A 72089-nucleotide genomic window follows, 5' to 3' on the forward strand; every position below is an offset into this window, starting at 1 on the left:
CTTTTAATGACTATGGACTTTTGAATTTGGTTCTTCTTATAGGCAGTTAATATAGGCAGGTAAGTAAAGATTTGATCATTGGTAAGCACCCGAGGACCATTTGCTTGGGCGACACATCTCCAACCTTCTTCTGACCAATCTGGGAAGCTGCTTGGACTGGGGTTCTTGGGGCCAGGCAGGTATCTGCTGCTAAATGTTGAACAGCAGAGGTGGAATGTGGTGGTCAGGTCAAAAACACTGAGGGCTCCCATTGAAAGAGGGTGGGAAACTTTGCCTCCCATCATGCCATTGGGCTGATGGAGCTCATCTGAGGTAGTTTTGCCAAGGAGGTTTTCCCTTCAGTTTACTCACTTTTAACCTGCTTGCACTTAGTTAAGTTGTATTCAATAAATGTAACGTTAAACCAAAGTTGGCATTGAGTCTATCCTCTGGGTATGTGGCCAATGGCCATGTATAATTTTTATATTATCTTACTTTCTTCCTTCTGGATTTATTTCTCAAATTCTATTTTCTCACTCAATATTACATGTTTGTTTCTGTCTCATCAACCCGGATTTAATTTGCATGTATTGAAAAACAGGTGGTCGTATTACAATAACACCAGCTACTTATATGTAAAATATCACTGCATTTATGTCTCAATACTTGAATACAATGAATCATTTTTATTCCCGGATATCAAAACTCCTTTAAATTCCCATCCAAATTAAAATTAAGCAATGCTCATGGAGATATTTTAGGTGCTAAATTCCTATTTCCATTCATTTTGTATCTCTAGGAATGAGTTAGCTGTAACTTCCTCATTTTTATATTTCCTTTCCATTTTTGACATCCACAATAATTTTTAAGGTTGTATTCGCAATGGGAGTTCCTCCTGAGTAGAGATGTATGAGATTGCATATTAAATAGTATTTTGTAGCAGTTTCTTCAGGTGGGGCGTGGTGGAGAGAGAATCACATTGTTATGGTTAACAAAAAGGACAGCAAAACCAACAGTACCATTTTTTTAAAAAATGATATTACAGGCTGCTGCTATTTTTCTTACTGCTGCTTGTTAAGAAGTTGTATACTAGCAAGGTAACCAGACAATAAGGGACGCGGGGGGCGCTGTGGGTTAAACCACTGAGCCTAGGACTTGCTGATCAGAAGGTCAGTAGTTCGAATCCCCGCGATGGGATAAGCTCCCGTTGTTTGGTCCCTGCTCCTGCCAACCTAGCAGTTCGAAAGCACGTCAAAGTGCAAGTAGATAAATACGTACAGCTCCGGCGGGAAGGTAAATGGCATTTCCATGCGCTGCTCTGGTTCGCCAGAAGCAGCTTAGTCATGCTGGCCACATGACCCGGAAGCTGTATGCCGGCTCCCTCGGCCAATAAAGCGAGATGAGCGCCACAATCCCAGAGTCGGCCACGACTGGACCTAATGGTCAGGGGTCCCTTTACATTTACCTTTAATCAGACAACGCTGTCCATGATCAGAACAAGAGAAGCATTTACTGGGTTTTTCAAGTTAGTCTCCATATGGGGAGCTGAAGGTTACAAGCTTGTCCTAGTGTGGTTCTGTAATAACTGAGGATGTTCCTGGCTCTGTGAGAGGAAATATGATGCCCATCGGCCCATCGGTTTTTTTTTTACTGGAAAGATAGTTGGCAAGGCTACTGAATACCTATATACCATTTATACCATTTAATTGGTGATTTGATTCTGATCAATAAACATATGGACTCAGCTAAGCAATAATTGTAGTGTTTCTTTGCATCTTCTTGGAGAGCCCAGGACCAAGACATATCTGCCTCATTAGAATGTATTTTATGAACAAACATGGTTTTGGAGCGTTGTGACAGAACAATCTCCATACATTATACAATTTCTAAGTAAGGCAGCTGTTACATCTATCCTGTCAGGTTTATTGTGCACTCTCCCTACCAACATAAAGAGATATTATGCTGTCTGTACAATGTTCTTTGGAGTGCTACAATTTTAGCACTTCTGGAAAATTGATAAAAATGTCAATTCCGAAAGATGAGCAGTCACATTGATCTGCGGATTTCAAAGGCAGGCAGAATGCCAAACTGTTAAATTTGATCCACATTAATTTGGTTTGTTTCAAAACCAAACAGAACACAGAAACTACCACACAGAAACTATTTTGGTCCACTGGATTTACTTTATGGAAATAAATTTTAAAAAGCAATATCTGATATAATCATTCTTTTAGCTCTGCCCCCCCCTCAAAAAAAATCTGTAGAACTCAGAGTTCTTTGTCCTCTAAAGTCTACATGCAGAAAAATGCTGCAGAACGTATATATCATACCCACCTAAAGCAGTGATTGGTCCCAAACCATAAATATAATATTTTTAATTTTGTAAAAGGTAAAGGTACCCCTGCCCATACGGGCCAGTCTTGCCAGACTCTAGGGTTGTGCGCTCATCTCACTCTATAGGCCAGGAGCCAGCGCTGTCCGCAGACATTTCCGGGTCACGTGGCCAGCGTGACAAGCTGCATCTGGCGAGCCAGCGCAGCACACGGATCGCCGTTTACCTTCCCGCTGGTAAGCGGTCCCTATTTATCTACTTGCACCCGGAGGTGCTTTCGAACTGCTAGGTTGGCAGGCGCTGGGACCGAACGACGGGAGCGCACCCCGCTGCGGGGATTCGAACCGCTGACCACGTGATCGGCAAGTCCTAGGTGCTGATTTTGTAATTATGTAATTATGTAATTTTGTAATTGATTTTGTAATTTAATTTTGTAGATGCGTAACCACTGACATGGGTGGCGCTGTGGAGGACACGGGTGGCGCTTTGCAGGACACGGGTGGCGCTGTGGGTTAAAGCCTCAGCGCCTAGGACTTGCCGATCGAAAGGTCGGCGGTTCAAATCCCCGCAGCGGGGTGCGCTCCCGTCGTTCGGTCCCAGCGCCTGCCAACCCAGCGGGAAGGTAAACGGCGTTCCGTGTGCTGCGCTGGCTCGCCAGATGCAGCTTGTCATGCTGGCCACGTGACCCGGAAGTGTCTGCGGACAGCGCTGGCTCCCGGCCTATAGAGTGAGATGAGCGCACAACCCTAGAGTCTGGCAAGACTGGCCCGTACGGGCAGGGGTACCTTTACCTTTACCTTTTAACCACTGATAGAGTTGGAAAACCCAAAGAACAATTCATGTAAATATTTAAAGTGCATATTCTCATAGGAAAGGTGGTGGAGAGTTTCGTGGTGGGTCAGCAGCAGGCATTCTGGAATGACATAGACTCCACTGAGACCTTTATCAAGAGCAGGAGAAGAGAAGTGCAACCTTACTCCTGCTTTTTTCTTCTCTGCTGCTTTAGATGCTAACAATAATGGTATTCTCCTGCACCAGCTCCATAGGATGGGAATTGGGGGCAGTGAGCTACTGTGGTTCAGGTCTTTTCTACATGGCCTAAGTCAGAGATTCACACTGGAAGAGTGCTTGTTTCGCCCCTGGCAGCCTATAGAGTGCCGCAGGGCACTATTTTACCCTCAGTGCTATTTAATATGAAGCTTCTGGGGGCAGTCATTAGGAGATTTGGGAGCCAGCAGCCATCAACATGCTGATGGCACTAAACTCTGTTTATCCATAATATCTGAATCGGCAGATCCTGTGTGGGTCCTAGACCAGTGCCCGGATGCCTTCCTCAGATGGATGAGGGAAAATAAGGTGATCTTCTTGAATCCCAGCAAGATACAGATACTGTGGGTGAGTTGTTCCATTGTCCAATAGATTGTCCAACTGCCTTTCTGGCTGGGATTGCACTCCTTCTGAAGAAGCATGTATGCTGGAAGAGCGGTGCTTTTTTTTCTAGAAAAAAGGGTGCAGGAATGCTGCCCTGTCCCTCCTGCTTCTTCACCAGCAGAAGAGGGAGGGCTGCTCTGTGAATGTCTGCTCTGCAAGCTGTCCTGTCCCTCTTGCTTCCACGCACAAGCAGGAGGAACAGGGCAGCTCCATGGACGAGAATAGCAGATGCGTAGAGAAGCTTCTTTCCTGCACCTCAGCTCTGCAAGCTGCCCTGTCCCTTTTGCTCACTTGCACAAGCTGGAGAGACAGGGCGCTTGCAGCACCAAGGCAGGGGAGACTTCTTCCCGCATGTCAGCTGTTAGTCCTGGAGGCTGAAGAGCCTCATTAAAGCCCTGCTGCACCTCTGGCAAATGAGAAAACCCTCTCCAGTGCCCATAAGGGATGTCCTCTTTGCTCTCCGAGGAGAGTCTTCTCATAGCCAGAGGCATGACATGGGGAGAGGTGCCAGAACACAGTTCTGGTGCATTCTGGATGGAAAAAAAGCCCCGTGAAGGTGTAGATGGAAAGCTCCTACGACAGGCATAGGCAACCTCAGCCCTCCAGATGTTTTGGGACTACAACTCCCATGATCCCTAGCTAACAGGACCAGTGGTCAGGGATGATGGGAATTGTAGTCCCAAAAACATCTGGAGGGCTGAAGTTGCCTATGCCTGTCCTATGATCTGTTTGCAGAAGGTGCAAAAAGACAAAAAGTCCCACCTTTGTTGAAATTCTCTTCTGAATCTATGAAGCTACAGACTGAGTGGGAACATTAGTCCACAAAGCCCCATACTCTGAATGCCGGTGGTTTTCCAAGGCTTCCAAGAAGTGACATAGGGAGGACCACAGAGTGTCCCTGGTGAAACAAAGGAAGAAGAAGAAGAAGAAGAAGAAGAAGAAGAAGAAGAAGAAGGAGAAGAAGAAGAAGAAGAAGAAGAAGAAGAAGAAGAAGAAGAAGAATAGTAGTTGTAGTAGTCGTCGTCGTAGTAGTTTGGACTTGATATCCCGCCTTTCACTCCCCTTAAGGAGTCTCAAAGTGGCTAACATTCTCCTTTCCCTTCCTCCCCCACAACAAACACCCTGTGAGGTGAGTGAGGCTGAGAGACTTCAGAGAAGTGTGACTAGCCCAAGGTCACCCAGCAGCTGCATGTGGAGGAGCAGGGAAGCGAACCCAGTTCACCAGATTACGAGTCCACCGCTCTTAACCACTACACCACACATGCAAACAAATCACTTCAGAACAGGGTGGAGGTGGACCAGCCCATATGGGCTTATCCACCACCAGAAAATGATGATTGGGGGCATATTTACTTGCACTGGATTTCAAGCCCCATTTCCCCCCCCCATGGGAAAATATACTGTCAGAGTGGTCCATTTAACTTTTCTCAATTATGCTGGAGCTGTCCTCCAGCTTCTACCCACTTCTCATTTTACAAAGCGAGCCTTTTTCCCTTTTCAGAAGGAGTGGGGATAGTAGGTAGAGGATGGCAGCTTGGGTGAGAGCAGAAGTGAAGTGGCGGTGTGGTGTGAGGAGCTGTTCCTCCCTTGATCCTTCTCTTTGCCATTCACAGAGGGATGCTTAATTCATTCAGCAACCTTTGCTTTGACTCCTCAGCTTATCCCTAAAATGGTCTCATTGCAAGAAAATCTAGCTCTTTGAGATGTAATATAGCTCAACGGAATTAGTAATGGCAAAAAAATAAAATAAAAATCCCACCTGAAATGGATTGCGGTCCTATATAAAACATTAATCTGATAATGTTCCTTTGAATATTAAAGTCAAAGTTCTGGGAACATACACAAGAGTTCTTCAAGCACTGTGACACTCAAAAGCAAATGCAGTATTTGAAAGTATCTTTTCTTGACTTTCAAAGTACCATTTCTTGACTTTGAAGTACCATTTCTTGACTTTGTTTCAGGAATTCCTTCAAAGACCACCACCACACATTTCACTAGAAAACATAGATTTTGCTTCCATGCTCACCTATCATCAAGAATGCAGAAAGCCAATTCTGACACCAGGGGGAAAGGCAGGACAATACTATGAAAAAATTATGCAAAGTATGCAGATCAATATTTTCTCCTACTTTTACTGCTCAAATATACAAACGGTTATGGTCCTATTGTACGCTTAGGGATTATTTAGCCTGAAGAAATAAAGTTTTTAATATCTTTTCTTTACAGTTCTAATTATGTGCATTAATGAAACCATCATATTATTCAAAAGACTTGCTGAGTTACACATATTGAAAATGGGTTTATGGAGTTTCCTGACAGGTTTACAAATTGTGACATTTTGAAAAATATATTAAAATTATAACTTACTCCACTCTGATATTTTAAAGAAAGATATTGCATGAAATTAAATGTTTTATAGGCCATTTATTATGGTGACATTTAGTGAGATATATTAGTAATACATAGTTATCATAGCCATTGAAGGAAAAAAAAAGGAAATTACAGGAGATTATAATAATTTACATTATACATTGCTAGGGTGCACGGCACATTGGTGAGACAATGTAATGCTATGTATTTATATCAAGATGTCTACATCAACACTCATCTTTTGGCATCTTATATACTAAAAAGTGAGCAAAAAAAATGTAATGGACATTAAGGACGTATTTTGCAAAATATTTAAGTTTGCTTAAGAGCTAGCAATCTGAGGTGGAACCTTCCTATATCAACCTGCCCATAACTTTAGATCTACTGAGTAGTCTTATCTTCATTTTGGGAGATCTATGACCAGAGCAGTAGCTAGGTGATCTTGCACCCCTGGCAGAACCATCCAGATTGTACCCGCTAGCCACAGACAGATTGGCTCTTCTTTCTGTCTCTCCTTCAAACCCCCCTCACTCACGTCACCTTGCAATGAATTCTTTTTTGTAATGAATTCTGATTGAAGGAGGTCAAAACAGAGAGAGGGCACCAAGATGGGGAAGGCTGACCTAGATAACGGTATATAGGCGTCTCCCCACTTACGCACGGGTTACATTCCGGGCCCCTGCGTGCATAAGTGAAATCCCATAAAGTGGGGAGCACCCCGCTTTAATAGGGAGGAGGGCATGGGAGCCAACTTCCTGGGGCCAAGGTTCCTTTGCCCCCCCCCAAAAAAAATTCAGGAGCCACCCCTAGTTAATGGACATTGTCATTCAAATAGTGTGTGCGTGCTCCATCTCAATTATTCAGGGTGGTTTTTACCTGCCCCCTCCCCATATATTTTATTCAAGTTGTCACCCTTGAAGGAGGGTGTGTGAGAGGAGAGAAAGAGAAAGAGAAGTGACTCTGGAGTATGCAGGCTTCGAAGTTGGCGACTCTCCCCACCCTCGACACCCAAAGAGGCAGTGAGATGGGCTGGGCAGCATCAGGGGCCAAGGCTGGTAGACCTTCCTGGCCCTGGCACCAAGTGAGGTCCTGGAGAGGCAAATGGAATGGGGTGCTGGGACATGCGCAGGCTCCCCTGCCAGGCTGCTAGGAGGGCCAAGGAGTGAGGGGGGCAGCCAGGAGGGCGAAGGGGCGAGGGGGGCAGCCAGGAGCAGCTGCTGCCCACTGCGCCCTCTTCCCCACCTTGCTTGGCTGCGGGCAGGGAGTGCTGGCTGAACAGGGTGCCTGGCAGAGGGACTCAGCAGCCGATTTTGTGCCCCCCCACCTGCACCCCTGGCAGTGGCCCACCTCGCCACCCCCTAGCTAGGGCCCTGTCTATGACTTACCAAAGGGCCCTCATATCCTAGTTGTGGAACACATTTTTCCCTGGAGGTTTAGCTGGTGTCATTATTGTTGAGACACAAGCTGTAGACCTCCCTCTTCTGTCAAGCTTGCTTTAATGTAGAGGGTTACCTGGATTACAGAAAACTGTCCGATAGGTTATTTACCGGTATTTCATTTATTTTACTACTGATTGTGTTTGCATGTGTAAGAACAATGCATACATTAAGCAATCTAGTTCCCTTTGGAAGCAAAGTTAAACCCCTTACTGGACTCATACAGATTGGTTGTGGAGAGAAAGCCCCTTTGAAATTGCCATCTGATGTCATAATGATATCATGTGACTGAAAGGAGATTTCAGCCCACCAGTCAAGTAGCCCATGGGAAGGGAGCCAGTGTGGTGTAGTGGTTAAGAGCGGTAGATTCCGTCTCCGCTCCTCCACATGCAGCTGCTGGGTGACCTTGGGCTAGTCACACTTCAAAAGACTGTGGACAACTGCCAAAGGGAAGTAGGTTTTGGTGGTGGAGAACAATTGATAAAAACAGAAACACTGTGTACAGGTAGCTAGAGGTAGATAACATAGGAAACCAGAATAAAAGCCAAGCTGGTGATATATTATATTGCTATAGCTGTGCTCGCCTGCACTGATTGACAACGAATTTCACCAGTGACCAAACGTATGGCATGTCAAGCTAGCATAAACTTTAAAGGAAGCAATGCTTAATGAACGTCAGCTGGTCATCTGTACTTTCCAGTCAATTTCAATCATTGTTTATGTATTTCATTCTTCCTGCCAGCCCAGGACAACAAACAAGAGATCAAACCATAAAAGAAATCTTAAGAACAATTCCAGCCAAGATGCAGATTTTGGATAATTTTGGAAGGTGAACCACATTAGGAAGCTGGGACGCTAAATTGGCTATACATTTGCTGAGCAGCTTTGCAGAACACTATAGAAGTCAATCCCTTAAAGCTATTGGAAGAGGTAATGGAAGTGCTGGGGATTTTAATAGGGTCACAGTGGGCATTCATTAAAAGGTTACCTTTCCCCTCTCCAACCTTCTCCACCTACAAAATTTTCCCTTTTTTCCATAGGTTTATATTTGCCAAATAACAGCACAAACTGACAAATGTAATTTTTTGATATGCCCACAGCCCACCTATATCTCCTACAGGTGTCACTATGACCACAGCATTTGCATCCAACATAATTATATGTCTCATCCTTTTTTCCAAAAGCACAAACTCAGCTCAAATTAGCTGCTCCAGCCATAAAACTACACTTTCCCTTAAGTGACTGCTGTAGGCTCATTGATCATCCCAGTTTTGTTTTGTGTTGTTTTCCCAAGAGGGGAAGTGCTTGAAAGATGGCTCTCAGAGTTTTATGATTACTTAGATCTGAATGCCTGAACGCAGAGGATCACAATCAGGGACAGGGCTGATTAGCACAGCCTTGATATCACTGTTGCTACTCGGAGCAGCATGTTTTCTCCAGCTTCTTAACCCACCTTCCTACCCAACAGATAAGCTGGCAGAACACATCACTCTAGTCTTAAAACAGCTGCAATGACTTCTCATCTGCATCCAAACATAATTCAAAGTGCTGAGCTTGATCTTCATAAAGCTTGCCATAGCCTAGAGTCACTGTACTTCAAGGACTATCTGCCCCATTTAGGATTGGTTTTGTTTGTTGTTGTTTTTTTTTTCATATTTCTGAAAACTTTGAACAAATACCAGGTATGCTGATTGGGTTTCTATTGAAACCATCTTTAGGCACTAGGAAAGCTGAGTAAAGCAACAGCATAAATCACAGGGATGTACTTGTGAATCTGCTTCTACTCCTGTAACCTCTCTATGCAATGCAGTAACCTGGAATATCAGGATTTTACATCACACAGGGATGTAGTTCTGTACAGAAGCAAGCACCTCGATTCAGATGGTTACTCTCCATTGTGGAAAGTCCAGGGAGAAGGGGGGGGGAGCAGAACTAGCACACCCATCACAATGTTTCCTTATTGTGATTTTTTAAAACCAAGTTTCCAAAACACTTGAGTCAGGTTTGAATGTATCACCTTTCCCATTGGTGTAGGTGCAGCAATAAATAACTAAACAAACAAAACTGCAATGTGATGCATATAAATATGTGCAAGCATTTTCCAGTTGGAGATTACTTCTTTATTGGACAGGAAGTATGTGAGGAAACAGGAGGCCTGTGCTGAAATTCCTCTTTAGTGAGAAACTCACATGAGATGGGATCCAGAGATGGGTGTGTGGCTGTCTCACTAACTCATATTCTACCCCCAGTAGGGTTTGGGAAGTAATTCTGTTTGGTTCACATTAAAATGTGAACCTATCTAATTCAAAACAACACACACACTCGAATGTAGCTGTGATTTGAAATCCACATAAATTGCTTGCATTGCGGGCAAGTGTACACAAAATGTACATATTGGTGAAAATAGCATGTCAAAAGGCATCAGATCCTACAAAAATGCATTAAAATGTGTGTGGTAGGAGAACTAAAATGCCAACTTTTTTAAAAAAAACAAAACAAAAGATCAAACTGATATGGAAATGTGCTAAACCAAATTTAAGACTGGGAAAATGAGAAACTGAAATTGACAAGATTTGTCCATCCCAAACCACCTGCAGGGTAATTTGTTTAGTGGCCTTGGAAACAGGTTCCATACAACTTCTGCTCTGCATAAAAGCAATTTCAAGTTGCACTGAGTATTTTTTAAGCTTTTGGCTCCCGATTTTTTTTAGTGAAAACAGCAGCTTTTGATAAACCTCCCTGGAAACTGTTAGCAGGTATTGTTTATTATTACCATGCAAGAGGTCGAACCTAGTGCAGCCCACTTATCAAAGGCTGAAGTGTTTCCTAATCACTTTAAAAGGTTCTAATCCATGCCCATACCTCTTATTTCTCTGCCCAGCATTACATATTAAACACTGGCCGGAAAAACCAAACAAGCGTTGCTAAAAATAAATTCTGAAGAACCTCATTTCACATATTCAACTGAGGTTATTTTAAAAGTGGAATCTTTTCTTCCCTTGAAAATTTCAGTGAGCCAAGACATCTTCTTTATACTTTTTCTTTTGCTAAGTGGTATAACTTGCAAAGTGGAGAGGCACAAGACTGAATCTCTAGCAGCAGCAGCAGAATGGCTAGGTATTACAATTGCATTACATATAGAGTTGACAATGTAAATGATTTCATAAAGGTTCCTAAAATAGGAAACCAATTGGCTTAATATTTTCTTCAACCAAGAACCCAGTTCTTGTATCTGGGATTTTTAAAAGGAAACTGCTTTACTATTAGCCCTATCCAGCCATTGGGGCGAACAACTGTTGGCTTAAAATGGGGAGGGACACACCTGCAAGCCCCATCTCTACCATCTCTGTGTATACTAACTTCATTTACAACTTTGTGAGCGGAAGAAAAATTGTAACAACATGGATCTGAATGTGTATCCATGTAATTTTATCATTTTCTCACCACTCCAGACAACAACTACTATTTCTGCTACTACTACTACTACCACTAAGCCTGCAGGAAGTTCGGCCTTACCATCAGCCTAACAAAGATCAGGACGTCACCAGCATTCCACACAGTAACCACACACTTGAGATGGTAGATGATTTTGTCTACCTGGGTTCCACCATAACCAGCAAACTCTTCCTTGATGCTAAGCTGGACGTGCTTATTGTCAAGACAGCTATGGCAATGGATCGCCTCTCCAAAAGGCTATGGGAGAATGTGATGCTAACAACCAATGCCAAGATGAAGATCTGACAGGCTTGTGTGCTGAGTATGCTGCTTTATGGAATGCACAGCATCAGGAAGATTTTGGGCATCAGGTGGCAGGACATGTCACGGATTAAAATTAACCGCTGTTTCTTTAATACAAAAGGGACTGAGTCAGCTTGAGTCAGCGGCCTACAATGAATTGGCAAAGCCGGCATGACTCATGCAACCTTTCACCCAAATACAGTGGTACCTCAGGTTACATATGCTTCAGGTTACATACGCTTCGGGTTACAGACTCCGCTAACCCAGAAATAGTGCTTCAGGTTAAGAACTTTGCTTCAGGATGAGAACAGAAATCATGCTCTGGCGGCGTGGCAGCAGCAGGAGGCCCCATTAGCTAAAGTGGTGCTTCAGGTTAAGAACAGTTTCAGGTTAAGAACAGACCTCCAGAACTAATTAAGTACTTAACCCGAGGTACCACTGTATGCTTGTATGTATATATATATATAGAGAGAGAGTGGTCATTGATTGTTTGTGTGGTGAGTTGGTTGGATGGTTAAAAGCTGGTTGCGTTAATGTGTATAAAGCTGTTGGTTGTGGTTGGAGAAGAAGAATTTTAGAATAAAAGCAGCATTCTGCAAAGTACTCTTTCTCAAGGACTCTTTGTGCCGACTGGGGTCCGAGGACCAGGCAAAGGAGGCAAAGGAGGTCAGAACCTTTTCTTTTTCAAACATTGACAGGACAGTCTCAAACCAAGGTGTGCACTCCCAAGCCCAGATTCCCAGCATGTTCACACCCCTGACTCGGAGATGTCTACACTGGCTTGGTCAAGTACACAGAATGGAATATGGCAGGAACCCAAGGATGTGCTCTATGGGGAGATAGGCTTTATATACCAGACCTGTTGGCAGACCAACTCTGCAGCACAGAGATGCCACACCACTAAGAATGTGAGCTAGGAAACTGCCCAACGCAGATTTTGCCTCTCCAACATGACTGGCTTTCCCCATGGAGCAGCCTTTAAAACAGTGTTTCTCAAACTTGGGTCTCCAGCTGTTTTCGGACTACAGTTCCTATCATCCCTGACCACTGGTCTTGCCAGCTAGGGATGATGGGAGTTGTAGTCCAAAAGCAGCTGGAAATCCAAGTTTGGACAGCACTGCTTTAAAGCAACCTCAATCTTGTTAAGTTGTGGGTGAACATATCAGCCGACACAGCGATTCTTCAAACAGCTCTTGTTTATTCAGAGGCCAGAACAGAACTGAACTGAAGGGTTCAGTCAGCCTGCTTATATAGAGCTCCAGTACAACGTAACTGTAACAATTTTCTAAAACTATCCAATCACTGAACGTCACTTTCAATCCCTTATTTGCACAACTATCTACAGTATCCCCCTGCTGGCCCAGGATGAGAACTTCAGTACATAACAAATCTAGCCCACAAAAAATAACTGGTGAATGGTTTCAGTCTTCTTGTATGATCTGTGCTGATTTTGTTAGAACCCCCACGGCTGAGCAATGTGTTTTGCATCTACAAAACAGGACCATGTGCTAACTATTGCTTAATAGTTAAACCATAATTCATCTGTGTTAAGTAATCTGGATGCACTCCTGGGTAAAACATGTGAAGTGCCTTGCTGGATGAGACTGGAGTCAGAGTTTTTCATAAAAATCTTAACAACCAGTTACTGCTGACCAACAGTAGACCACAGTCTATTCCTGCAGCAATGCAATGGGCCTATGAAATGCGTTCCCACTTGCAGTTCCTAAGCCCTGAGTGAAACAGCTTGATTCATCATGATGCTCAGTTATGTTTGTCTATGGACCTTGAGATAGGACATTAATTCAGATGCACCGAGTGCTGCACTTATTGGCTCTTACACACATCTTATTTCTAATTTTAAATGATGATTTTAATGTAGATTAGATGTTATTATTCAGCACCAATGTGAAAGTTATCCTCTTTGACTTCGCTGCTCTGTAACGTTGGGTGGCATTTCTCCTAATGAATATCTTGGCTTGGATGGAAGGCTGAATTGACTTAACCCAATTAACAAGGCTGAAGAGCCTCTCACTCCATTACTTTTCATAAAACTGAATTGCAGTTCATCTAACTTATTAAAAATGGAGACACTTTTTTGACTTTTGCATAATGGATCTAAAAATGAAATGATTTATGTCGAGGTGAAGCAGAGAGGAAGAAGCAAGGGTTTTCAGACTACTTAGAATTCTCTAAGAGGAATGCATGTCAGTGGAACCAAAATTCAGAGTGCATTATAGCCAAGGAAATAATTTCAGTAGTTTGAAAAAGAAATTGAAAAGTTGGAAAATGTGGGATTGGTTTTTAGTTTTGCTCCCTATTCTATAATAATCATAATTTTACCAAAGTGTCCCTTGCAAACTTTGTAAAATCCTCAATATTCCCTCCCATTCTGCACTGATAGTACCTATAAAATCATAATTTCTTGTTGTAACGGCAGCTGACAATATCTGCCATATACTTCCTGTGAACTGAATAAGGATCACTGGGCACAGTTGAGACTATGTGTCTATCTATAAGCACACACGTCCTTGGATCAAGGATCAATAGGATATTAAGAACATATTATGTCAGTTAGGAATGGGGAAATGTTTTTGCCCCCGAGGTATACATAGAGTGGTGGCTGGGTACTGAGGAGTTGCATGCTAGTGAATGTGGACAGCACTGGTGGTAATAGTGAGCAGGGGCATTAATACACACCCAATTTCACACTTGCACACATATTTTAACAAACGCACTCACATTCACATTAATTCATACACAGTCACACTCAGATATCATTGTCTTCCTCCACATATTTTCCCGTCAAAGGCCCCAGTATCTTTTTAAGATATAGGACTCAGCTATACAGCTGCAAATATGATGTTTTAAGTATGTTTTAACTGCATTATACAAATGTGACACCAGATGGTGAAGGTGAGCTTATGGCATATTCAATATATTTTTCAAAACACTTTTTAAAAAAGCATTTTCACAGCGGTTTTTATGTGTGTCTAGATTCCAGCATAGACGTACAACACACACTCTGTCTCACTCTCTCACACACAAAGGCATTTGATGACAAAAACGTACTCTTGCTGACAACCATAAAATTATTAGGTGGAAGATGAAGCATTTTTTTGTTTTTGTTTTTAGAGGTTTAATTGTTTTTAGATTTTTTAAAAAACAAAATTGAATAAACTTTTGTTTTATTTTAAATTGTATTGTTTCATCACTTATATGTTTGCCACCCTGAGCTCCTTCAAGAGGATTTGTGGAATATCTTAATATATAATAAAATAGCGACATTTTCATCATGTTGCAGTCTGTGTGGGTGCTAATAGGCAGTCATGGGAACAACAGCATGATGACAAAACAGCTGGCAGGTGAGCAAGCTAGCAGCAAGGGGAGCAGGTGTCCCAGGCAAGTTGTATAAAGGAAGGTGGGAGATGCTTCAAAAAATGGTTTGGTAACCACTTTCCGAAGAGCTTCCCCCCATCCATTAAGCATCACTGGAGCAATGTTCAAAGGAGGATGGGAGGAGCTTCAGAGACTAGTTTGGCAAATGACTCTCTGAAGTGCATCTCCCCTCCATTAAAAGGGATCGGAGTGAACTTTGAGGAGAGAGGGTGGGGCGGGAAAAGAGGGGCTTGGATAAGCTGGGAGGTGATGGGAGGTTCGAATAAGCAGCATGGGGATAAGCGAGTGTATGGGTGATGTGTAAAGGGAGAGGGTTTGGTCAAGCATAAAGGGAAAAGGGCTAGCAGGCAGGTGGGGTTGGCGAGTGAAACTTACTAGCTAGTGCTCCCAATATGGAAAAGATCATTGTCCCCAAGTAACTATTTGGATTATTAGTGGCATCAATTTTTTCTGCATATCCAAATTAACCTAATTTGCTCATTTATTCATCTACTTTAAATATATACTCTTTTGAAACTGCAGGTTATTACAATGATCCTGCCAATGTTCTTATACAGTTTATCTGTAAATATTCAATAAATCATTTCCATTCTTTTATAAAAAGTTTATTATCTTGACTTCTTAGTTTTTGGCTAAGTTTCGCCATTTCTGCATATTCCATAAGTTTTTGCATCCATTCTTCCTTTGCCGGGACTTCTGCTTCTTTCCATTTTGGGGCGAGTAATATTCTTGCCGCTGTAGTAGCATACATGAATGAGTTTCTATACAGTTTAGGTAGTTCTGTCCCTATAATTCCCAAAAGAAAAGCTTCTGGGTTGGTTTGTTTTTAAAACATTATGTTAAACATCCTTTTCATTTCATTATATATCATTTCCCAGTAAGCGTTAGCCTTACTACAAGACCACTACATATGATAAAAAGAACCTTCTTTCTCTTTACATTTCCAACACTTATTTGATTTAGATTTATACATCTTTGCCAATTTACTTGGTATTTACCATCAATATATCATTTTTTCTTAGACCATAGCATGCTGCAGGAACAACTATCTTTTCCCTGCCACCGAGTTGATGGTTAGTTAGGAAAGGTAGGAAATAGGGCTTGGTCGCCTATTAGTTGGTTATCTGTGGAATATGTAAAGATCACAGAAATATTAAGTATAAAACATTAAGGTAAATAATATACATTCTAGTGAGTAAGATATGATAAATGGTCCATCTAGCTCAGTCTTGCCTGGACATGCCAACAGGATAAGCATATTATGGGGGCTAAATAAAAAAAAAAAGTTTAAATGGGGGAAGAGGGATAGTGTGAAATAAATGGAAGTTCTGACTTTTTTGCATTATACATGCAAAAAAAGAACAAAAAACACCTGTGTTGAAATTTGCACAAAATCCTGGCAAATCTCCATGCGGATTTTAAAAATAGTTATACATTGCCAATTGATGGAGAAATGCAAAGAACTGACATTAAGATTGGAAAAATAAGAATCTGAGAGAATTTGACAGACATCCATCCCCAATAGGAACTCACATTTTTGAGAATTAGTTTCTACAGCAAGTGCTGTCTGCAAATCCTTTAACTGTTTTCAACAAATTGTGTTGCTCATCTTAAAACGAAATCATTGTTGATTCATTCTTAAGGGTCTTGAGTCAGCCCTAGTGAATATCAGGGTTCAATGCACTTGAAACGATACCTGACTTGCTTCAGGTTTTTTGAGAAACCTGAAAGATTTGACATCATTTCCAGAAAGTCAAAATATTGAATATCGCATAGGTGTTCCTATCTTTGGAAACACTAAAGGTTTTCAAAGGCATGCTATTATTTGATGCGTTAAATATTTCATAAGGCACTCTGCTCTTTAGTGCATGATCATCTATTTTTCCACTTCCATCTGACAACTGGCTTTCCTACTAACTCTTTCTGCTACTGAGTCTTCATAGTATTTTCTTCATTTTTACTCTGACAAATTCCTCTGCCTTACCCTTCTGTTCTCAGTATAAATACAAGGCTTTCAACCACACATTCGACTCGGCAATAGGAGAGAGGCTATGTGCATTCTGTTATGCACCAGAGTGCAAATTAAACATGGTGTATAGGAGTCAGTGGGCAGAGGCAAATGGAGCGTGACAGTACTAATTATAGGCATAAGGAGGGTGCTAGAGAGGTTGTAAACGCTGTCTAAATTGGGACAGTCTATAGGAATGCAGGAGAGAAACCAATCAACTAACAAATTTCCCAAGTGCTCTAGCCAACAGGAAACAGATGGTTACCAGCCAGTCAGGTTGTTGATCCTCTGAGCAGTTGAGAGGCAAGAGATATAAGGAAGATAAGTGTTTGCTAAGCTGGTATGCACTTCGCTATAATAACTATCTTTCCTAATAAGCAACTTTTGTATTACTTAGCAGGGTTTAATAAACACCATGTGTCACATTCCTTACCATGTCTGATCTGTCTCATAAGCAAAATGATCATAACTTTCTTTAGAAGAAGAAGAAGTTTCAGAGACGGTAACATATGTGATATGCTCAGAGAATCTCTAACTCTAAAGGAATGTGATGGCTCAGCTAATTAACCTCCCCTCCCTGCTTTCATAGCTACTATCAGAGATTGTTATTAGGAATGGAGAATTAATCCAGTTTAGACAGATTTATCTGCTGAATTTGGTGGGTTCCACCCAATCTTTAGTCACATCCAACTGTCACCTGCATTGAGCACCTGCTCATGTGTGAGTTACTCATGCATTGTCAGGCTTTTAAAAGAAAGAATTAGTTTGACACACACATATGTATAACATATAAAAGCATCAATCCCAATGCAGCACTGCATTTCGGAACCATGATTTTATAATTAATATTGAAGTGGTTTTTATCTTGCTATATAATAAAATTGAAAGAACATCATCACTCTTTTTTCACTAGCTGTTTCTCAAGGTTCTAAAGGCAGAAGCAGAGAGAATGAGGTTGCTCTGGTAAGACAATATGACAATCTGAGTGGAGAGAGAAACAAGTGAGTATGGGTTAATATGATAGTTCTAGTCATCTAGTGATGGGCAGCAGGGAAAGAGAACGAACTAAGGAAGAGCAGATGGAACTGGCTGAAGGCATTGGGGAAACGAGAAGCAGGGAGGGAGGGAGATTTCTCTGGGTGGATGGTGTGTGTGTGTGTGTGTGTGAGAGAGAGAGAGAGAGAGAGAGAGAGAGAATATGTGTGTGTTCTAGGCCTCTGGTGATTGTGGGGGAAGAAAGCTGGAGGAGGAGGAATTGAGGAGTAGTCAGGTGGAAGTGATCATGGTTAATGGGAGCATTTGCATTGCTGCAGATAAAATATCCTTGAACTGTGGTGAGTCCTCTTGCCTGCCTGTATGAAGATATCTCTCTGTGTGTGGTTGTACAAAGTCACATACACTGCTCGGCCCTTTTTTTAAAAAAAATGTCCTGGCTCCATCTGTCATTGGCATATGACCCCCTGGAGGGTATATAAAAGGGATGGTGGCCTTGGGGCTGGAAAAGTTGCCCCACCTCTGCCTTAAAAGGATTCAGCTCTCTTTCTGAGAAAAAAAAAATCGGAGCCTTTTGCACTTGGTTCACACACAGTTAAAAGCAATTTACCCAGGGGTTGTTACAGCTCATGGAATTGAAAGATTTGCTTTGATAATCTGTAAAAGTGTCACTTTTGTGACAGAGCTTTTCGTATGTTTTCTGCATAAACAGAGATATAATAGGCATTAGAAATGGAACTGTCAGAGGGGGAGAGCTAGAATTGAAAAGTTGGATTTCAAGGGTCTGAGGCGAAGATCCCGAGATTGTTTAAAATTCATTTCTGATTGTTATGTAGTGCTAAGAGACCTCATATCTGTTTTACCTCAAAAAGTACTAAACCAACTAAAACGGAAATCCTTTTCTGTTCTCTAATTTCCATGTGGCTAGAGAAGTAAGACCTCCTGGTTTAGATTAATACAGAATATGAGGGACTTAGCTGAAGCAGCATGATGTGGTATATTGAAATAATGAGGGGGAAAGCAATAAGCAACACAGATGGTCTGCCTTATTCTATTCACCTTGTTTACGGTGTAGGCCTTAATTTTGTTATCAAAACAGATGTGTCCACTGTACAGAATATAACTCCCATTTCCCCTTTTCCCATTAAGGTTGTCATGTGGATAGATGAATAATAGATTCCTGGTACGCTCTCTAGAATTGCTGAAAACTATAAGGCTATTGCATATTATTGCTACTGGGTTGACCACATGATTGTCATGCAAACCATCATATCTGACGTGGCCACACCTCAATAGTGCAGTAGAAGACTTTGCAATCTGCCTAACCCAGGGGCTTCTCACCCAAAAAGGTGTTCCAGTATACATGTAGCTCCCACATATGCAACAGCTTCCACATCAATTTTATTGCTGATAACTTTGGCCATGCAGTGCTGCCTCCAGTAGAAGTCAATGGAGGTCACATGAGAGCTTTGTGTGTATGTGTAGGTGTGCCTAGAATGCGGAACTGTTAATGGAGTGCACCTAATTGCAGTCTTGCAGGTTGTCTCTTTTATGTTTCTTTGGTGTTCTGCAAATAGTTTGTGCCTTCAGGGTACACTAATAAAAATACCTAAGACAAGCTGATATAGTGGATTTATATTTTACTGCATATGATTATCTAAAATTGAGAATACAACCCAACTCAAATTCATCATGAATCAATATTTTTCAAGGGCAACATACCAATTTCTCTCTCTCAGTGAAACTCTGGGAAAAAATGCCTTGGCAATGCAGTTCAGTGCATGTTTATCTGAAAATAAATCCCACTTATACCCTAGTAAATGTGATTAGGACTGTACCCTACATAGTCCATATTCTTATTCACCCTCATTCTTAAGCCCTTAAGTGATGCTTATGTTCTCTGCTGCCTTTGATTGGGCCCCCTATAAAGGGGTGAATTTCACCCTGAGGTAAATTGTAGGATAAATTACCATCTGCAGTGGTAATTACAACACTTGACACAAGAGATTATTTATTTGGGCTAATGTGCCTTTTGAGCATATCATGCAGATATGTTTGCGTATCATATATACAACAATCTGTTCTTCTTTGCCTGATATAATTTGATCAATCAGGGGGCCAGGAAGACTACAGAGAGAGACTGAAGGGATTGATCAGGCTGTGAGAACAAGTCCTAGAGTAGCAAGCATCTATTGCCTCTAAGTCTTGGATGTTTGCCACAGTTACTTCCATGAAAAGGAAAATAAAAATGTACCCACAGTAATTAAAATATTTTGTTAGTCTACCCACACAGATACGGGTCGATACATTTTTCCACTCCTCTATCACTGTTCTCTTCTCCAGCCCCAGTTTGTATAGCCAATCAATCTCTTTGCCTGTATGATTGATCAAAGAAATGCACAAAGTGAAGGGGGAAGCAAAGGAGATACATAAAATGTGGCATCATTAAAATATGAGGTTAATGACGCATTGTGCTACGTTTTGCAATTATTTATGCTAGGATGAGGATACATTAAGTCAAAGAGTTGAGAATTTCATACTTCAGGCAATCAAACACCAGTGGTTTGTGTACACCAGTGTGCTGTAGTGGTTAAGAGCCACTTAATCTGGTGAACCGGGTTCGCATCCCTGCTCCTCCACATGCAGCTGCTGGGTGACCTTGGGCTAGTCACACTTCTCTGAAGTCTCTCAGCCTCACTCACCTCACAGAGTGTTTGTTGTGGGGGAGGAAGGGAAAGGAGATTGTTAGCTAGGGTAGTGATAAAGCGGGATATCAAATCCAAACTCCTCCTCCTCCTCCTCCTCCTCCTCCTCCTCCTCCTCCTCCTCCTCCTCCTCTTCTTCTTTAATGTATCTTCTGCTAGTGGTATGGTGTCTGTAGGGTTTTATTAATTTTGGTATTTAAAAAACCCATGGTAAATAAATGTGAACCATGCCATTGGTCCGTCTCTAATCTCTTTTGGGCTGCTTTTCTAGTTCAAAGGTACAATGACTATTTCTTTCACTACTTATAGACTGCATCCATAGTCAGAGTTAGAGAAGCTCCAGACTCCAAGAACCGTCAGCATAGGAAGCATTCCCAATGCTCCATAGATGGAGTCCAGCACCATTTGTAGGGCTACAGGTTCCCAACCCCTACAATAGGAAGTTCTCCATTATCCATGTGAACATCATGACTGCATGAACACATTTGGCTGGAAAATTACATGATGACAACCCTTAAATGATAAAAGAGTCTGCTTAGAGCACCAAGACATCTGCTGCAGCCAATCACATTGTACCAGGATCTAAACTAGTCTCTAGCTGTAGTTCTGGGCATAGATTTATTGGAATTTACATTTTATACAATTTATGCACTGGATTCCAAGAATGCATGCATAATTTTGACAGTCAGCATATTAAATAATGCCTTGGGAATGTACCAAAAATTCTCAGGAAGATGCAGTCTCTACTGGGAATTTAGAACAAGGTTGTTATTTACACATAGATTTGTTATCTACAAATATCTTCAGGAATATTACTTTCTATAAATCCAGACTTGCTTTTTGTTTCATGCCAAAAAAGGGGAGGGGGACATTTGTGTTGAGACACTTTTCCAAATGGCTTTCTATTCAGTTTCCCCTAGTAATACTTTACTGTTTTCCCCAAAGAATCATTGGAATTTGAGTTTGGCAAGGGATACGGAGGTTGTTTTTTTTTTACACATTCTAGTAATCTCACCAAACTGCAATTTTCAGGATTCTTTAGAGAGATGAAAAATCTATTAAATTAGTTTAAGTCTGTGTTATAGAAATGATGACTAAGAAAAGGGAGCGAATTCGATTCTGCTTTCCTTTAAAGACAAACTAATTTGCACTTTCTGAGACAAAACACAAACGAAACACAGCCATCTTATTACAATTAGCACATCTCAGATCTTTGCAATACCATTCCCCAGCTAAGTAAAGTGCACAAAAATGGGCATTCTAGTGTATAGTGTACATAAAAATGCAGGTATTGTTGAAAATAACATACAAAACTGCATTACATTAAAGAAAATTGCTTTTCAAAAAATGTGTATATTAGAGAACATTGCATGCGAAAACATGGACACTGGGAGGATTGGGCAACACGGAGACCCAAATTTAAGACTGGAAAAATGAAAAACTGAGAGAAACCAAAACTGACAGACTTCTCCACCTCTAGCACCTGTTCCTTTTATTTTATTTTACATGGAATGGGAACCATTTACATATAACACAGCCAGATGTTCTCAACATCTCTTTCTGTGGTCATTTTATTTTTTTTAAAAGCAGATCACTCTTTGCCAATGTGGGCAAGACATTCTGGATTTTTACAGAAAAGCAGGTGTGTATTTTTCTTTCTGATGTAACTCATCAAACATCATATTATTATTATTATTATTATTATTATTATTACTGAATGGATTTTAGTTTTCCTGTTTCCCACATTAATCTTTGATATATCAGATAGTATCATTCATGCACATTCCTTTCCAATTACAGTATATAAGAAAATAATGGGTCAGTTAGAGTTTCATTCTGTCTTTAATCTAATAATACAAAAATTACATTTCAGGTTTATTAAGAACTTTTATAGACCAAATATCTTTCACACTTAATCAGAAAAGCTTTTCAATTTCATATTTCCATCCAAGTATTTTAAAATGTAGTAATTCCCCTATCCTGAATTTCATCCAACATTTAATATGGCCTGGTTTCACATTTCTGATGCTGATTCATTGGAAATCTGGTGCCACTTTTCATAATACAGCCTATAATTTCAACAAAGTTTATGTCAGCTATTTGGTAGAATTTCTCACTCTCCCAAAGATTTTTGCACTCTGAAATGGACCCATTGATTTCTGCTTTATAATTGATATTATTTTAAGGTAGGTCACTTTGATCACATGCTTGCATTGAGCATATGCTAGGGGTCTTGCAAGCATGCAACTATCAGAAGATAAACTGCCGAAGGAAGGCAAGCTGATCTGCAACATAGCACCAAATGCAGTGTATGAAAGTGGGGAGGGTAAAGTTGACTGCACAGATAACAAGACAGATTAGCAGGAATGTGTGAAGGTGCAGATGGCCATACGCGATGCAACCAGAAAATGACTGGGTTGGGCAATGGAGGCAGAGGCAGCTCTGCACAAGTGTGTAAGCAGTGATGGACTCTGTGCCCCTCCAGTAGTTTTTACTGGAGGGGAACAAATTTTACACATCACTTGGGAAGACAGGGGAACTAATGTCAATGTACTGGAAGAAGCGAAGATCACCAATGTCAAAGCAATGATTCTTCAACTTTGTTGGACTGGCCATGTTGTGCAGATGCCTGATGATCGTCTTCCAAAACAACTACTCTATTCCCAACTTAGAAATGGAAAGTGTAATTAAGTAAAGGGTTTTACTTAATTAAGTAAAGGGTTTTACTTAATTGTCCCCAATATAAAAATATTGTGAATAATTAAGTAAAACCCTGTAAGAGATCAACATGGGAATCAGAAATAACAAGTGTTAGAGCAGGTTGTCATATGAATGCCAACAGCTGGGAAATCTGCAATTGTATTTTCAAATAACTTCAAAATCTCTCTCTCTGAAGTAAGTGGGAACTACATGCCTGCTGCATCTAATATGCTTACCCTATACAATGCTAATAACATGTTAATAATATCAGCAGGGTAGAAAGGTGCATTTATCACTGCTTATTTTAATCTTTTCTGCTTTAGATCCCGTGCTGATTATAAAAGTGGGTGAAACACAATTCTTCTAGGTAAATGAATCTTGGAGGGAAAGAAATAATATGTAGCCATCAATTGTTGCTTCCTAGGGATCTTCTAGTAAAGGATTCATGCAAATTTTGACATGCCAATGTGTTGGGGCAGGGGTTAATGTTATTTTAAGTACTTGCCTTGTGCATTTGCAGAAGTTCAAGTAAGTCTCTGCAGACACACAGCTGCAGGCACAGTCTTGCTATCATCGGTTTATTCATCTCCCCTTTGGAGCTGGAGAAGAAATATTTAAATAGCCAATGGCAAGAAAGAGAGAGAGTTCTACAGTAATTTAAGATTCCTTCATGTATTTCACATAGATTTGCTACAATTTATATGGCTGTTGCGCTTATTCTAGCGAGACCTGCTAAACAGATACATTACAGAATTCAAAATTTTCAGCTAGGTTTATGTGATGGGAAGGTTCTTCCACAGAAACATCTAACCTAGATTGTAAGATATGCAAACAGTATCTTTTGTACAATACCTGCTTTTAGCATCAGAAATTCTAAAATGTTAGAAAGGAGAGACCAATTTCCATATATTTTCCACTAATATAATAAGAAGTAAAAATATGTTTTGGTGTTCAAATCCAAAGGCTCAGTTCAGACAGAATAGTCAGCCATATTTTGGCATTCTGCCCCCATGATGACTGCTGCAGATACTATGAACTGAAGGATTTGAACTTTTATGGACCAAATCCATGTCCAATCTTTTCAACACGATTCTAACGTCATTGACATATACATTTTATGTTCTTTCAGAACTTAGGAGAATGGCTTTCTTTGTTTCCTCAAAGGAGCAAATTGGGCTTTTGGTTTTGCTAGCTGATACTCTCACTAATACTCCTGATGTTAGCAGAACTGTTAATCAGACTCATTGATCATAAACAGACTGACATCTAATGTGAAGAAGAATCTGTACCTACTGAAAACAACACTGATCCTTAGAGGTTAAGTTGAAAAGCTGCAGGAGTAGACAGAAAGCTTTGAAGATTGAGAGAAACGTCTGCAGAGAATGGAGTGCAGCACTGCTATTGTGGCAGAAATAAAAGGATGAACTTGTAACAAATTAGTGTCACAACCCAAAAGTCAAGAGTGAAATAAATGGTTGGGTTTCCAACTCAGAACTCCATTGCAGTTGAAGAGCCTCACCATTATCATGCCTGTGAAACTGGATGCTAATCTGAAAGCAGTGCATCTTGCTCCGGTTTACTCCTGTAAAAGCAGAGTCTCAAGAATGGTGACAAGAAAAAATATGAAGGAAATCCACAGGGTGCCTGCTTGCACCTGGTGTGTATGCTTGCTTGATGTGAACACTACACAACTAGGAGGAGGGGGAGGGAGAGGAGGTGTTTGTATTTGATATCCTGCCTTTCACTCCCCTTAAGTAGTCTCAAAGCGGTTAACAATCTCCTTTCCCTTCCTCCCCCACAACAAAAGCGGTTAACAATCTCCTTTCCCTTCCTCCCCCACAACAAACACTCTATGAGGTGAGTGAGGCTGAGAGACTTCAGAGAAGTGTGACTAGCCCAAGGTCACCCAGCAGCTGCATGTGGAGAAGCGAGGAAGCGAACCAGGTTCACTAGATTAGAAGTCCACCACTCTTAACCACTAAACCACGCTGGCTCCCTTTTACTCTAGACTATAGTCCCCCTAACCAGCCACTAATTGGAGATATGGAACACTGATCAGAACTACTTCAACCTTTAGGCAGGCTGAACACACAATTTGATGCTACATGTAGTGTCACATGTAAATACATACAGCAACCCCATGCACACTGCAACCTATTCTATTGGCTACAATAGAATGCTTCTTTCAAGACTAATTTCAGCAGAGGAGGGAACACTGTGGGCACCAAGAAAGGCCTCTGGGAGCACATATGTGCCCACAGGCATCTCATTGGCGATCCCTGCTATAAGTCCTGTGCTCCTTGAGCATTTTCCCTCATCCACTATGCTTGGTACTTATGCCTATCCAAAAGAGCATTTATCCATATCCTTATTTCATTCGCTGCCTAGTCCAAATAGCTGCCTTTGCACTGCACCTTAAGGGCATGAATTAATCAACAATATTACTCTCTTCCTTTTCAGTCCATTTCCCATTTCAGGTTCATAGTGAGGAGAAAAACACAACTCATTCTAATAACAGAGACAGTTGACACTCCCAACTGTGCTTTATGCATCTGTAAGAGAAATTCTGTCTCCATCTCAGGCTATCCCTCGTAGATCTCTCCACAAGAAGCTGTAACCGTTTATTGCTCCTAATGCTGATGAAGGCTTTTAAGATGCTATTTGGCTCATAATGTTTAAAGGAGAACCGATAAGAAACCTTGAATGCCCTCAGCCTTAAAGGAAACTTGTTACAAGGGAAAAGAACCACACCAGAGAAAAAAGAACCCTAAACAAACCAGGGAAGTTATTTCTTTAATTTCAAATGCATTTTACTTTTGGAAAGACTAATTCTAAATGTCAATGGAACACTGACAACAAACAAAATAGACCCTTCTTTGATCTTCCTTAATAACAGTGCAATTGCTTTTAAAAATAATTATGAGGTCCAATAAAAATGTTCTTTGTCCAAATTAGTCACAGAAGCAGCCCACATAAATATTTCTGAAAAACACTGGAAAAAGACAGCTAGCATGAGTAATAAAAAAATAAACATGAGAAATGCCATATAGAAATAAATGAATGGAAGAGAAATAATAAAGCCGTCATCATGTGAAACTGATCTGTTCATTTCAAAATATTCAGCAAAAGTAGCAGAGTACTTTTCTCCTTAAAATTACTAGCAAAGGTTGTTTTGGGCAGATTCGAAAAAGCTGAGTGCTTCAGAGGGACTTTGCTTTATTTTTCAAAATTTGTTCCATTATGATAAAATCGCAAGCAGCAATATCACTGCATTGGAGAAGTATAAATAAAGCAGCAAATTAATAAGAGGAGATAGCAAACTCGGTTGTGTTTTTTAATTGGTTATCACTTGATAGGTGTGTGGAGAGGGTTTGAACTATCATTTCCACCCTAATCTATGCCAAGGAAACATATATGCATGGAAATGCAACCAGGAGGCCTGGGAGCCCCATATGCTCATATCTTCTTTCTTAAACTTATAATATATGGCACATCATCTATGAAGAACCTTCGGGGGGGGGGGACAAGGGTTGGGATCTTAAGAACTGCCTCTGCATATATCCATTGCTATTTGCATTCTGGAATCAGATCTGCAGAAGATGTGTTTTGGAGGATGTTCATATGCAGATTGTTCCTTGGAATGAAAGGACTCGGACACCCATGCAAATTCGAACTGGCACCAGTCACTTTCAAAACATTATTTTTCCTAGCAGCAGTTTAGCCAAAATCAGGCATTGCTCAAGCCAAGTCAGGGTCTGGTGTTAATCTGAGGGCAGGATAAATAGACCTTTTGCAAGATCTGGACTCAGCAACACGTCACTGTCTCTCTGGGTGAACTGGTGCCGTCCGGATTATTTGCCAACACGAAAAACAACCTTCCTTTCAGACTTCATGAGGGGCTTGGCAGCAAAGCAATGGCGTGATCTGGCCTAATGTGTGAGCGAAGCTCAAATATACCATGTTAACGTAAAAAAAGAAAGAAAGATGACTTTTTGAATATTTAAAATGCCATTTCTAACATAGGTATAGATAATGGACACTTAGGCAGGGGAAAGGCTTCTGGAGGTAAGTGAATTGCTCTTACTCGTTTTCTGAGACTAGAAATCAGTGACATTGCAACAAGAGGTCATTTTCTAGAGAGCCTCCTTATTGTTTCAATTATTTTGATAGTATGCACAACAACTGTCTCTCAAGCCTTTTTAGAGTCTGAACACATGCAGGTGGTTAAAGTCTCCTCACCTCTGCTTCACAGCAGGTACTCAAGCACTCATAACAAGGCAGACCTTTTTCAGCGGAGCATGCAAATGTGACTCCTAGTGGGTGGTGTTCCTTCAGTACCTGATAGGAATCACTGAATCTCGCAATGGAGTGGGGAAGATTAATAGTAGAGCACTCAATTCTTATGAACTAAGCATGTGGGAGCAGACAGTCCTGAAAAACAAAAGCCACACACATTTTTCACATCGTAATTACTGCATCTTTCAGGGCTGTCTTTAGCCAGGGGAGCAAGGGGTGTGGGGCACCCGGGCGCCAAATTCTGGGGGGCACCAGAAGCCCGCCGCTGAAGCCGCTTAAGCTCTTAACTGTCCACCTGTTATGAAATAATAAATAATTTTGATCAAGCTAGAGAAACAAAATACATATATACCTAGTTATTACCGAAATGTATACCTACTGTTTCACTAAAGGACTTTCGCCTTTGTGTGCTCATTTACCAAAGATGCGCCACGCCAGCGGCGGTGCTTGTCAGACTCAACGACGGTGCTTGTCATTCTCAACGGCACCGTGCATGCGAAATTACAACAAAATATTGTGTTACGTATTGTATTGAGCTGCAATGTGGCAGCGGAGTCAGCGGCACCTTTGACACAACTGATGTTTCTCCTAAGTAGGTGCCTAAACAATACTTATAAGTTTAAGCGTGGTGGTGTTGTATACTTAAGTATAAGTGTATTGTAAATAAATGAGCAAATAAAAAAGTTTGTTTCTTTTACCTCCCTTCAACAAGAGATAAGGCGTAAGCGTAGTGTCTGACACAAGCATAATAAAAGTTTATTTGGGGGCTAAACTAAATTTGGGGGTGCTGGGTGGATCTTTGCACCCCAGCAGTGCATATGCTAAAGACGGCCCTGGCATCTTTAGATTCAGAGACAGTATGCCACTGGATGCTAGTTTGTAAGGAGCAAGGTTGGAAGGATTGGTCAATGATAGTTTTCTCGGTTTTTCATTTTTTCCAATCCTAAATTCATTTCTCCATGTTTCTACAGCAATTTGAGAGGGAGGGTGTTATTTTTTAAAAAAAGAATCCTTGTGAAAATTCAAAAGCACTCCTAACAAATACATTTTTTGTGTGCAGTTTTGACCTTAACATTATGCATTTTCTATGCTATCTTCATTATTGTATTAATACTGATGCATGCCTTACTTAAACATATGCATTTTAAAAAACATTGCTTGGTTGGAAAACTGCATGACAAAATTTTGGATAAACAAGAGATGGTTGTGTTTTTTTATCTCATTTTTTTGTCTCCAGAAAGTGTTGATTTGTCTTTAAATAAGAACCAAGTTGAATTTGACTCCCTAGTGGGGACTGACAGTGGGAAAAGACAGCAGTAGCCAATATGGTGCCCTCCTGATGCTGCCACCATAGATGGGAGCAAAGCTTCACTTCCATTCAAATACGCCACAACCTGTCCATTGCTCTGTGCATCCCCAAGCCTAGTAGCAGGTAGTGGTGGTGGAGATAGCATTGGGTGGGAACTGCTGCAACAACTGCGAGCACTGCTTGGGGGCTGCAACAATAGCACTGGTCTTCAGACCCTGGCGCCAGCCCTGAAGCAATCATTTTATGGATGCAGAGGAGCAAGACAGTTCAGTGGAAGAAGGGAGAGCGCTGAACTTGAGCACTTGACACAGCAGAGCTAGGAGAAGAGCAAAAGGAGAAGAGACAAGGAGGACGACTGATAAAAAGGAGAGAGGAGCCAAGTGGTGAGGCAAGTACAGGAAAGTGGGCCATTGTTGTAAGGGACAGCTCTAGAGAAACTGTAGCTGACATCCCTGACTTCCAAGGGCAGGGATGGGGCGCCCCAGGTTTGGAGGGCAAATGTGGTCCTTGAGACCTTTCTATATGGCTTTTCCCATGCCAAACATCCTCCTACTTTGCCCTCTTGCTGGAATGGGTCATATAATTTTGATAAAGCTGCTTGCCTGCCTTGATAGAGGACAGAGAGGAGCATGTGAATGGGTGTAGAAACTAGACAACTGTATAGAGATAGACATCTATTCTTCTGCCCACTTTTGCCTTTGGCTGTGTCCATTACTGGCATGTGGTCCCCATCAGACTACCCAGAATACCCTGAAGTGAATGAATGCTCTAGGGCTCATATAAGAAATTCTGAGATGGAGGCCCATTGAAGCCTGCCCTCAGTAGGCAGAGTGCAGCCATTGTGTCAGGCAACAGATTCTGGGTGTCACAAAAGAGCAGCAAAGTGCTACTTGTTTATTATTGATGTATTTTTTTTTACTACCAAGATTGAGAGCAGGCAAGGGTTTTGCTACACTTTTTGCCTCAAGTACCAAAATAATTTGAATGGCCTTCGGTACTATGTATTTCAACTTGTGAAGAGGGGCACCATTTGTTGTTTTGCCTCAGGCAGCAAAGTGTCTTGGGCCAGCCCCGGCTACTCTGAAAAACTTGTACTAACATCCCAGTGTGCACACACCAGTAAATCATGACCCCTCTCAGTAGCGGCTGTGACCTCATTTGAATTAAACCAGTTTTTTTTCCTCTCTCCTTCAGCTTGCCACACGGAAAAAGTAATTTTGAAAAACATGACAGAAATAATCTCACTTTTACAAGTTTAAAGGGACTTTGTGCCTTCAAATTTATATTATTTTGAAACAAAGCAATACACTTAATTGCCTCTCATTATTCATCCAATGATATTTTGGCTAATTTGTGTGCCAAGTGAGACAATGCAGCACCATAATAATAACTTGCTCCAGGGTCCTTAATATTAGTTTGTGTTCAATTAAAAATGTGGAATTAAGACACCAAACTCTGATCATGGTTGACCTTATTCTTAAAAGAAAAAATCCTTGCATTTTTATTTTTAGTTATAAACATCTTCTAATTATTCTATATAAATGCAGAACATAATTCTGTAGATGCACTAATAGTAGAATAGCATTTGCAGTTATTAGCATATTTTAACCTGCATTTAGAAGAATGCCTGTCCCATGCTGTGCTAGCATTTCTTGTCCTCATAAAGCTATGCTAAGTAGTATGTTTTGCCAGAAAGAAACTGAGCTCTTTGAGCTCTAGTATCTATTTAAAAATAAATGGTTTATGCTTAGTAATAAATCTACTAAATAAATGGACCAAAAAGTTAATGCTTCATTCTATGCACCATTCCTTTCAAAAGCCAAACAACAGCAGGAGAGCCTAATGCATGCTTTTCCCCTGTCAAGTTCTTCAGTCCACCATATTTCCCATATGGCATCCAGCAAACCTAAATCACAAAAAGACAAATCATTATTTGAACTAAAGATCTCATCTGAGCTCTCTTTAAAAGCCATTCTTAGCTTAAAACCATTCTGATTGAGCAATAAAGATTATAATAAGCTGTGTCCTTATATCTGGAGCAATGAAATATTTTACGGATTGCTTTCCTTGCCACAAATGGCAATTAGAATAACCATATGCACAATGGCAGGCTATACAAACTGGCAATATTCTCTAGATATTAATTGCTGCTGATAGTCCATGACATTATGATAATGACTGCTGATGATGATGTTGATGATGCAGGCGATGGTGAGGGAAAATTAACCCATGGACGTGTCTTCAGCTCTCAGAAGCAATCTAAGGAAAGGATCTATTCCTACAACAACCCCCATCCCAGTACCAGCTTCTTCTGCTTCTATAATTCCTCTGCTTCATGCTTCTCATTGAAAGTTGATCCTATATCATACAATACTTCGTAACTTATCTGTAAAGGTAAACTAGTTGGCTAGCCAGATAGAGCTGGCACAGGGTTCAGCATTGCCAGGCACCTGCCAAACTATTAATAATAAATATAAATAACAAATAATACAATGGTACCTTGGTTCTCAAACTTAATCCGTTCCGGAAGTCTGTTCCAAAACCAAAGCATTTCAAAACCAAGGCACTCTTTCCCATAGAAAGTAATGCAAAACGGATTAATCCGTTCCAGGCTTCAAAAAACAGCCCCTAAAACAGTAATTTAACATGAATTTTACTATCTAATGAGACTATGGATCCATAAAATAAAAGCAATAAACAATGTACTGTACTATAAAATAAATAAGAAAGTATTGTAGATGATAAAAATTAAGATTATTACTTTTTCTTACCTGCACTTATGATGGTCATTGTTTGGATGGGGGGCTTTTATTCCCTTCCGCAGTCACACAATCAGTAGCTGAACTGGGTTCCACACAGTCACAAAAACAAATTAACCAAAAATACCTTCAAAAACAAAACACAAAATAAATAACAAAAACAAAAGGGCCAAATTTAATGTGTTCCGGAAGTCTGTTTGACTCCCAAAATGTTCGAAAACCAAGGTGTGGCTTCTGATTGGTGCAGGCGCCCTGGAAACAATGGCCGACAAGCGCATCGGACATTCGTTCGGCTTCCAAAAAACATTTGGAAACCGGAACACTTGCTTAGACATCTGAAGGCAGCCCTGTTTAGGGGAGTTTTAAATGTTTGAAGTTTTATTGTTTAATATTCTGTTGTGAGCTGCCCAGAGTGGTTGGGGAAACCCCGCCAGATGGGCAGTCTATAAATAATATATTATTATTATTATTATTATTATTATTATTATTATTATTATTATTATATTTTAGCCATCTGAGACTTGGGGCAAGTGTATCAGCCTCCACCCTGCCCCGCATTGCATAGGCCAGCCTTCATCAGTGTTTTTGCCTGACTGGAATATGTCCTTGGACTTCAAGGTGGCATGGATGAAGGAAGGGGAGATATGTTTGTTTGGAAGCTTGGGACTTTTGCAGAGCTGTAAAGTGGCCTACCATACAAAGCTAAGAGTCACACCCACTGCTCCATCTTCTTCTGCCTCTGGCCACAGCCGCCACAAGCATGGGGCCCCTGAAAGTGAGGTTCAGCTCTCAGTCTGAAAAAAATATGTGCAGACTTACCTCAGACACATAAATATTACTAAGGGGGTAGAACACTTTCAAAGTACTAAAGGAAGAAAAAGAAATAGTAGATCTTCCATTATGAGACATCGGAGTTGTTTAAAAGTTTAGCGAACATTAAAATTCAAACCCTTACTGCTATAGAGAAAATTTATTGCTTTTTCACAACCCCAATTGGTTCATATATTATCTAAACTACTGCTAATTTTCCTGCTGTATCAAGGTAATTGTTCTAAAATTTGCAGGATTTTTTTGTCTTTGAAATATACACTAGATTCCTGATTAGGTTGAATCGTAACACGTTCTTCCCAAACAATAATCAAAGCTTTACTATTTTACATCCAAACCCCCACTGGTTTTGATCACAAATACAACAAATCTCTATAAAGCTTTGCACAATTTATTTCCTAGATGCTTTAATTGTAGCATGTAAAATTTTCCATATTCATATATTTGATATTAAAATCTTAACTTTGAAAATGTACTAGAACATGAAACCTGGTGTGGCACCAACCCAACACACATTGTTGTTGTTGTTGTTGTTTAGTCGTTTAGTCATGTTCAACTCTTCGTGACCCCATGGACCAAAGCATGCCAGGCACTCCTGTCTTCCACTGCCTCCTGCAGTGAGTACAGCTGGTTTAAACTGGTTCTGTTAGCCTTTCTGTCAAGGTCATGCTAATTATTATATTAAGTTTTTGTAAGTTAGTTTATGATAAGTCTGCTGCAACTGAATTTGTTATGGACTGTGCCAATCCTGAATGTATTGGATTTGTGACCATTTACGCTCATTTGCCTTCAGTAGCAAGTAAAGCTCTGCTGGATGATGTACAATTGCCTCTGGTCTATTTTTTGGAAACTCTGCAAATGTGTTTAAGTCGTCCTCAGCCTTGCATAACAGACTAATGTGGAGGAAGTAGTTATAGCCACCCTAACCAGATGATCCTACATAGTCTTTCTGCTGTGATAGTAACACCTTCAGCTGTAGAAACACAGTAAGCTGAACCTGACTTGTGACTGATAAATTGTAACCCATTTTCCCTGCAGGACCAGGGTGATTGTGAGTTTGGCTGCCCATATAAGACCCATAAAATGCTCTTGGTTGGTTGTACCATATCTCCACTTCCCATTCTTCTTCTGCTCCAGGATCCAGCCTTGTCCATGGAGATAGCCTTCTGGGCACCTATTCTCAGCATATTCCACGTCTACGCTGATCCTTCTGCCAGAGCTGAAACAAAATACATAGATATAGTTGGAGATCACCAAACAAAACCAGATAAGCCTCTTCCACCTTGCGAGAAGTAGTGTATTAATGCTTCATGGATTCTTAGAGGCCTGGAATACAATAAGAAGACTCAAAGGGAGTGGAAGAAGTACAGATTGCACACATGAATCTGACAAATGGAGAAAGGCACGCCTTCATCCAATTCAGTTGGTATATTTTCCATGTAAGTAGCTTCGCATGGAGGGGGACACAAGGAGGAGGCCCATTCCCAACATCAGATCAAATCCCGTGCCAGCCCCACCCTTATACTGCTTGTGTTTGGGGTGTATGTCTGACACAGGGAAGTCTGTCATATACATGTAGCCTGTCCAATGTGCTGGGCCCACAAGAGAGATCAGGATTAGGCAAGTTACAAAAGTGAAATAAGCTGGAGAGATAGCACTGCAGAATCCAGTAGGCTGTCTGCACAGGACCCATGGGAACGAAGAGATTTTTAAAGGAATATTTATTACAAATTTGGAGATGATGCTAAGTCTGTAGCATGTATGCAGCCAGGAGTCAGAGAGCTGGGTGATTTGTAAAGGCTGACATTTTAAGGCTTGAAAGTGCTGGCTGGGATGTGCTGTATTGGGTTTGTTTGTTTTTTAAAAAAATGGGAGCTAATAAAAATTCTCAAGCTAATTTCCAGGCTGGGTTAAAATGGTGTCAAGCTCTGTTTGAAACACCCCCCTTTCCCCCAGCTTGTCAAGGAGCAAACAGTTTAACTGATATCACACCTCTTGTTAGAGCAGAAAAGCCTCTTGGTACTCATCAAGCAACCTTTATATTTCCCTCCTTAAATAAGTGCCGTGCCAATCCAATGCAATAGTATTTTCAATTTCGGCACTGTTAACCGCTTATTGACTCAGCGTTATTTATAGACAACTCAGGGATTACTTGTTAATGAAACACAGGTATACAGTATACACTTAAATGCTATATGGCTTTTTATAACTGAAGTCTAGAATCTGTGAATTTTTGGAGGCGAATACACCGGGGTAAAATGAAACCCAGAAAAGATTCAATTACTTATCAAGGAAAAGTGACAGGGAAGTAATTTTTTCCACATTAGTACGACAGTTCAAAAGGAATGCCTTTTTGATTTAGAATCATTTCGCTCTAAGTGTGCTAAACACATGCTAATTTTTTGGCGGTGACGGCGGCGGCTTGAAGAAACAGTGTTGGCTCAATTTCATATTTTATCAGGAATACAAGAGTGATTGTGTCAATCCTATCCCCACCACCACCATGAAGCTAAAGAAAGCACTTTGTCTCTTTTCTGGGGACCTTAGATATGGGGGTCCCTGGCTCTATCACGGGAGAACTCTCAGGAAGGCTCATCTGTTTGATATAATATTCTTTTCTTCATTTGCTTTCCAAGTTTGTTCCTTCTAAGATTCCAGTCTCTCAGTCAGCAAATTTATATTTTTGCAGCAATCACCTTTTTGAAGTTTTCCGCCTTTCATGTACACTATCTGCACATAATTGATGTGTCCATAAACATATTTAGTCATTCTATTATACAGCAGTCCAGAGTCGCTTAGTTCACCCACTTCAGCTGCAGCAAGATAAAACAGATACATCAATCCTAAACTTCTGCATTGCTTTGCTCTTTCCTCAGCTATGACTCTTCTGAATTATTTTCTTTCTCCTTCTGATGTGTGTTATGTCTGTATTTCTTATCATGTAGCTGAAAGTGATGGTCATTATGGTGTAGTTTCGTTTCAAACATCCACCTCTGTGTTTGTTCGTTCATGGTCAGGATTTTGATATTATGGGATACTTTCATTCAGTGAGTAAACGTAGTGATGGGTGAATCTGTCTGTTTCCTATCTATGTCACTTTCATAGTCTATATATTTTAGTCCCCCATTTAACGATGCATTTTTTAAATTTACAAAGATAAAACCCCTTTTCAAAATACACACTTTATACAAATTTAAATGTACATTATATATATATATATAATGCACACTTTCTATCAAAAGACATTAAAAATATACTGATTTATTTTTTTACACTGCTGAAGAACTAGGCTGCAATTAATATTACACAAATTATAGTGTAACCAGGGATGCTGGTGGCACTGTAGTCTAAACCACTGAGCCTCTTGGGCTTGCCCATCCGAAGGTTGGCAGTTTGAATCCCCATGACAGGGTGAGCTCCCATTGCTCTGTCCCAGATCCTGTCAACCTAGCAGTTTGAAATCACACCAGTGCAAGTAGATAAACAGGTACTGCTGTGGTAGGAAGTTAAATGGTGTTTCCATGTGTTTTGGTTTCCATCACGGTGTTTTGTTGTGCCAGAAGCAGTTTAGTCCTGCTGCCCACATGACCCGATAAGCTGTCTGTGGACAAACGCCGGCTCCCTCGTCCTGAAAGTGAGACGAGCGCTGAAACCCCATAGTCGTCTTTGACAGGACTTAACTGTCCAGGGGTCCTTTACCTTTTACTCAGATGTAGAATGAGTTCAATGGGATGAGCCCCATATATGTTCTTCCTTCCCTCTCACCCAAAATATTAGGATCTTAACATAGTGTGGGTAGTTAGCTGACAATATCATTATCTGAATAAAAAAATCAAAATAGATCCAAAACATGTCTGTCCTACAAACCAACTTAAATTAAAACATTTGATGATGTGGTCATTTTCCATGTTCTGTAAAAGCAAATTGAATGAATGATGTCCTATATTTAAACCTGTGAATAGTCCAAAGAATTTAATAAACACTTAAAGCTAATTGTGTGTTTGATGCTTCCCTGAATTGTGGTCCAAGTGAGGCTGCTGAAACTCATAATTGTAACTAAGCTATATTGTTTCACTGTAAAGATATTAAGAAATCCATTATACTGTATGAAATGACTAGGCTTTGGGTTCTATTTAAAGCTCACCCTGATTAAACACATTCAACTTAGACCCACGAAAGGCTGTTTCTTTCATTCACTTTGCTTATTCTGGTTTAGATACTAGATAGTAATGAAACCTAGACCATGATGCAATTATTATATGCTAATTGTAATCAAGTTTTTTTGTAGCTCTGTGCGGCTTGTGTATTTGCATTAATACACGATTTTATGATAAATTACTTTTGCATATTCCATATCCCCCTATGACACCCCTCTTGCTATCTATTAATAGAATGCCAATGACACACTTTAGTTGTCTTAGATGAAAGAAAAAATAGCATAATTTCCTCAGTGTTAAAATTTTTGAAATGACAGCTAAATATTGTATCTACCTTTACTGAATTGGATATCCATACATCACCTTTGACTAAAAGTCTCCAAGGAACCTAACAAAAAATTAAAAAAGAGGTCCAAAGGCATCTTACGCAAGGGGAAATGTTGTTGTTATATCCTGTTGTTCTACAAATGTCAGTGATAAGACAGTCCACACACTGACAATATTACAGTCATGGCACCAAAGGAAAAGGACTGAGATGGAGGAGCGAAAAAGCAATCTCAAGCAGTAGTTACAGAGATATTGTAGTGACCAGCTGCAATGAAAAGATTTAGAGAAGAGGATCCAAACATGGCTGCTGGTCTCTTAAGAAAACCAATGGAGAAGCCCAACAGCTCAGTCTTTCCTGCTCCATCTCTCCTGATCAAATGGCAAGTTGGATCCTCCAAACAGAGGGTCCATGTTGTGCTCGGCCCTGAAACTCTTCCCTAACCGGCTTGTGGGCGGGGCTTGCCCCACTCCAAGCCAGTGGTGCCACAGTTATGCTCTTACTATTAGGCTTCAGCCTACAGCCTGCTTCTGGCTTTTAGCTTCTAGTTCCTATCTGTCAAACACAACTCTGGCCTTTCTTAAACTACTCAGAGGCTGTAGCTACAGCCTGTGACAAGAATAGGGTTATCCAAAAAATGCACAGCACCCTTAGCAAATGACAGGATTCTTTGCGAAGGGAGCTATTTTGTAAACCGCTTTAAGGGTTGTTGTTGTTTTATGATCAAGTGGTGTGTAAATTTTATGAAATCAAAAATAAATGTATGTCTAAAGGGGTATGATATGTATAGTGCAGATAGCATCAAATTCTGCAGATGTGGACTATTCTCGGTTATTTGGCTGGAGACTGTATTTGCCTTCTGAAGTTTATAACTTTTCCTGGAGGAAAAAAAAATCTCAGTCATGACTGAATACTCACATCAAAAGTGCACTACCTGTGGAAACGTTACATGTCAGAGGGAAAGTTTCTAGCCTAATGTTGGTTTTATTTATTTATTTTCTTTCAAATATTTATATGCTGCCCTTCAGAGGAGGTTCTAAGATGGTTTACCAAAAAAAAAAAAAGAGGCTAAGATGACACACAAATAAAATATTTTTTCAAAAGCATGGAGGAATACATTTCTATATAGGTTTTCTATGCACAGAGAAACTTATGTACCACATGCAGTTCTATGTATAATTATTTTTGTTTCGTTTTATGTGCAGAGGCTTACATGGGGTAACATTCATACATGCAATCCCCCACCTGCACCGGGAAGTGGTGCAGAGCCCCCGATGAGGTGTAACAGCCACATTTCTCCTGAGCTTTTCCTTTAAAAGCATAGTTGTCAAAGCCACTGTTATCCAAAAACATACCGTATTTTTCCGTCTATAAGACTAGGTTTTTTTCCTAAAAAATAAAGTCAAAAATTGGGAGGTGTCTTATACATGGATACATCCCCCCCCCCCATTTTCTTAAATCTGTCCCCAAAAATAGGGAGGCGTCTTATACATGGGGGCATCTTATAGCCGGAAAAATACGGTATATATTCTAAATTGCAGGCATTGCAAAACAGCATTTGCTCTGCTTCATCAGATGTCTTGCATGTAGCAACATTTGAAGTTTTAACAATGCAGTTCCAGGTAAACTTCAGTTAAAACAGTTTAAAATGATCATTTAATTGTCAGTTGTTCACAACTGATAACAGAATGAAGGATTTCACTCCTTTAATCTTCATAATTATTCTGGCAATCCCCCTTTTTTGTTCCTTTTCTATCTGCAATTTAATTCAGGATTACAGGCACTTCATTATAGCAAATTCCATTGTTACTGTATGGATTATGTAGGTATTGTAATTGCTCTGAAAATGGTATTGATCAGTTTCCCTGAGTCACAGAACAATAGATTGACTAGAATAATAAACCTCGTTTACCTGAGAACACTGGAAGGATTCACATATTATAGGAAACAGAAAGTAAAAGCTTGACAAATGAGGTGTGTATCCACCCATCTGTTGTAAAACCTAAATGCTGGTGTAAAACCTGAATGGTGGACTCTCACTGAAATACCTGAGCCTGAATATGGGACAGATATTTTACTGCAGCAAAGATATTTTATTATTATTAATAATAATTACATTTATGAATCACTTTGCATGAGACATCCTGAAGTGATTTACACTTCTTGCGCATAAAGAATCCTAGCTTCTGTTGTTACATGCATAAACAGCTTTAACGATTTTGGAGAACTTCTGCACCAGGCATAGGCAAACTCGGCCCTCCAGATGTTTTGGGACTACAGTTCCCATCATCCCTCACCAGTGGTCCTGTTAGCTAGGGATGATGGGAGTTGTAGTCCCAAAACATCTGGAGGGCCGAGTTTGCCTATGCCTGTTCTGCACCTATAATCCCTAACAGAAACACCTCAGGTTTTGTGGGGGGCTTTGTTCATTTTAAACATCTTCTTTATCTCACCATATATCAGCAGTACTTGCATCCTGTTTAAGGCTACTATACTTAGACTATCCACTGGAGTTCACTTGACATGTTAGCCAAATACAACAATGAGTACAGCCATGCTGCTGACTCAACCCTCAATGCCATAATTCTGAGAACCGTTAACCTCAATGTCATGGGCACTGGCTACTCCAGCTCTGATGTGTAGAGGTTGGACATCTGAAGATGGAAGCCTATATGAGAAGCTGCCAATGCACACACACTCTGCCTAATTGGGACTGATGCTGTTCTTGCATAGACTGTCCTCTTTTGAGAGCAATGCTCAACATGCAAGTATTAGGGTGGAGCTAAGTGTTCAGGGCAAGGGTGGTGCTGTAGTGTAAACCACAGAGCCTAGGGCTTGCCAATCAGAAGGTCGGTGGTTTGAATCCCTGCGATGGGGTGAGCTCCTGTTGTTCGGTCCCAGCTTCTGCCAACCTAGCAGTTCGAAAGCACGTCAAAGTGCAAGTAGATAAATAGGTACTGCTCCAGCGGGAAGGTAAATGGCATTTCCGTGTGCTGCTCTGGTTCGCCAGAAGTGGCTTAGTCATGCTGACCACATGACCCGGACAAACTGTCTGTGGACAAACGTCGGTTCCCTCGACCAGTAAAGCGAGATGAGCGCCGCAACCCCAGAGTCGTTCACAACTGGACTTAATTGTCATAGGTCCTTTACCTTATTTTATTTTTTAAAGTGTTCAGGGCAGGGCCAGCAACATGGCCCTGCCCTGAACACATGAATGCCCTTTTGAACACATGAATGCCCTTCACACGAGTAAGGCAGAAAGAGAGCAGAAAGATCCTATTGGACCCAACGGCATACAAGACCAAGTAAAGCAGGTTTATTAGATCTGGGCTTAAAGAAAAAGAATGGTGCTACTCAAAGATCAACAGTGGACTTTATGGCTTTATACAACTTATACTGGCTAATTCTAATCTGGCGCACAATGCAAATGATACAGAGACATTGCATGCAATATTTCTGAGAAATTTTGTATGGACATTATCTGTTTTTACTGTCTAAAAAGAAAGATTATTGCTTCCGGGAAATAACTGGTGTGTTACCCAGACTATATCAGGCTTAAGAAAGAGAGATTTGATGATGCAATGTATAATCTTTCTAACTTTTCTCTATTTACCCAAATAATATTTTCAGTACAACTAAAACATTGTGTTTCCCCAATAAAATACTTTCTATTCACTTTCAATAAAGAAAAAATGTCATAAGAATTTTATTAGTGTATTATGAGGTAAGTCCACTGTATGTTTTATTTCCAGTTTATTTTTTTCTGTTCAGTATAGCAATGGACTTCATAGAGTGGCATTTCTTTAATTTCATGTCAGAGTTAATTGCTTTATTCATAGTTTTCTTTTAATCTTTTCACCCATGTTGATATTTCGGGTAAAATTGTATTTGAAGGAAGCAGTTTGAAAAAGCAAATTAAAGATCACTCTTGTTAATCATGTGTCAAACAGTGCAGCAAGGACACCATGTAATTCTCACAGGGGATGCACTTAGTGACTTTAGAAAAGATAATTAAAATGTAAATGAATGGAGAGGGTTGTTGGTCAATGCAGCTAACAAAGGTCTGGACAAAAATACCAGCATAAGCACAATTTTATTAAAATGCAGGAATTTTTGTAACTTGTATTTTTTAATAATGTCCTTCCATAAATAAGACTTCTTTACCTGGAAAACCTTTTTAGAAGAAGCTAATTTTCTAAAAAAGTAATTTGTACCATTAACTATCCAAATCAACAGCAAATTGGCAGTTTTGGCCAAATAAAAATATATTTGAAGCCTCGGTACTGCAGATGCAACATTAATTATTTTTATTTTACTTATGCATATTTATTTTTCTTAAGCACATTTTTTTGAGATATGTGGAATTGTAATTATTAATAGTAATGGTGGTGGATCAAAGTCTCCTTATTTCCCTGACATGCCCCCAGAACTGAGAAAAAAACGCACCAGATCTGGGAACTTATTTTTTCTTCAACTGGTCACAATGGGAGGTAAAATCAATAAAATACCATCAACTGATGGAAGGGGGGAGGGAGAAGCAGAGCTTGGATTTTGGGGCTCCTCTGCATTTAATTGTGCCCCAATCTGCTTTGGTTTGCTCTGCAAATGGATGGTTTATTGTACTTCAGAGCATGATAATAATCCAAATTTGCCACTGAAATGATGACATATTATAGTTAGAATTTTAATGAACTTATTATTTCAGACATATCTGCATTGATGCTAAAGCTTTGCAATCATCATGACTTGCAAGATTCTTACATTAGCAGAACATGGTTAAAAACCCATCTTTGATTTTCAACTATTTCAGTTGCTCTGGCCAAGTTAGAAATATCTGATGCACAGGAAAAGCAATTTACTGTAAAATCAACCGAAACAAGATAGTCTCCTAACTACTGATGTGTGAACCTAAAAAAGCCTTCATGCTTCCATTCATTTTGGATAGGCGTCCTTAAGTTTGGATGGTTATCTTAAGGTTACATAAATTTATCTTGCTGAACCTGTTTGATTGAGAAATCAGATTGGCCATCTCTCAAAAATGTAGGCTTCCTAGTTATACCTTCTGGTTTCCACCCATGTTAAAAATAAACCGTGAGAACAGCTTATCTTGCATACTGTTAACATGCCCATATCTAACTTTTGGAAACTATTAGGAAGTTTGAGGTAATTTAATTTTAAATTGAATAGGTTTTGGTTTGGCTTTCATTTAAATTCTGGGTGCAAGTTAGTCTTGATTTTTATTTTCTTACATATCTGTTCCCTGAATTGTAGTGTTAGAGCCTTTGAAGTCTGTGTAGTTCAGCAGAGTTGTCACCACCTCTGCTGAACTCATATGAGTAACGCTAGACTTTTGTTCCTCAGTCATAGCAATAACTTTGACCAAGTGCCAAAAAGCCCCGCAACATTTCCTTTGCCTCCCCAGGAATGGTAGAAAGCAATGTGTTTTGTTTTGTTTTTCAAAAAAGCACTCTGTCCCATGCCAAATGGCAGACTGCATAGGATGGCGGTGGAAGTTTGAAAGTTTTATTATTATGATTTGGCATGGAGGACTGCTGTTAATTTTCTTTAAACACACACACACACACACACACACACACACACACACACACACTATTTTTCATGCCGCAGAAGGAAAGTTACCTGCTTTTCTCTGACGCTCCCAGATATGCACACAAAACACACATAGAAGCCCAGGAAACTGATATACTTTGGCTTTTAGAACTCCTGTCTTACACAGTCAGTGGTGAAGAAATTAATTAGACAAAAAAAACCCCCACACAAACCAGTTAGGATGCATTGAAATTAATCTGAATTTGTGCCATTTTTGGAAACCAAATGAATTTTTGAAATTCTGTGTATGGTTTGGACACAGCTATACCAAACCTATCTGCCACTGAATGTCCTACAGTGCTGCAAGCTTTAATCCAGATTTCACCAACACTGGTTATGAGGGAATGGAGCTTATAATGGAAAATATCTGGAGGGCACCAGATCTGCGGAATCTATGGAAGCTGTCCAATCAAAGTTCTTAAGGCAAATTACCACCCTGTGTTCCAAAGACATCATTGCACCTAGAGGCTAATTTTCCCTCAATAGAATTACAGATCTGGCATAGAACACTTAACTATTGGCTTCGCCTAAACTGAAATCCCCCTGGTCTAATATCCCTAGTGCTGCAAGATTGTCACAAGAGTGCCGGGACTAAAATTGTCTATCAAAAACTTCACTCTTGTGGTTTATCACCACAACAGCTACTCACTTTGGGTTTAGTAAAGCAAACAGTCTAATTTGTCAGCACCTAAATGATATCGAGCGTCAGAACAACTTGGCCACAATAAGGAAATTTTGCCCATGGTATGACTATTTCCCATTTTCCCATTCCAACGGTCTGGCACCCTATCTGCATAACCTAGCAATTCTAAAATATAGACACGTTTTTACTCTCGCAAGATTGAATGTATTGCCCCCGGCACGATTCCAACAGATGCCACACGAAAAACGCTTATGTCCCTGTGGAGATGGCAGTACCAAATCGGTGGCACACGCCCTTCTGGCTTGCACTCTTTATAAAGACTTGAGGAATGAGATTATCACCCCTCTTTTATTGTCCATTCTGGGTTGCCCAACCACTGCTACAGTGTCTTTTCTCTTGGCAGATCAAGAGGAGCAGATAACTGCAAAGGTTGCAAGGTCTTTGAATACCGTATTGTTGTTTTATTGCTATGGCCTACGACCGATACAAATAAAGATTTATTCTACAATTCTGGAGGGCACTAGGTTGGCAAAGGTTCTTTCATTCCATAGAAGCTGTAGAAGATTAATTGGTGGAGGGTCATTTTCCATACTAGGGGACAACTTCTAATTGGCAGTGCTGACAGTGAAGGGTACACTTTATTTTGAGAGCTCTGTTGTTACTTTTTTACCAATACATTACTCTGTGATGAATTGAACAAGTAACTATTAGAGGTGGTCATCCCTTTTAACAGTAGAGAGTAGCTTTTATGAATCAGTATCTCATCAAGGCACTGATATAGTAGAGGTTTGCAAGTTCTCTGTCCTGGAAGCAAATTATGAAGTGAATTTGGGTGACTCAAGATGATCTTATTGCTCCCTGAGTTGAGCCACAGTGTAAATAAAATGCTACATATTGGTTTAGGGAACCCAAAGAGTTCTGGGTCAGTCTGTTACTCCATTTTTCTGTGCTCTCTATTTTTATGAGAATGATATCTAGGGCTTTTTCCCCCAACGGAACTCACTGGAACTCAGTTCTGGCACCTCTCAGGTGGACGTCTTTGCAATTCTAAGAGAACAAGGGAGATGTTCATGGTGAGTTTGGTGAGTCCTGGCACCTCTTTTTCTAGAAAAATAGCACTGAGTAGCCCATGTGCTATTTTTTGCTCTTGCCACAGATTTATATTCTGCAGGCAAATAAGGCTAAATGACCAACCAACCTATACTTTTTTAAAAAAAAATGTGTTAGAGTGGGGAAAAAGGGGTTTGTGTGTGTGAAAGAAGAACAAAAATATCAGAGAATTATCTTGGCTTTATTAGATTATACATTATTGATAGTGAGGTGTAATATGCAGTTCATATCTGAAATCTGAGTTAGCATATTTCCCTTCTTTGCAGGCTTAACTGAATTGCATTGTCTTGTCTACCTTGTAACAAGGCATGCTCATGAAATCCAAAACAGGAAAATGCTAGCCGTAATTTCAAAGGCTTTAAGGAAAAGCAACACACTTCAGGGCAGACTATTCATAAGTGTGAAAAGGGGCTGTGAAGTTTGTGAAATGCCTTATCTTTGCCTGCAGTGGATAAATGAAAGCTTTAGGAGATCCAAGCAGAGCATTTGCAAACATAATCTTTCCATCTATATGAGGAAAGAGACTGGCCTGGCCCCAAGTAATCAGTGTTATACACAATGGGTGAAATCCTGCACCACCAGTTAAATTCATGGTAGTTTTGCTTTTGGGCAGGACTGCACACTATCCCTGTAAATCTACTTTATTCCTGTTAGGACAGGCATTTCTAATACTGGGTATATGATAATTTCTTCTTCTGGTGTATCCTTTAACACTTGGGATGAGTGAATAATTCAGTAAAATTTGCATCCCCCCTAAGCACAGAAATTAATAACTAAACTGATCATTGGAATCATCTTGCTGCTTTAGGGCAGTCTATGATAGCTATAAGGGATGTGGGTGGCGCTGTGGTCTAAACCACAGAGCCTAGGGCTTGTCAATCAGAAGGTCAGTGATTCGAATCCCCACAATGGGGTGAGCTCCCGTTGCTCAGTCCCTGCTCCTGCCCACCTAGCAGTCAAAGTGCAAGTAGATAAATAGGTACTGCTCCGGCGGGAAGGTAAACAGTATTTCTGTGTGCTGCTCTGGTTCGCCAGAAGTGGCTTAGTCATGCTGGCCACATGACCTGGAAGCTATCTGCGGACAAACGCTAGCTCCCTCAGCCAGTAAAGCGAGATGAGCGCCGCAACCCCAAAGTCGTCTGCGACTGGACCTAACAGTCAGAGGTCCCTTTACCTTTACAATAGCTATGTTGATCTTGTTGGGAAAATTATGCAGAAGTGATTCTGTTTTTCACTTCATTGACTGGTTGCTTATATTGAGAAGACTTTTTGAGGTTCATGTAGTGAACAGAATAACCTCTGCCCATGATTGACACCTTCCTGTTTTGAGATTCCTTAAACAGTAAAAGAGGTGTATTTGTGATTTGGAGGTGGGGTTCAGGATGAGGACCAGAAGCCCCAAGATAGAGTATATAAAATAAAAAACATTTCAAAAGGGATAACCAAACAGAGAAATCCAAGTGTTAAATGCTGTATTGTGTTTAATGTGGCTGACCCTTCCCTTCTAAGATTGTGTCTGCTGTACCCGTTTTACATATATATTAAGCAGGAAAGGTAAACATAAAAGACCCCTGGATGATTAAGTCCAGTCGATTTCTACTATGGGGCGCGGCATTCATCTCTGCTTTCAGGTTGAGGGAGCTGATGTTTGTCTGCAGACAGCTTTTCTAGGTCATGTGGCTAGCATGACTAAAATGTTTGTACTGCAACGGGCACCATGGCAGAAACCAGAGCGCAAGGAAATGCTATTTACCTTCTGCCACAGCAGGACCTATTTATCTACTTGTGCTGGTATGATTTTGAACTGCTCGGTTGGCAGGAGCTGGGACAAAGCAATGGGAACTCAACCCGTCATGTGGATTTGAACTGCTGACCTTACGATCAGCAGCTGAAAAGGCTCGGTGGTTTAGACCACAGCGCCACCCACATCCATCTATTGATGATAAATATATGGACTATATATGAGCATAATATGAAAGAATGGCACATAAATGAACTTGATGGTTGTGGTGGCAGGTCATTGCAGCCAGGGAATCTTGCTCTGGGTCTCGAAGGGACTGGCTGCTTTTTTGTTTGAGTTTAAAACTTTATTTTAACAAGACTCTCACCCTGGGCCTCAGACAATCTCTGCATAGGCCTGAGAGGTGGTATTCTTCTGGCGTTAAGAGTATTGTTTCTGCAAATTACAGTACCACAGTGAAACATTCTTTAGAGTTGGAATTTAGAAGCCAGGTAGTAAGGAAGACCAGCAGAGCCTAACAGTTATTAGATCAGCACTGTGGCTATTCATGTAAATCTTTATGCAATAAACCTTGTTGGACATTGCCTGCTGTGCCTCAGCAACCTGACAAAACAAGCAGATGCTGCCTTTCTGCTCAAAGCAGTGGGTAAGCATGTTTTCTTTCTTCTGAAGGCCATCATTAATTGCAAGCACATCCACTCTCAAGCAAGCACTGAGGTAATTGGAGACTTACTTAATTACCCTACATCCTTTTCCCAGAAAGGTTATAGGTGGCTTCAGGAGCATAATGGCTATCATTCTGTCATGCCTAATAGCTCGTCTTATGGATCTGTTAACTTGTTAAAGAACAGGAATCAGAGAGCAGGAGCAAATAGACAACTCTCACAATGGAGGGATGTGAAAAATGGGGTTCCCCTAAAGATATGCATTTCTTTTCAGCATGTTCATCAATGATCTGGGGTTGAGGGTGAACAGTAAGTTGGCCAAGGTTGTGGATGATACCAAATTATTAGGAGTGGTGCAAAAAATGAAAATGTATTACAAAGAGCTCCAAACCAATCTCTCCAAACTGCTTAAACAGGCATTAAAATTGCAAGTCCAATTCAATGTAAGGATAAAGTGAGTGAACTACACCAGGGCAAAACCAAACCAAAACACCCCTAACTTAACTTATATACTCTTGTGGAGTCTGAGCTGGCAGTGATGAACTAGGAAAGGGACTGTGGTAGACAGCACAATGAAAACATTGACTCATTGTGTGGCAGCTGTGAAGGAGGTGGATTCTATGTTAGAAGATCATCATGTAAGGGATTCAAACTCCCAGTGTTGTACTTCCTTTATACAAAAGTATGGTGCAACCACATTTGGAATACAGTGCATATTTCTGGTTTACAAGGTTAAGTATGCATGATCTGGAGAAAGAGAACAGAGATAGATATTATCTCTCTCCTAACCCATAGTACTAGAACCTGGGATCATCCAGTGAAGACAGACAAAAGGAGGAATGTCTTCATTCATCCAAGATCCTGTGAGATTTGTTTCCACAGAATGTGGTGACTGTTAGTTTCTGTTAGTTTCTGTTCTTATCACTGAGCAGCTGCGTGGAGTCACAGGACTCTGTTTACATTCCAGAGACAGTCCAGACTCTTGGAAGTCTCACGGGAGAGGAGACGAGATGTGACGTTAGTGGTTTCCAGTTTCCTTTGTTCCTTTGTTCAGTTGCTCTCTGCTCTCACAGGGAGAGGATGTATATTTCTTTGTCCTCTGCATAGCTAGAAAATAACACATAGCAATGTAGCTCATAATATCTCATCCTTCCGCATGCTGTTTTGATGCTCTGCTGGGATAACGTGGCTGAGGCCTTATCAAAGGATCAGGTCGTCAATTAATTGTCGGGAGGCGATTCCGAAGATGAGCCTTATCAGCTCGGTCGAACAGAGATTCCGACAGTGACTGCTATCTACTTAGATGGCTTTACAAGGGGGTTAGATAATTTAATGGAGGATGAAAAATATAAGTGGCTACTATTCATGATAATTATATACTACCTCCAAGAGCAGAAGCACTAGGCCTGTCCATACTGGTTGCTGGGAGGAAACCACTGAATAATGCATATTGCTCTCATGTCCTGCTTACAGGTTTTCCACAGGCATCTGGTTGGTCACTGAGGAAAACATGATGATAGACTAGAACAGCATTTGTTCTTATCAAGTAGGGATCTTATTATGTTCTGAGACACAAAGGGTACTTAGTCAAGTTCCAGTGGCATTGAACTGTTACTTGCAAATAATGCTTTTTTGTAACATTCTTCAAAGAGTATCCAAGGATCTGAGGTCTTACTCAAATATTTGAAGCAAAGTACAGGTATGCAGAGCCGAACTCATGTTGCCACCGAATGTTCGTAACTGAAACTTGTTTTATTTTGAACATTCATTACCAGTTTCACTATTTCCATTAACGTTATACAATTTATCACTCCTTCTAAGTAAGGAACTCAAAGGGTAAATTCCAGAAAAAATGGAGGCACTGAAAAACAAGAGGAAAAGGATCAGCATTCCTGGGTGGTTGGGAGTCTTTAAAATACGTCTTTAAAAATAAAATACAATAAAAAACAAAATTCAAGGGAGCAAAAACTGGGGGAATGGGACACACATAAGAAGAGCCCTGAAAAATCAGGTGAAAGGCCTATCATGCCCAGTATCCTGTTCTCAAAGTAGTCAACCAAAAGCTTTTGGGAAGCCCACAACTTGGGAATGAATGCAATAATACTCAGCCCACTTATGAACCTGGTATTTAGAGGCATATAGAACATAGCCATTGATAGCTTGTCTTCCATGAATTTATTTAATCTTCTTTTCAAGCCATCCAGGTTGGTGGTCACCACTACATCTTGTGGGTAGTTCAGTAGTTTAAGTTCAATAGTTTAAGTAGAACAAACAAACCCAAAAACCATAGTTAACTGTAAGGGAGCAGATGAACCTGGCTCAAATGAGGACTGAGCATGCTCAGTAGTCGTGGAATGTGAAGTAATAGATATGAAAAACAGAAGGGGGTGGAGCAGAATGTCCTGCCTGCTTTGAGGGAAAGACTAGCTGGAACTCTGAACAGGAGCGCTTCTTTTCAGGTGGCTGATAAATTTATGATTTAACTGCTATTTCTGCATTATTAAAAAGTGCCACTACATTTTCTGCTTGTTAACACAGTCTGAGGAAGAATAGGAAAATAGACAGCAAGGCCACATAACTAACTACAACTGTGTCACCAATTAGGCTGCCAATTTTAAAGTTCTCCTGTTTCGATCCATTACACTATTACCATTTGATAAACACTTCACAAAGTCCCACAGAGTAACCTTTCAATGGACAGTTAATATGAGGAGATTTAAGAGGGGGGAAAGCACAAATTTATCCAGTCCTGTCAGTATGCCATAGGAGAGAGGATGCTGGAGAGAAGGTAGAAATCCAAACAAAACTGATGCACAATATATGTATCTATGATGACCAAAAGTGATATTATAGGCATAAGGAAAATAAAGGAATAAACTATGGTTGTACTCTAAAGAGAACAGGATATTATTCTGTCTGTGATATGTTGTGAAATGTTAGAGGGGTAATGTAATTGAGAAAACAGGAAACAAAAACTGCAGGCATGAAATGACAGATATAATAAGCTTTTACATGTCTGTATCTGTTCCTGTCTTCATCTCTTGAGGACCAGTAAATTGAGGGGATGGAAGATCAGTTTCCTACATTTCTCTTTATCTTGGATCTCTCTATTCATTACGTTGTAATATTGGCCACAGATTTTCAGCCTCCAGTTCTTAGTATGGAGAAGCTGGTCTCTTAGCCTCCTGCCTGCCATTTTCTTTTAAGTCACAATGTTTCAATGATTATGTCCAAAATACACGTGTTCAAAGTCTGAACATCTGCATCATATTTATAAGCACGAATGGGACCTACTATCAAGGTAGAGTAGGAACAAAGGAGTCAACTCTGCATAGAGTTGCTTGTGGGGACATTTATTTTCTTCTGGTATTTCCAAATGCCTTGGACAGACACAAACAAAGGCTTTGGTAGGATTCATCTATAGTTAATTTATCCATGCTGAAAAAATTAAATTGCTTGTAAACACATTGTATATAATATTGAGTTAGAGGAAACAGATTTTAGACATCTAGAGTTATGATTATATATTCATAGCCTAAATAAAAGAAATCATTTGTGCTTTATGGCTATTTATTCTCATAACAGGTATGCCTTGGAAATCTAATATCTCCATTTCCATCCCCCATTGTGTTTTCCCATCACTGGCATGCTGGGTGCCTAAATCAAGTACCAATCTCACAAGTAAACCAAAATAGCAACCTTTGAATTTTTAATTTTACAGTCCCTGAAGCTTTGAGGAACCAGTGCACATGCAATCAATTTTAATTTAACTCTGAGCCCACTGCTGTGTTTACTGTAAATGGCCTTTATAGGAGCTGAATCTAATATAATTTCTCTACTATATTTTTTTCATCGAGATGCTTTGTGTTGTATCCCACCTGTTAACCCAGATAAATTAAGGTGAGTCATACTTGCATGAGATGAAATCTGAAATCACTAATTTTGGGGGGGAGAAGGGGGGAGAGGACATTAAAAAAGGCACATTCTACTTCTGATAATCTATATCAAGCACAGTAGGCTTGTTCAGCTGTTGAGAGTGGTCCTTCCAAATGCCTGTTTTTGAGGTACACATGCTGAAGATCTTTCGGTTCTCCATTAAAAGACTAAAACAGCTCTGGTCAAAATGACCTAGATCACAGTACTTCGGTTATGAAGGGATAGAGTACAGGGACAAATTCATATTTACATGATACTCTCCAGTAGTTCCATTTTCTTAATCATTATCACTCACACAGAATGTAGCACTGGAAAGTTCCACGAAATTGGCTCAGAAACACAGTTACAAAATAGTTGTCATCTTCATCAGGTCACCTTGACCATAAGTGTTGAGTGGGTGTCTGAAAGCACTGCGAAGCACTTTCTCATATGCCACAAACGTTTTAATTGCAATACTCAGGCAGGGGCACAAGATCTAATCACACAATTTGCCATTGAAGTGGCTAGCGGGAGAGGCACTAGTTAGATATTCACTTGTCAGCCTCTGTCAGGTTTGGAATAGATGCTTAAACAATGACAACATCTTCTTAGCAATGCCAGCTCCACATTTGCAAGAGCTCTTGACATGAGCTCGTCCTACCCCAACATCCATGTCCTTATAGGAATAATGCTATCCACATATGGAATAATGACAGGCTGCAGATATGACATCATATATTACTCTTCTTCTCAGTGTCAAGATAAGCTTTATCATTCTAGTGGCTGGGATTCAGAAAACACTCATAGTGGGTAAGGGTAAAAAAACCAGGCAGGAAGTTTGAGGAGTGATGAATAGGTCAAAGTGCTTGATGATATTGTGCAAGAAACATTACTAGTTACACACAGTAGCTGGCACCCAAGATCTGTTCTGAATGCAGAATAACTGCACTATTTTCCTTATGTGAGATGTTCATACAATGGAAGCCTTAAAAAGTAAAGGTAAAGGTAAAGGGACCCCTGACCATTAGGTCCAGTCGTGACCGACTCTGGGGTTGCGGCGCTCATCTCGCTTTATTGGCCGAGGGAGCCAGCGTACAGCTTCCGGGTCATGTGGCCAGCATGACTAAGCCGCTTCTGGCGAGCCAGAGCAGCACATGGAAATGCCATTTACCTTCCCGCTGGAGTGGTACCTATTTATCTACTTGCACTTTGACATGCTTTCGAACTGCTAGGTTGGCAGGAGCAGGGACTGAGCAGTGGGGATTCAAACCACCAACCTTCTGATCAGCATGTCCTAGGCTCTGTGGTTTAACCCACGGTGCCACCCGCATCCCTAATGGAAGCCTTAGACAAAGCCAAATACCCTTTTACACATGCCGATGTAGTATACACAGCTTGTTTAGCCTGTTCAGTCTGCATGCAAAACTTGACAGGACTTGTGTTCCGCAGGAATCTGTCAAAGAGAGAGAAAGAGAAAATGAATGAAAAACTGCAGCAAAGTAGTCTTCCATGCACCAGCTCTAGAATGATCTATGGAATTTTTTCAACTTAAAAGCTAAAACTGAAGGGGACAAAATGTGGGAGCAGAGCCAATACAGAGAACAATAATGAGATCCCGTGCAGAACAGCCATTCATTTATAAATTCAATAACTCCAATATGATTCCATGATCATTTTCACTTATGTTTCCTATTACTCCATTTCCAGTGCACCAGTCTATGCTCCAAGTTCCATTTATATTTTAAAAAACAGACTATGAAGAGATATAATTTTCTTACATGGCTTGTTTTGGTTGGGAAATCTGGGGTTTATTTTTAATTCACTAAAAGCATGGAACTCAATCTATGTAGATGTATTCATAATTTAAATTCACACTGAATTTAATGGCCCATATTCGCCAGTAAGTTTACATTCAATTTCAGCCAAAAGGCCATAATATGCTATGGTAAGGTCTGGAAGAGTTTGTAGAGAAGATGGGGTTAGAATAACCATAAATGCCCTCTGATTGCTCTAAGCACATCCTTTGTATGGGCAAGTAATGGCCCATGAAGAGTAGGTAGGGGTTGATTGGAAAAGATGACTCACACTTCTACTGCAAAGTAACTGCAATGGAAAAAGGCAATATTAACTGCAATGTTTTTGTTTGTTTGTTTGTTAGCTTTTTTACTGGGACCTTGAATTCTTCTAGACTGTCAACTGTTTGGGAGTATGATTCAAACACATGTCAGCAAATTCACGTTACACAATGAATGGTTATTTGGAGCTCCTGCTTCCCACAAAAATCAGACCATTTGTGATATCGATAAGTGATGGGAAAATGCACTGGAGAGTATGAGATAACATTTGTTTGATCCATTAATCAGAATTAATGCTCAATATATAGCATGTGCCATCTGAACTCCCCGCAAACAAATCAGGGTGAATGCTCAACCAGTTTCTGGAAGAAAAGATATAGAACAATTTGGTAGCTCTGAAAACTACCAGCATTTGGATTCTGTCTAGGTCTTCCTGAGGTTCTGATGTGGGAGCAGTGATCTTTGACTGTTGGTTGGGGGTGGTGAGATGTGCCTCTATCTATGATGAACTATGGAGGGGTGAGGAATTTGCATAGTTTGCATTTTAATACAGCTGCTTAAATGTGCAGCTAATTTTGATTTTGGTGTTTGCTGCCCGAGGCTGCTTTGTGAGGAAGGGCGGAATAGAAATCCAATGAATAAAATAAGTAACAATTTGCATTTTCTCAGTCAGTATGTGAACTGAAACCCAGCTGTCAATCAAAATTTGCATTTACAATTATTGTTATTTTGGAATTTTGGAATGTAGGCAAAAATAAGAAATAACATACAACAAGGCATATATGACGCAACAAAACATTTTAAGATGTTTTTAATGTTTGTTTTTGTAAATCACTTTGAGTTCACTTTGAGTTTTCCTGATAAAAGTGATTGTGGCGTTCGTACAGAGCCCCCTATCGTTTCACAGACTATTGACCCGTATACCACCAATCCGCTGCCACCAACCAGGTTCTCCCTGGTAAAACACTTAGTCTCAGTCAGGTTCTCAAGTTAACAATGAAGATTGTAGTTTATTGCAAACACAAATAAACTTTAAAAACATTCAAAACGCTGTTACTCTTTACCCTCTTAGTCTTATTTTATCCTGTCTCTAACTCTTTTACCTCCCTTCACACAAGAACCAACTGCACTAACTGTCCGTCTATTTCCAACTGTCTTCCAACTGCTTTCCCCCAACTGTCTAAACCTCTGGCTAAGCCTTTTAAAAACAGGTAGGCTCCACCTCTGGGCTTTTCTATTGGTCTACCTATTAACCCTTTCTCTCCCCCTGTACAGAAATTTCCAAAAGAATGGGCAAATGCCACAGTGATGAATAAATATGAATTATAATATTAAGGGAAAGTGCACACAAACGTGTATACATGTGAAAATACAAAATAGCTAAATACTAAAAAAAAAATTTAAAAACTGCATCATGTTGCTTCCAAAACTGTGTATATTAGGCAAAACAGCATACAAATATGAAGATATTAGGAGAGGTGCTAAAAAAATATTGTACATTTTTGTGCAGATTTTTTCTAAAAGTTGCAAACTGATTCAGAAATAAGACAAGCTAAACTTAAGAGTGGAAAAACAGGGAACTGAGCAAATATCTGTCCATCCCTGTGCTCAAGCTGTGTATTTAAAACAAACTCAAGTATGGCAAAACACTCTGAAAGCCTTCAGAGACATCTTTCCAAACCTGGGTAAGCACTCTGCCCTTGGCAATCTTCACAGCCCAGAGACCTGAGGGGGGCAATAACAATGCATTTATACAACAAATGGCATGCAGTTTGTCTTTCCTGTTTGCAGAGACTTGGATCATTGTACAGTAGGTCTGAATCTCAGAATAGGCCTTCTGAGACCATGCCCTTGTAGAAAGGAAACTAAAACAATATACTTTATCTTATACAACTGACTCCTACCGAACAACACTTCTGCTACTTTTAGTGTCAAACTAGACATGATGTTTGCCATGAGATTGTCCTGGCATGCAAGAGTTTTCCATAAGAAATAGCTGGTGTGTGTGTATGTGTAAGGGACGCGGGTGGCGCTGTGGGTTAAACAATAGAGCCTAGGACTTGCCAATCAGAAGGTTGGTGGTTCAAATCCCCATGACGGGGTGAGCTCCCATTGCACAGTCCCTGCTCCTGCCAACCTAGCAGTTCGAAAGCATGTCAAAGTGCAAGTAGATAAATAGATACCGCTCCGGCGGGAAGGTAAACGGTGTTTCTGTGTGCTGCTCTGGTTCGCCAGAAGCAGCTTAATCATGCTGGCCACATGACTCGGAAGCTGTACATCGGCTCCCTCGGCCAAAAAAAGCGAGATGAGCGCCGCAACCCCAGAGTCAGCCACGACTGGACCTAATGGTCAGGGGTCAGGGTGTATGTGTAAGACAGGTGGTCACTGTGACACAGAGCAGGTGGAACTTGACCCTTTGCCCCGGATGCCGTCCCAGTCAGAACTCCCTCCCTGCCTATTATCCTCAATGGGAACAAGCTGCCATTGGTGTCAAAGAGAGTTTCCATCCCGTTTAAATTGCCAGACATGGGGGAGGGTGGTCTGGTTCCAGGACCATGGCAGTGACAAGTGTAAAAGCCCACTCCCCACATACCACATTTTATATGTGGTTAGCTGAACTGCACTAGTAATTTCTTAATGAAAAATCTTGCATACTGTGAAAGGTAGATATCCTGTCCGGTCTTGCCTATAGGTTGAGTCACTTAAGCACCATGCGATAGTCTTCATAGTAACATGGGACACTATTGGGACCATAATACGTCAACCTCTGTTTGCATAAAGTGACATGGCAGACTGGAAAATATAGCCCCTGGCATGATTCCTCTGTAGCAATGACTGCTCCCCACATTTGCATGGTCGTGTGCAGCCCTCTGGACTCTATGTCTCACCATTAGCACAGGCTTGGCTTTGCCTTCCCCAGGTGGCGTACCTGGAGGTCTCCGCCCACCTCAGCCAGTTGTCCAATCCCGCCTGGAGAGGTGTTGCCAAGGTGATCAGGCCAGGTAGGGGGAGGGACCACCTGCCCACACAATAGGGAGAGGAAGTTAAAATTACACCCACATGAAATCACGGTAGACTGGAAGACTTTGAAGGTGTTTTATTAATTTATTTTACAAATTTATACACTGCTTCACAACCAGAAACTATCAAAGTGAGGTGCAATAAGATAAAATTTCATAAAATTCAAAAGATACGAACTTTAAAAATGAAACATTTCTAAAAGATTCTAAAAGCAATCAAACTATTACTACTGTTATCCAATTAATTTTCCATAAATTGATGAGGTCACATTTCAGGGAAAACCTTCTTTGACCTGAATATTATGATGCTGGAAGCTTCTTTAATTTCAGCTGGTAACTGATTCCAGAGGCAGAAGCTGCAATGCTAAAAAACCTGTGTGTGTTTTTTTAGTACAAACTAATCACATCTCGGTGACCTGTAGTACTCTGGACGGTGTCCCATCTGAGGATCATAGTTGCTGGGCAGGAATATATGAGTGCTAATATGCTAATTTAAGGATTTAACCATTTGTGTTTCAAATTTGGTATGTTTAAAATTTTGTAAACAGCTTTGAGACCCAGATGTGGTGAGAAGAGGGTTTATTTTATCTAAATAAATTTTATGGACTGGTAACTTTGGTGGATGTATTCATAAAGCTGGTCTTGCTCTTTTAGAAGAGCTGTCTCTTTGAAAAGAAAGAAAAGTAGCTGATTTGAAAGTCAGGGCTGAAAAGGAGCTATTACCTTAATCTGAATATAACAGTATGGCCCACATCCCATCTTGAATGCACAGCAGAACGATGCTGTTGCTAGACAATTGAGCCAAGTCTCCTGAACTGTGGGTAGCATCTCTTTGCAGGTGATCCTTCTACCTGCTACAATTTTAGCTGCACCAGATTTTTCATCTCAGCTTGCAGTGATTATATCCCATTTACAAGAACAAGGGAAGAAATCCCCTTCCCGCCATCGCTAATACATTGTCGTAACAAGATGCAAAATACAGAGGTGAAACAATTGGGACTTCATTTCAAAACAGATCAGCATGTCACAGAGCCCAAGGGGGAGGGAGGGAAAAAAACCCCTGCAAGTTCCCAGCTGGGAAAACTTGTAATTGCAGCCAGCCAGAACATTGATATAGAGATAGCAAAGCCACTAACAAGGGAGAAAGAAAATGTAAGAGATGAATGAAGGAAACATTGTCATATGTAAGACAGGAGCTCCACTTAATATGATAAAATGCTCATCGGCCACTGAAAGTTAAGCTGGCATGAAGGAAATTGATTACTACATGATGCGACTAAAATCTGCGTTCAAAAAATATGAGCGGCGGGTGAGGAGAGGCAAATTTAAGGGGAAGCGTAAACCAACAAAGGGAAACAATTGCCTGAAACTGTAAATCTAGAATTCTACCCTTCAACAACAAAGACAATCAAGACAAATAAGAATATTAGGAGAGTAGCGGAAGAGCAGACAGCGCTGCAGGCGGATATGCATATTGTTCCCAGCATCCAAGCCCTCCCCTCCGTTCAGCTTGTGTGGCATCTGGAAAGCCGCAGTCTGAAAACTAATATATTTTACAGCAGAAAGAGAGATGCACAGACTCCGAATGTTTGCTGAGGATTTGTTTGTATTGTAAGAGCAGACGTGTATGTTCATGAAGGGTAGAGGCGTAGGATATAGATAAGAGATTGTGTAATAGGACAAGAGGGCAGACGCTCCAAGCATCCCTATTTTCCAGGGACAGTCCTGGATTTTCAGAAGCCATTCCGGTTTCTGATTTGATCCCAGAATGTCCCGCTTGTCCTTAGGACATCCCTATTTTCGTGGGAGAAATGTTGGAGGGCATGAGAAAAGATAAATTTCAGGGTCCTTAAAAGGTTCCTGCACCTCTCTAGCATACATGCCCTGTCTCTAAAGCCCATGGAAGTTCATCTTTTCCTGAAATTTATCCTCCACTACTCCCAACACACAGAAATGTGCAGGATCACCACTCTGAAGGGTGAAGGGCCATTAGTTATGTCTATCTGTCGGGTGGCAGAGGAACCAACCCCCACAGAAGGTTGCCAGGAATGGATAAGACAAGGGAAAGTCCTTACCATCTGCTTTTTATTCAATATTCACAGAGAGAGGCTTGGGAATGCAGCCTCTTGGAATAATGGCATTGTCCCGAGTGAAATAGGAAGCCCAGAGCACGTGTAATTTAGATGTCCCTTTTATGAAGAGGCACGTAGTGAGACCATTGATCCCCTGCTGGTGAGGCTCGCTGATCTCCCAGAAAAGCAAAAATTTGACCTTTTCCTGTTAGGAAAAGATCATAAAACGACCCGGATGGTCACCAGATTCTGTGTACAGATCTGTAGGCACAGACCATCCCCCGACCCAAACTTGTTTGTTATGAAAATCCCCAAACTCGGTTCCATGGGTGACTCTGGGTCATCTCTCTGCAGTAGCTTATTTTAAAGTTTTAAGTGTCTAGATGCTTATCACATTTATAAATTTTAAATTTATTGTTGTACATTGTTTTAAATGTTTGTTTTATAAAAAGTGTGTTTTCTAAGCTAGTCTGACCATAATAAATTATCTATCTATCATCTATCTATCTATCTATCTATCTATCTATCTATCTATCATCTATCTATCTATCTTGTCCCGAGTGAATCTCCACCCCCTCCATCTCTCAGACTTTCTCTTGAGTCATCACTGCAGGTGCTGAAAAGTGCCCTCTGCCTTTGAGCTCTTTGCTCTCCTACTTTCAAGGCTTGCTGGGTTCTGGGAGGGGGGGCCTGGAATGCTTTCTAATTACATTGAGTCCATCAGCTATCGACCCCCTGGTGCTTCTTCCTCCTCCTCTCCCATTATTTCCCAGCTTGTCTCCTCATCTGCCTCTGAACTGTGACTTACCTCAAACCCCTGTTGTAATTCTGAATTATTGTCTTCTTCTCTGGAAGGCACAGGCTGGGGAGGCATTCTCCACCATTCCTCCTCTGCCCAGTCCCTGACACTATCATGGATATGCCTCTACTGAATTGAAATAATGAAGCTTTACATGTTGGAGACCAATTTGCAGAAGCTGAACATATTAAGCTGCCTTTGACACATCAAACGCTGGCCCATCTAATGCAGCATAGTCAATATCAGCCTTTCTCAACCGTGGGACCCAGATGTTGTTGAACTACAACTCCCATCACCCCTAGCTAGCAAGGCCAGAGCTCAGGGATGATGGGAGTTGTAGTCCAACAACATCTGGGGACCTACAGGTTGAGAACTGCTGGTCTGCATGGACTGCCAGTGGCTCTCCAGCATTTTCAGAGCCTCCCAGGCTTATTTCAAGACAGCAGGGACTGAATCCTGAACCTTCTGCATGCAGAGCATCTGTTGTACGGCCTCTCCCCAAAGCCCTTGTGCCAACCACAGTTCACTAAATAAGGGTATATACACCTCCTCTGAAGTATCTCACATAATCCAGTGTTTGGGAAAGGATCCCGAACTAGGTGAACCATGGTCTGATCCATTACGGCTGCTCATATATTAAAAGCTGAAACACAGTATGGGTTAACAGCACACATTGACACATAACTCCTCTCATGTTATTGCAGCTGCTTGCTATTATTCTCTTAATTTATGCCTGTGCCGAAGTCATAGAAAAAAAGCGCATATGAAAAGCCATGGATTTTTATTTTGTATTTTTTGTTATACTTTGTTTCCTTTCCTCCAAGGATCAGAATTCAGTCATTCAATACAGCTCTTAGCCTGACCAAAAGGACTGTCGATTTAAATTATTATTGGGTGACCCTCAGAGTTCAGATGTTCAGCTCAGATAAGCAAGAAGCAGGGCTACTGATCCAAACCAGTTTCTCATCTATCTGAACTTCTGCATTTTTTCCTGCTAACCTGGGTAAAATAACGATGGGAAAGAACCTCTGCTATTTTTTTTTATACTCATATCCATAATAAGGAGGTGGCACTATTTTCTTAATATTAACAAGAGGAGATCTGCAACACAATTATAAGCTGTGTGGGAACTGGCTGCCTTGCTAACATTCCTGTTAAGGAGGTGTAGTGGTTGGAGTGGCAAACTAGGAGTTGGGTGTCCAGGGTTCAAATCACCATTGGGCCACAAAGATCACTGGGTGGCCATGGGCCAGTTAGTGCCTCTCAGCCTAATCACAGGTTGTAATGGGGAATTACATGAGAAGGAGAACCATGTATGTGATCTTGAGTTCCTTGGAGAAAAAAGAGAGGTGGAAAAGAAAAAGGAAGGAAGGAAGGAAGGAAGGAAGGAAGGAAGGAAGGAAGGAAGGAAGGATGGAAGGAAGGAGAAAAACCTGTTCCAGCCCTCAGCTGGAAGAAGCATTCTACCTACTTTCCCTTCATGTCAGTGATGTAAAACAGGCCCATGGGCCAAATGAGAGCTCCCTGGCTTCTTTCAAACCCATAGCCCTGGGATTAAGAGTCTCATGCTCTACTAAGAGTCAGTTTATTATTTTTATTATCAATTTTCATATTCAACTATATGCCAATGCTAGTCTGCATGTTTTATTTCCCCGCTCTGTTTCTCACTTCTCATCTGCACTGCCAAATTGCACTGTTGACAGCAAAACAAACACAAAGGAACCGACAAAACTGACAGTCACCATCATTGTTACTTTTCGGGCACATGAATTTGCTTCCACTGATAACTGTTTATACATGCAACAAGGACTTGGGGAACAGTGAACTGGGTGTGAATGTTAATTTCAAGGAGAAATTTGTAATCAAGGAAATCAAGGAGTGCAAGAATAGAATAAAACTGACAGGACAGTCATTGAAAAATAAGCATGCATCAGGGGCAGGGGGAAGACAGTAGGTCTAAGTTGGAGAGGGTCAGGTGCACTTCAGTCCCAGGTGATGTCAGTAGGGCTCCAATGAGGAGGTGATGAAGATGAGAAGTGAAGTCAAGAAAGGAACTTAAGCAATTATTTGTAAATGAATCTCTCAATAAATAAAGCTGGAGGTGAAATGAAGAGGTGCATAGAAGGGGAAGAAGGTCAAGCGTTGCCCTCTATTCAAGGATAGACAAAAGCTTTTTTTGCCAGGACAGTCGAAGTCAAGAGAAGAAGAAGAAGAAGAAGAAGAAGAAGAAGAAGAAGAAGAAGAAGAACAACCCTGCCTATCTGACTGGGTTGCCCCAGCCACCCTGGGTGGCTTTCAACATACTGTATTTTTCTGTGTATGAACGAGGCTTTTTGACTCAAAAATCACGTCAAAAAACCGGGGTCGTCCAATACACGGATAGTGGCATGGGGGGGGGGGAGAAGCGGTGCGCCGCCAGCCATTCCGCTGGTGGGAGCGCTGCTTCCCCCAATGCCACAGTGAGCAGGGAGCGATCTGAGGGTGTTTGCTCCCCGCAGCTGCAGGGGGGGGGAGAAGCTGCTCGCCACCATCCAGCTCATTGGTGGGAGCGCAACTTCCCCTTATGACGCTGCGCACAGCGGGCGCTCCCTGGGTCATTTCCAGCATGCGACGGCATTGGGGGAGGTTGCACTCTTGCCAACCGGATAGCTGGCAGGAGCGCAACTTCCCCTGATGCCGCTGCATGCTGGGAGCACTCCCTGGACTGTTTCCTGCACATGGCGGCATTGGGGGATGTTGTGCTCCCACCAACTGAAGGGCTGTCAGGAGCACAACTTCCCCCGATGCCGCTGCATGTGGGAAATGATCTAGGGAGTGTTTCCTGCCTGCAGCTGGGGGGGGGGGAGAGGCTCAACAACTTTGGGCCATCTCCCTCATTTTCTTAAAATTGAGTCCCCCAAAATGGACTCAATCCTATAGGCATCTTATAGGTGGAAAAGTATGGTATATAAAAACATAATAATATATATATTAAAGACTTCCCTATATAGGGCTGCCTTCAGATGTCCTCTAAAGGTTGTACAGTGGTACCTTGGGTTAAGAACATAATTCGTTCTGGAGGTCTGCTCTTAACCTGAAACTGTTCTTAACCTGAGGTACCACTTTACTTTAGCTAATGGGGCCTCCTGCTGCCACCGCACGATTTCTGTTCTTAACCCTTTTTGCTTCATCCTGAAGCAAAGTTGTTAACCCGAGGTACTATTTCTTAGTTAGTGGAGTCTGTAACCTGAAGCGCCTGTAACCCGAGGTATCACTGTATAGTTACTTATTTCCTTGACAACTGATGAGAGGGCAACATAAACAAAAATTTTAGCGTAAATTTATCCCAACATAATCATTTTTGCAAAGCAATTTTCACTATTATATTCATTTATAGTCACACTTTATCCTAATATATACATTTTGTGTGTACTCCTTGGCTGGAGTACTGTATTGAAAAAAACCAGAGAAGAGTCTGGGGTGGTTCTTTCATTGATGCATTGTTTTGGAAATTGTGAATTTTGTAAATGTGAACTGATCTGAATTTCTCCCCTATGATTGTGGGGCTGTGGAGCTGAATGAAGAAGCAGGAGCTGAGCAGGCTGTTATATTCCCAGACATGTCCTTGATGTTGGTACACCAGAAGCTTAACCTCTCTCCTGCTGGTATGGGTGCAAATCTCTAGTACCAATGTGATATTTTCTCCTATCACTAATTGCAGCAAAGTTGTGGTTTTGAGCTATGTCCTGTTTTAGAAAAAGAGAGCAACAGATCCCTGACTGGTTTGATGCCAGCATTAAGGACATATTATCATTGTCTTCCATTGTCTCCCGAGACAGACAGATGCCAACAACAACAGATGATTTTCTTTGAGATTGCTGTTGAAGCAGGAAAGCTTAAACCACAATTCCAAGAGCACTGTGGTCCTTATTAAGAACATAATAAGAGACTGCTATATCAGGCCAATGGCCCATTTCATCCAATGTCCTGTGTTTCCAGTGGCCCGTGGGACACCCACAAGCAGCACCAAGCACAAGAGCATTCTCCCCTTCTGTGGTTTCCAGCAACTGGTATTCAGAAGCATTGTTACTTCGAGGTACAGCAAATCCATAATGGCTAATAATTATTTATAGCCTATCTTAAAAAGCAGAGACATCACCTTGCCAACAAAGGTCCATATAGTTAAAGCCATGGTTTTCCCAGTAGTGATATATGGAAGTGAGAGCTGGACCATAAAGAAGGCTGATCGCCGAAGAATTGATGCTTTTGAATTATGGTGCTGGAGGAGACTCTTGAGAGTCCCATGGACTGCAAGAAGATCAAATGTATCCATTCTTGAGGAAATCAGCCCTGAGTGCTCACTGGAAGGACAGATCCTGAAGCTGAGGCTCCAATACTTTGGCCACCTCATGAGAAGAGAAGACTCCCTGGAAAAGACCCTGATGTTAGGAAAGATGGAGGGCACAAGGAGAAGGGGACGACAGAGGACAAGATGGTGGGATAGTGTTCTCGAAGCTACCAGCATGAGTTTGACTAAACTGCGGGAGGCAGTGGAAGACAGAAGTGCCTGGCGTCCTCTGGTCCATGGGGTCACGAAGAGTTGGACACGACTAAACAACAACAACTGGCATAGCTCAGAGATTCTTAATCTCGGGGCCATGGGTTCAAGCCCCGCATTGGGCAAGCGATTCCTACATTGCAGGGCATTGAACTAGATGACCCTCATGGTCCCTTCCAACTCTACAGTTCTATGATCTAGAATTAATTTGTCTAATCCTTTTTTGAAGCCATCCAGGTTGATGGCCATCACTGTCATCACCTTTGGTTGTGAATTCGTTAGTTTAATTACAAACTGGATATCCATGAGTTCTAGCATGGTGAGAATGGGAGAATAAAATTTCCCCACCCACTTTCCTTATGCCCTACATAGTTTAAATTTGGGTTCCAGCTCTCTACTCTTAAATCAAATAAAACCCTTATATTGCCAGTACTGCGTTTATTGTCATGTGTAATTAGGCCATAACTGTGTCCAGGGATGCCCATGTTTCAAACATTTCACAAGGATCGCTGCTTTGCTTGGTAGACAAATAAAGCTTTCTAAGGATGTCTTAAGACTGTAGAAAATAGATGTCCAGGCAAATGGACAAATGTTTTGCTTCGTTGCCTTTGTGTCCAAAGGAGACTACAGCCAAGAAAGCAAAACAGTCCTGTTTTCGTTTTCTCTTTTTAAATATCAAATCAGAAAATCTCCATCCTCTTGGGTAAAGTTTGAGACTCGATAAGTGTGAAGTTATTTCTTGTATGTGCTGCCAGTTCCTTAAGCACTGCCCAAGCAAATGCATTTATTTTATTTTTTTGCTCTATGTGATACAGATGTTAGGTTTATGACACAGATGTGCTGCACTCGTCCAGCACAAGAATGAAAGCATTTGGAGACTTTGCTTTGTGCCAGCTGCAGGGCAATATCCACGATAACACTGATGTTGCTTTGCCAATCTGTCGGAAATGTAAACCGGAGAGCTTCTTGTGTGCCTTTCCATGTTAGGGACAAAATTGCTGCAGTTGGCATAGAGCTTCTAACCATAATTGAATCAAGGTAACCGGTGCCATGCCTCCATTCATAACTGGTTTTAAGATAAGAAAACATTCCTGTCTTTGCACTCCATTAAAAACACATTGCATTCTGTAATACTAGATACTAAACTAGCTGAGCGAGACCCAGTTGAGACTGAGGTTTGGGGGGGGCAAGGGAGCATTTTTCTCAAAGAGCAGTTCATATAGAGGTTTGTACTTCTTTCATTTTATTTTACGTGAGGGGCTGCAGAGTGTTTGTGTGCAAAGGCAGGGCTTGGCGGCAGACAAGGAACCTGTTGTCGTGTCCCTGGGTGCGCTGCTTGTGGCTATTTGCAAGGAAACCCTACCAGCTCTCAATAATGTGAAAATCTTCTTGCGAGGAGTTGCGCCACAGCAAAGTCACTCAGTCAGAGAAATTCAATTTGCCTACTGTAAAGTATGTTTTGTCTGTCACAGCAAACTCTAATTCAATTCAGAATTGCTTTCTGGATTCAACCAAGTCAACCAAGGAAGGATGTCCAGCATCTGACACAGAGTTGAAGGTCCCAAGTTAAAGGAAAAGAGGCCTTTTCAAGTGTTGCTGTTATTTTATCTGGAGGCTCACAAAGGCTGTATTGGTAGGGAATAGAGATAGAAGAGAAAATTGGTTCAGTCCCTGCCTAATTTCCTCTTCTTGAAATGGTACACAAACAGAAACTAAGCTAACCTTCAAAATTCACGTTTCTCCAGATTTTTCAGTGCAATTTTCCAACCGTGTATATATTAATGCAAGAAAGTGCATCAAAATGCAAAGATAAGACAAACTCCTGCCCTGCTGAATTTCAGACTCATTGCAGAAACTTTTCTTTAATTGAGGAAGCATTTTAAGACAGTTTTTCTGATTTTATGGTTAATTATAACTGATTTTCTCTTTGGTATTGTCTTTATAACCTTGCTCTAGACCTTTTAGAAAAGACAGTCTTGACCAGTACACATATTGTTGAAAAAATAAAATTCAAAAATTAATTAAATGAAGGAAAGCTTCTTGCACAATTATGTATAGGAGATAAATCTGCATAGAAACTAATGTGTATATTAGCAGAAATACACACCAGAATGCTGGTGAATTTTCATGATGACTTTTTAAAAAAAGAAAATTTGCAAACTGATGTGGAAATGTGAGCAGAACTTAAAATTGGAAAAATGATAAAGTAAGAGAAACAGAAATTTGTTAAATTTTCCCAATCTTAGTACTTTTCTATGGTTTCTCTATTTCAAACCATGTTTCAACCATGTTTTGTTGTGGCTGCATGTGTTAAGAATGCTTAAGAGAGCCAGTGTGGTATAGTGGTTAAAAGCAGTGGACTCGTAATCTGGTGAACCGAGTTCACGTCCCCACTCCTCCACATGCAGCTGCTGAGTGACCTTGGGCTAGTCATACTTCTCTGAAGTCTCTCAGCCTCACTCACCTCACAGAGTGTTTGTTGTGGGGGAGGAAGGGAAAAAGAGATTGTTAGCCGCTTTGAGACTCCTTAGGGTAGTGATAAAGCAGGATATCAAATCCAAACTCCTCCTCCTCCTCCTCCTCCTCCTCTTCTTCTGGAACCAGATCAGATGCAATCATATTTTAGACCTGGAGTATAACACCTTTTTCTCTCTGTGGGACAGCACTTTACAGATGAAAGTTGCAAATGAAAGTTAGCTAAACAGGACTACACTCTGAGCCCATCTATTTAGCTGGGCTCTTAAGAACTGTTTGGCAGATATTTGAAACATGATCATTCTGGCCTTTGAAACTCATCTCTGTAGTAGGAAAGAGAAGCTGCTCAGCTTGGGACTAACACTATGCCAACTTCCAGACAGGTGGGTCATTGTTGCTTAAGAGGAGGGAGATGGGGAGGCAAAGGAACCCAATTGGCTCTGTCAGTGTGTTTGTACCATGACAACTTGTCTGTCGCCTTGAACCTCTCCCTTCCGGTAAGCAACAATGAGCCACCTGCCAGGAAGCTACCGCAGTGACTCTTCCTCATCTGCTTCTGATGGCTGAACTGCTTCTGATAGGAAATAATTTGTGTTGGAGGGGATTCTTGTTTGATTTGGGTGCTTTAACATGAGACACTTGAACCTCTCTCTGATGAACAAAACAATGGAAATGCATTGCTTTGAGCTGACCTTTCTCCACCCCACCCAAAATCAGGCTGAAAAAATATGTCCAACCCTCCTGATAATCATATTCTGACTGGCATGCGAAACAATAAGCCTTTATGAAAATTGCAAGCCACTCACTTTGGACTAGGCTTGGACTATGATATGTGTGATTTCTCCTCCCATCCGCACCCATTCCTCCAACTTTCCAGGACCACTCTGGGGGCTATGTGGTTGTACAAAAAGCCACAGTAGGAAGGGGGGGTGTTAAAAAGCCCCAGGGCACATCCAGACACACAACCTTTTCAACCCTGGCCATTTTTATGACCCCACAATGCTGTTAGATAGATAGATGTTGTTGTCATTGTAAAAATTTTGCTTCCTTGGTGTAGAGATTCTTCTTAGATGAACAACGCCATTTTGACATTCTCTTTAGAATTTGAATTAATATACATATACTTCCCCCACTGCTCTGTGGGGGAAAAAATCTGCAGACTTGTATCTAGCATTCTACCCCATTAGATTTGCATGAGGTCAAACAAAGTGCTTCAAACATCTCAAGGGAATCCTAAAACCATGCCTTATGGTTATTTTGCACAGAACTGTATGCATTAACGCACTTCTTGCTCCAAAACATTCCCTATAACTTTCCTAGTCATTACCCTTTTTAACTTTACTTCCTAATGTATAGTCCCCAACTGTTTAGATGAATGTCTTGATGTATTTTAATGCATTTAAACATTTTTTGCTGTAACATTTGAGAAAGGTCAACTCATATGAAGGCCATGGTTGTTATTTTTCTCCTTTGGATTCTTACATTATTTATTTTTATTACTGCTTTGTGGTTTTCATTTTCTTTCTCAGTTTCATACTGGCTTTGGGGGATGGAGTGGAGAGTCTTTTATGCAATAAGCAGACTCCTTCTTTTTCTTTTATAAAGTCCCTCAGCTGCATGATTTTCTTTCCATAGTAGAAATAACCTCTGCAGAATAACCACTAGTGAAAATGCCTCATAATTTCTAAGGAGACAAATGGTGAATGTTCAATATGACTGAGCTGTGATTGTCTTTATAAGTTTGAATGCTGTACTAATGTTACAATGAATGATATAAAATGTTCTGAATGGCAGAATTTCATCATTGTTGAAAAAAAAATGAACTGCACGGAAGGGATATAAAACTTTCACTCTTCCAAGGATGGAGAAAAAAACACCATTCAATCAGTGGTCCATTCAAGGAAAAATGGTTTCAACCCCCAAAGGTGGATGTGAATGCAAATTTGTTAAAAAAAATAAATAATAATTTGTGGCTTGTTATTCTCATGCCTTCCTTTCTAATTTAAGAGGAATTCAAACCATTTTTCATACTGAGAGCACAGAGAGACCTGTTTCTGGATAATGTTGGAACTGCAAATAATGGAACGAGTAGAAGAATATGCTCTGTTTTCTCTAATGTGCTTGAACTGGACTCCAAACAAAACAAAACAAAAACAAAGAGTTACTGTTCTTCAACAACCACTTCATCGGAACAACAAATTGCACCTTGAGAGCAGTAATCCAGTTTTCTGATAAATCCAAGCAGTCTTTTCTTTTTACTAAACAACATTTTCTGTTACTCGCAGTATAGAACAGCCTTCCCCAGCATGGTACTCTTGAGATATATTGGACTCCACCTCCCATCAGTCCCAGGAAGTATGACCAATGCTCATGGATTTTGGAAGTTGTAGTGGAATAACACCCGGAAGGTCCCAGAAAATCTTATGTACAGTCAAAGACTTTGTGTTTGCCTCTCTGTGATCTACAGAGCATAAGAGAACATTTATTATTCCTTCCCCAAGTCTGAAGGTAGGGGAAGAGTCATGTCTCAGTAGTACAGTGCATGTGTTGGAGGTAGAAGGTCCTACATTCAATAATTGCAATATCCAGTTAAGGTACTAAGGCTGAGGAGAATCCCAGTGGCTCATATCTTTGAGAGCTGCTTCTGTTAGTTACAGTAGACAACACTAGGCAAGATGAACCAACAATCTGGTCTCATATATACTGACTTGCATTAGAAGTGTCTAGTTCACTCATTACTGATGAAACCCCAGACTAGCTTGAATGCAACAGTGCTGCATAAGGAATAGAAAACACATGTGGAAATGGAAATGGCCCTTTTGGGGTGCTCTAATTCCTAACACAAGTGTAGGGCCAAGCACACAGCTCCATCTTTCACCACCTTCCCTTCTTCATGTGCCTCCTCCATGAGAGGGCCGGCGAGTGGTAACATGAGAACAGGTCTTTTCTATTGTGGCTCACTGCTTGTGGGATGCTCTCCCCAGAAAGTAAAAAAAATAATAATTGCTTGCTTATAAACTCTTCAAGGGTCAGATTCCATACACCATCAAGAAAGGTCCTAAATTATTGGTATATGAACTCAAGAATGGCTGTTAAGAGCCATGCAGTTTGAGCTGGAGCAACCAGCTCAAATTACTTTATGCATTCAGTTTCACAGGTAGACTGAAAGTGAACAAAGGCTTGGTTACTGTAATGGGAATTGGGGGTTGCTTGTGCGTAAGTTGCCGCCACTCTCGGCGAGGTTGCCTGGATAAACCTTCCCTTGGCTGGACAGTCCTGAATCCGCGTCTGTCTCAGTCACTGGCAGAATCCGTCAGTGGGTGTTTCCTGAACTTCTTCCAACATAAAAGTTCCTTGACGGATAGTCTCCGCCTAGCCTCCCTGCGCGGAAGTCTTCTGCACAGGGTGGGTGTGGGCAGTGGAGGGCCTGTGCTCTCCCCGCTGGTCTCTGGTGAAGAGTCCTGGAGCCATCTCTCCGAAGCCCGCCTCTGCCCGCCTTTCTCCCTGGTGTAACACTGATTTCCTTCCCCGGTCGCTGAGTCCCCTCTTTTCCTGCTGGGACCTTCTCCGGCATCGCTTGGGAGCCCTTCCTCCATTCCTGGCTGCGATGGCAGTTCCCTGACAGTTACCTATTCCTCTCCCAAGTTGAGGGGAAGTGGACATTGCTATGGCTGGCAGGACAGCTTACTCCTTGGTATTAACTCCTTCATGCACTAAGCATGTTGGTTATATGAAGCTGGTTATCCCATATAGTTTGTGTACCTGTGACCCCAATAGTTGCACTAGACAAATTAATAAATGTACACTCTTTCATACAAAACTAATTCACACAAGTGTAAAGACACAAGCTGTCTCTGCACTTGTACAAGTTGAAATAATGTCCACTTATGAAGTTAGGGACACAGTTAACACAGACCGTGCACTCATTGAAAGTTGCATGCCTATGGCTGTACAAGCCATCTATTTGTGTACAGAGGTAGACAGATGCTACACGCATTGAGTGTAACGTGTGAACACCCCAAACACTTGTACATGTGTAGAGACAGTGTGTATCTGTGCTCAGTGCAACATGCTAACAAACCAAAACAGGAACCTAAATCCTCTGTTACTCCCCACCCCTACAAACTGGTAAAATAACATGCATAGTATTTTGCCTCAGAATAAAGGTCACCTGCCCAATGGCCCTTTTATACCAGTAGATACCAAATCCTGTTGTCTGTGGCTCAGTGCTGACTCCCACATGGGAAGTTTTGTGACAGAGAACAAATGAAAAAAAATAGGAGAGAAGGAACGGGGGGAGGACCGTAAGTGTGATAGACAAAGCACTAAGTACTCCTACAGGTGTCTAGGTATTATCACCCTTCACACAGAAAGCGGATTTCCTTCGTGGTGGGGATTCTCATTTTCATCCAATTGCCCTATATTGTTTGATGCCAGTAAATGCACTGAAAGGTAGGCTATTTTGGATGCTCTTAGAAGGCAAATCCCAGCGGGCAGGTTCTACATCATTTGGATTAGTCAGTATGGTTTAATGGCACAAATTTTCAGCTGTTACCTTGGAAAAGGAAAAAAAGAAAGAAAGAGAAGAAGAAGAAGCACTTTTATATGTGGAAAAATGGTGCTAATATTATCTGGCAGATGTTACCTAAATGTATCCCTGCTTCAAAATGTTGCATGATCATAGCTACTCCATAATGGTAAATAATCATTTCAATGTGTGCATGCTAACAAGCTATGTGTCATGTTTCCACCCTAATGTATAGTATTCGCTACTCGTTTGGTGATGGTGATGCTTCGTTTTAATGGTTAGTGATAGCATCATTAGGTATTTTGTGTGTGCAGTGAAATCTTGCTTTTAATCATTTAGCAATTATTTTGCTGGTTTCAGCTTCCATAAGTAGAGTAAATTGAGGCTTTTTTTAAAACGCTGCATCAGTTTTGTTATGATCAAACAGTGTACAACACAAGGCATGATCCTGCCATCTGCTTTTGTGGATCTCTCCCCATTAAAATGGTCTGATATTGTGGCTCAGAGCTTTCGCTCGGAAGCAACTACAAAAGAGAGCGGAACTGGGAATCAGAGAGGGAATAGAGAGTATTAAAATATATTTAGAAAGAAAGTAAAGAGACATTTTGACTGGGCAAGCTTCTGTTGGAAAACCAAGTTTTTTGAGATAATTAGAAATTTGCCATGCAGAACAGCAGAGATGGGCCCCTAGGATTTGGCTCCTATGTAATCCAGAATGCAGCTGCCAGACTGGTAACTGGCAATGACTGCTGGGACCATATAACACTGGTCCTAAAGGATCTACATTGGCTCCCAGTACATTTCCAAACACAATGCAAAGCGTTGACTGACCTTTAAAGTCCTAAACACTTTTGGCCCTGCATACCTGAAGAAGTGTCTCTGCCTCCATCACTGAGATCCAACTCTGAGGGCCTTCTGACAGTTCCCTCACTTCAAGAAGAGAAGAACCAGACAGAAAGCCTTTTCAGTAGTTGTCAAGGAAATAAACAACTATCTAACTTTTAGAAGACAACTGAATGCAGCCCTGTATAGGGAAGTTTCTTATGTTTGATGTCTTACTGTGTTTTAATTTGTTGGAGGTCACCCAGAGTGGCTGGGGTAACCCAGTCAGATGGGTGGCATATAAATATATTATTATTATTATTATTTCATCAATTTCTAGCCAACAACAGGAAAGGCTACAACATGATTTCTAAGTATCTTTAGGAGTCTTTGCTGATGGAGTTGAGTCAAGCTAGAAGCAGGGGCGTTCTGAAGCTGGGGGGCGGTCCTCCATGGGTGCCATTCCAAAGAAGGGGTGACAAAATGCCAACCCCCAATCGGCAGCACCTCCCAGGGCGTGCACCACGCCCCCTGGTGGCATGCCAAGCCCCCTGGCATGCGCACCACACCCCCAGTAGGTGCACAACGCCCCCTGCAGGCAGCGTGCCATGCCCCTTCAGGTACCAGAGCAGGTTGCTTTGCCTCTGGCTAGAAGGGCCTTGAAACAGGTTTCTGAACATGTGGTTGCAAATGGCTATGTTCTGGGAAGGGTGATTTGAATTAGAGTGTAGAGTGCATTGCAGGGTAAGGGTGTTAATCCCACTGATCCCCTCCTTGATCCTGCTATTTAACGAATTTAAAAAAGTAAGGTCAGATAGGTCCTAAGGAGGGGACGGTTTTGAACAAACAATGGAGCAGCAAAAAGGTCAACCCTCATTCTCTACACAATGATCTTGATTCACTCCCCCACCACCACCCAAGTTGTGAAACAGCCCATTGCAAGTACTTGATTCAAAAACAGAAGACATAAAGTTGGATCTTATGACTTTTTGAAAGTCCAAGTACACAGATCTCCACTATCAGCCCATCTCTACAGTAAGCTAGCAGTTAGTGTACCTTATCTAAATCACTATTATATGCTTGTATTGATATTGGGATCCCAAAAAGTAGCTGGGATGACACTTTAGCTTGAAAAATCTGAATGGCAGCAGGTATAAATTGGTTACCTGAATTCTTGTTATTTATAACCCTTTCTTTTGTGATGAACACTCATTGTAGGCTTTCATTTGTACTGTGTCAAGTGTGTCTCGCATAAACTGGATGCCTGTTTGTACTTTTTTCCATTAGAAACCACTTTGAGGTAAGAGCTTGCGCA

The sequence above is a fragment of the Podarcis raffonei genome, chromosome 11 (assembly GCF_027172205.1).
Source record: "Podarcis raffonei isolate rPodRaf1 chromosome 11, rPodRaf1.pri, whole genome shotgun sequence".
NCBI lineage: Eukaryota > Metazoa > Chordata > Lepidosauria > Squamata > Lacertidae > Podarcis > Podarcis raffonei.